Here is a 72,089-nt window from a genome sequence, read left to right as displayed (position 1 = left end):
ACCAAGAAAAACAACAAAAGTAATGACAAAGGCAGAGAGGTGGAGAGCAACTAGCTTAAAACAATAAAGTTATACATTGTCAAATACTTATTAAAGCAAATAATTAATAAGGAAGAGAATATCCCAGCAATTAGCAGAAGTTAATGTGGGTTTTGTCATTTCCACGGTGAAATTGCATACAAAGTAGTAATAAAAATGCATCTCAGCTGAGCATACACTTTTGTTTGTCTGACACCAGGGAAGAAAGGAATTTTCCAATGTAGGACCATATGGCTCAATGAGGTACACGACTTTTGGGTGAATGGTGAGATTTCATAGGAAAGAAACTCACAACTCAGAGCAGAAATGGCGGTTTTCAGGAATGGTTGAAAGCATAAAATCCAGGGACTTGGCTTTTCTTGGGGAGTGGCGTGCTAAAACTCGTAGCAGAGGATGGTTTCGATCCATCGACCTCTGGGTTATGGGCCCAGCACGCTTCCGCTGCGCCACTCTGCTGACCGGATTACGAAATCCGCTGATCTTAGTTTCAATCATCAAAATCACCTTTCAGTACCAACAAAATTTTCATTTTCTAATTATTTCATTTTGCATCTGATCGTTTACACTGTCCCTATCTCTGCCAAGGAAGTTGAAGATTCGCTACTCGATAACTAGATGGCCTCAGGCCATAACCTCCGGATCTGTGTTTTCCAACCTGCCAAAGATGGTCTGAGCCTCTTAGCAGACACTCGTTTATCACAGCGAGCCTAGGAGGAGGGCGCCAAGCAAAACACTGGGTGTAGTCTTCTCGAGTAGAATCTAGGCAGTCGTGGAGCGAACGCAGCTGTCACCGGAGAGGAATCGTGTTAACCGTCTTGTTTGTTTCTATAAAAAAATTTCATAGACGATCGTAGAAGAGATTTTTTCCCTTGATGCAGTAAAAATGATCAATGTTATTAAAGTTCAACTCGACTTGTGTGTGTTCTGTGTGACGAAATGGAAAGTATACATAAAGGACTTCCGTTGCATACCTCAGCACAATGTTACCTCCCGAAAAAGCACTCCTCCAGCTGATTCCGTTACAAGCATAGCTAGTGGCTTTTTCAGAAAACACCATTTTTATTTGAAAGAATGATTAACAAACTATGGTTATTAAGACTCGGTATTTGACAGACATGATTTTTTTTAATTTTTTAATTAACCAAGTGAGCCTGCCACTTCAAGGAAAACAACTGACAGTATTTGTGACCAATGATAAGAGTGGGGCTTTCTAGCAAAAATTTGAATGTTGCAAAACTTGTATCCGTTATCATGAGCCTGACAACTTCCAACTTCTGACTTTTATGAAATTGTTAGTGATAGCAGTGTAATTTTAAGATTTTTAGTTGACAGTAAGTATTGTACATATATATGGGGTATAGAGTGATATTTCGATACATGTATAAATATGTAATTATCAAATGATAGTTTCTTCATTTGCTTGCAAAGTCACAAGATTTTAAACAAAACAAAAACGGTGCCCCTGAAATAAAGAGGATAAATTTGATGTATAGCTCAAATTATTACATGACAGCTACAGTTTCGATTGGATCACTTTTGGGGCCATTTTGACAAAAACACACAAAAAATAATAAACTAATAAAGATAAGATCTTCCTCTTCTTGTGGCTTATATCAATCAGGGAAGAGAGCTTTTAGGAAGTCCCTGAACACCAGCTCTCATTTGCAGCTTCCTTTATAATGACACTAGACAGGGTCATTCTGGAATATTGCAAATCTTTTATCATTAGTAATGTAAGCTTTTGGATGATGATGGAACATGGGCTAAGGCTAGCATGCGCGTATTTTTTTTTTTTCTCTCATTTACTCTATCTCCCTGTCCACGCTAAGACTGAAGGACTGCCCTCTTTCATTTTCCTTGGTAAAGTGGCGAGCAGTTTACCAAGGGGAGCCCAAGGACTGTCATCCAATTGCTGGTCACATACACAATTAACCAACTTTTCTTTCACGAATTATCTTTGATGTCATGTCTAAGAACTCTTTAGGCCGGGAGTGATGTCTCACGCCTGTAATCCCAGCACTTTGGGAGGCCGAGGCGGGTGGATCGCCGGAGCTCAGGAGTTGGAGACCACCTATTGCAACATGGTGTAACCCCGTCTCTACTAAAAATACAAAAAAATTAACCGGGTATGGTGGCGCGCGCCTGTAGTCCCAGCAGCTTGGGAGGCTGAGGCAGGGGAATCGCTTGAGCCCCAGAGGCTAAGGTTGCAGTGAGCCGAGATGGCTCCACTGCACTCCAGCTTGGGCTACAGAGTGAGACTCCGTCTCAAACAAAGATAGCCCTCTGTCCTCACCTAGCCCTCTGTCCTCAAATCTTTGCTACTGGCTAAGGTAAAATTTAACGGATTTCTTGATGTGTCCTCATTCTAAGCAAGTAAAAACACCTCCGTTAGCGCCTGGACAGGGACTTGAACCCTGGACCCTCAGATTAAAAGTCTGATGCTCTACCGACTGAGCTACCCAGGCTCCCTAGCAAACAGTTCCTTACAGTTCTACAAATAGGATCAATGATTATCACAGTTCAGTGGAGTATACACTGGTTCTTACATGTGAAAAAGAGTAACTCAGTAGAACTTTAACTTCCACAGAATCAATTCAACCACCATTCGTTTATGTTTTCTGCAGGTTCATAGAAAAGAAATGTAAGTAACATAAAAAAAATTCTTATTTGTGTAGTTCGTAGAAAGAAAAATAAACAAGAAAACAACTGATTGCTCCTAATAAATATTTATGTAAAGTTTAGTTAAATCTGTCAGCACTGTCATATTTACTGGGTAACAAGAAATAACCAAAAAACACACAAAGAGGAACAAAGAAACAATTAAAAAACAAAAACAAGAGAAGTGGGAAGTTGGCCGGGAGCAGTGGCTAACGCCTGTAATCCCAGCACTTTGGGAGGTCGAAACGGGCGGATCACCTGAGGTCGGGAGTTCGAGACCAGCTTGGCCAATATGCTGAAACTCCGCCTCTACCAAAAATACAAAAAGAAAGTAGCCAGACGTGGTGGCGCATGCCTGTAATCCCAGCTACTCAGGAGGCTGAGGCAGGAGAATCGCTTGAACCCGGGGGGCGGAGGTTGCAGTGAGCCGAGATCGCTCCACTGCACTGCAGCCTGAGGGACAGAGTGCTACTCCGTCTCAAAAAAAAAAAAAAAAAAAAGAAGTGGGAAGCAACCAGTTGAAAGCAATGGTAAGAGCCTGACAAATCTCATAAAATGTCCCATTATTTATACTTTTCACTGCTCTGGGGTGTTCTTGCCTGTCTAAAAGAATTTTGACTAACGTGATACCTACCACATGTTTTCAGTGGACATCTAACATTTTTCATTAAGTTTAAGTTTTTCTGAAGGATATAGTGACTTGTATCATAGGAATCTAAACACCATAGTAATTTAATACTTACCAACAACCTTTTAAAAGAGGGAGGTGAACAGTGCCCTCTCTTTAATTGTGGAAGATTTTACATTGATCCTTTATTTTTCTGCATTCATAGTGCCATTCCATGTCTCTTATAGAATTTTTATCCTAGTACAATGTCATTTTGTAGTTTGTTTTTTTTTTTTTTTTTTTTTTTTTTTTTTGATCCTTCTATGACACTTCTTTGGACCAAATATAGATATAAATATTGAAGTCTAATGTTATTTCCTGTTACCTGAAATGTGTGTTAAAGATAGTTTTTCTGGATTGTGTTATATTTGCATCTACTGCTAGTACATAATCAAAACTTAATAGGTAAATAACAATTTTAAAGCCCCTTTACTGGAAGATGTAATGGAAGTCACTGCGGAATTTGTCATCCCCCTTTCTCCACGAAATTGTACGCAATATGCAAGTCCACCTCGATAGATGGAGGTTCTAACTTAGTATTCCCAATTGTTTCCATGTTGGGAGCTCGAGAGGAGAGAATTTTTAGGCTGGGGCAATGTGTCAGAGGCAAACAACTACCAGAAATTTATCAAGTGATATCTTTCCATGGAGTGCCATCACTGATTTGATTCTCAGACTTTTAGGGAAGATACAGAAGTAGATTTAAACTCCAAGTTGCCTGTAGGCCAGGATGGTTTTGATCTTTCAACCTCTGAGGTCATGAGCCCAGCAGGCTTCTACGGCATCACACTGCTTACGAATAGGTAGCACTGCTAATATTCCATTCAATTTTTACAGTTTTTGCAACATGAAGATGGTTTCATTGTTTTCCTGAGTCTTTTTCTTTCCTTCCTCCCTACTCGTTCCTCCTTTTTTCTGCCTCTTGACAATTGGCCCCCTCAAGAAGCAGGTGTCTTCAGTCCCTCCATCTCTATGCAGTCCCAATCTGTCAAATATTTAACCTTTGAAATCCTTTCTTCAAAAGCTTCCTTGAGCTCTGAGGAGGAACTACAGAGAGAATCCAGGAGGAGCCCAGCAAGCAAAGCCCTCGGGAAACCCTGCTTGAGAAGAACTGGGGAGCTCTGGAGTTAACACCTCCACCTCAGGGACAAGTGTCTTAACCACCTACTATCAAAAATCTCAAAGGGTTTTCTTTGCATACGAGGGAGCCAGACTTTCAGAATTTCACTTCCTACTGGATAATGTTTGGATGTGTTTTGACAGGAACCAGGAGTTCCTGTGTTTGAAAACCGGAGCTTATTTCAGGGAACTGGGCTTTTGTTGAGGCTGCCTCTGAGTTGGTATGTTCTAGGAGTTACATGGCTATATGCCAAATAATTTTCTTCTACACAGAAGTGACTAGAAGCCACGCAAATATTGCCCACCAAACCCCAATTTAAAATCTCTACAATTTAACATTCCCAAAACTCCTATAGTCATTCCTCCGACAGAACAAGTGTGACAGAGACATTGACGTGGAAGGGACAGTGAAATTCCTGATTGTTTCATGTCCTCTCTTGCTTGTGGACTTTGCAGTTGCATTTTCTCTGGAGAGTCCTCCCCTTTTCTTATTCTCCAGTTCCTACTTGTCCTTCAGATCTCAGTTTAAACATAACCCATTACCTCTTTCTGAAAGCTCTTGCTGACTCCCCAAGAGAGGTTTTAGAAGCTCCTGGAATATACATAGGATTCCTGAGATTATTTTAGTTATGTTAATAGTACTTATTATTACATGTATAAATTAAACGATCGCTTGCATGATCCTTCCCTAAATATTAGCATACTCAGGGCTCAGTCCTTAAATACCATAGACATACAAATGCCTTTTTCCATCTTGGACTGCTGCTTCAAACACTAGACTCACTACCTTTTTTTTTTTTTTTTTTTTTTTTTTGAGACGGAGCCTTGCTCTGTGGCCCAGGCTGGAGTGCACTGGCGCGATCTCAGCTCACTGCAACTTCCCCTGCCTCCTAGGTTCCAGTGTTTCTACTGCCTCAGCATCCCGAATAGCTGGGATTACAGGCACGCGACATCACACTCAACTAATTTTTGTGTTTTTAGTAGAGATGGAGTTTCACTATATTGGCCAGGCTGGTCTCAAACTCCTGAACTCAGGTGATCCACCCACCTCAGCCTCCTAAAGTGCTGAGATTACAGGTATGAGCCACGGCGCCCTGTCTGTAACTGCTTTCTTGACAAGCATTTTTTACCTTTCAAAAGAATGAACTCCTGATTATTCTTTCAGGCTTGCTCCTCAAGAATCTTCCCCATCTCAATAAACAGCCAGTATATCTGTGCTATCATCTGTGATTGCTCTTTCCTTCAGATCCTACATCCCATCAGCTCTACCTTCAAAATATATCCATAACCTAACTATTTTTTACCACTTCCATTGCTACCATACTAGAAAATCTATCATCACATCTCACCCAGATTTTCACAACAGGCTCTTCACTGGTCTCCCTGCTTCTATTTATCACTGCCCTCTTACTATGTATTCTAAATGCAGCAGCAGTGCCTCTGTTCAAGACTCTCCCAGGGTTCCCTTCTCATTCAGTTTAATAGCCAAAGTGCTTCTAGTGGCCTGTGAGGGCTCTTCTCCCTTTTCTTCCCCTCTAGCCACAAGACCCCCTTGTTCTTCCTCAAACATCAGGCAAACTCCTGCCTCAGGCCTTTGCACTTACTGTTTGCCTGGAAACTTCTTTTCCCACATATGTGCCCTGTTCCTTTCCTTATTCCCTTTAGGTCTTTTCTTAAATGTCACTTTCTCAGTGGGGACTTACCTGTTTGACATCTTTAAAAATGCAAAACATTAAAAAATAATAAAAAAAAAAGCCATTGCTATTATCTTTCCTGCTTTATTTTTCTAAGTAATTGCTTATCACTATCTAGTATACTACATATTTTATTTATTCATTTCATTTCTTTGCATTTCACATTAGAATACAAAATCCATGAGGAGAGGAAGTTTTGCCCATTTTGTTCACAGCCATAGTCCGAGCGCCCAGCAGAGTACTTGTGATGTAGCAGCTACTCATTAATAATTTGTTAAATAAATGGTCCACCAGAGTACACAGGAAGTGCTCAATACATAAGTTTTTTCCTGAAAGGGGACAGGAATGGTCTGTTCATTGCTAAATGTTCTGAACTCTGTATAGCTCCCTGTTGTGATTATGTGTGTAAATCTGACCAAGTTACTAATCACAGGGCTGTTTAATCACATTGATCCACCACACTGGTCAGTGCTTGTATGAGAAGTTAAAGCTTGACCCTGCAGTAGGACTAAGCATCTGAGACTTATAGTCCCATCTGGGGAGCTGCAGGTGTTGATCTGCGTAATCACTAATTCTTTCCAAACCTTTTCTCTGTCCAGAAACAAACACTGACTCCTGAGCTCCTGGCTCCTAAGAATGAAGATAACACATGAAGCCTTGAGGGAGTGGGAATCTGTTCTAAGAAGACATACTTTTCTCTGAGGTCTCTTTTAGGGCTTTAAGAGATTTTGTTTGTTAATTTGGCTTGTATTTTGAAAAGGTAATACACTCACAGAGTTTAAAAGACAAATAGTTACAGTGAAAAGTTTTCTCTCATCCCTGTCACCTACCTACTTGGTTTCTACCCTTTCCTTCATCCTCCAGAGGTTTCTACTATTGTTAATTTCTTGTCTATTCTTCTTTATCTACTTGCGTGTAAATACAAATATAGATTCACATGTTCTGGACCTTGCTTTTGATACTTCACAATATATTTTGGAAATCTTTCCACATTGATATATAAAAAGCTTCCGTGTTTGTTTTATGTCTTCCTATTGTAAAATATGCAGAGAACTAAATAAGACCTACATGTAGAGCTTTGAAAAGTAGTTTTACAGTGTACACATGTTTAACCATATTCAGGATAAATAGAACACTGCTGTCATGCCTCTTCAATTCACAACCTCTGCCTTGCACACTCTCTTCACTCCCACAGAAAACCACAATCCTGACTTACGGTAATCATTTATTCACTTTTTTTTTTTTTTTTTTTTTTTTTTGAGACAGAGCCTCTCTCTGTCACCCAGCCTGGAGTGCATTGGGGTGATCTAAGCTCACTGCAACCTCCACCTCCCTGGTTCAAGTGAATCTCATGCCTCAGCCTCCCGAGTAGCTGGGATTATGGGCACCCACCACCACACCTGGCTAATTTTTGTATTTTTAGTAGAGGGGTGTTCGCCATGTTGGCCAGCCTGGTCTCAAACTCCTGACCTCAGGTGATCTGCCCACCTTGGCCTCTCAAAGTTCTGGGATTACAAGGATGAGCCACTGTGCCCAGTCCATTTATTTACATTTTTAATACATTTTACCACCTATACATATGTCCCTGAACAATATAACATAATTTTGTTTGGTTTGAAATTTATATAAGTATAATCATACTTTCTTTTTGTGTCGTCTTTTCACAAAATTATTTTTATAAGATTCATTCATATTGTACATATCTCTGACCTATCCATTGTCATTGTTGACTTGCATTCAACACTATCCAATTTTTGTAAATGTGCACTCAGGTTGTTTCTAGTTCTTGGTTATACAAACACTACTACTATGAACATTCTTGTACATATTTGCACACGTGCAAACATTTCTCTTGGATATGTATCTAGGATAATAAGATATGTATATCCTTAACTTACTGAATAATATCCAACTGTTTTCTAAAGTGGTTTTATCAATTTAGATTCTCAGTAGTAGTGATGAAAGTTCTTACTACTTGGGCCAGGCGTGGTGGCTGATGCGTGTAATCCCAGCACTTCGGGAGGCCGAGGCGGGTGGATCACGAGGTTAGGAGATAGAGATCATCCTGGCTAACGGGCGTGGTGGCGGGCGCCTGTAGTCCCAGCTACTCGGGAGGCTGAGGCAGGAGAATGGCGTCAACCCGGGAGGCGGAGCGTGCAGTGAGCCGAGATCACGCCACTGCACTCCAGCCTGGGAGACAGAGGGAGACTCCGTCTCAAAACAAAACAAAACAACAAAAAAGAAAGTTCTTACTACTTTATATCCTTACCAATAATGATTACTTTTTGTTTTTTTAATTTTAGCAATTCTGGTAGAAGATCAGTAGTATCTAATTACAGGGTTAATTTGCAATTTCCTAATTTCTAATAAGGGTGATTGCTGTAGTTGTTTTAAAATACGTCCACCAATTATTTGGCATTCTGCCCATCAAAAGGTGGAGTCTAATTTCCCTCTCTTTGATTGTGGGGTGGAATTAATGTCTTGCTTTTAACAAAAAGAATGAAGCAGAAGAGACACCATTCCTGAAATCTCAGACTAAAGGATAAAAGGCAAAATACCTTCTGTCTGATGCATTCATATATTCATTCATTACCAATCTCTCTCTCTCTCAGCTTGTCCTTGAGATCTGGCCACCATGTTGCAAAGAAGCCAAGCAGCAGTGTGGAGAGCCTACATGTAGCTGATCCTATCAGAGTCCAAATTCAGGTTACAGCCAACAGCCAGAATCAACCTTCAGACATTTAATTGCTAGAATCTTCAGATAATTTGAGCCCAACTTCAAGCAGCCACAACTCACGCCCAGTGAATCAAATACAAGCTGACCCCATGGCACTCAGATCTAATTGCAAGTTTGTGAACAAAATAAATGTTATATTAAGCCAGTGACTTTTAGAGTGGTTTGTTTCATAACCAATATATTAATAGAACTATTAACTTTTAATGTGACCATTTTGGATCTCATCTTTTGGGAAGTCTCTATTTTTCCCAATTTTCTCCGTTTTTCTATTGAATTGTCTATATTTTTCTCATGGACTGATAGAAGTTCTTTATATATTCTGTATTTTCATGATAATCCTGGGTACGTTATTTATATTGCAAATAACTTCTCTGACCTGTGACTTTCAGTTTCATAATTTTATGGTGTCTTTTGATGAACATAGTTCTTCATTTTATTTATTTATTTACTTACTTACTTATTTTGAGATGGAGTCTCACTCTGTTGCCAGGCTGGAGTGCAGTGGCATGATCTCGGCTCACTGCAACCTCCGCCTCCCAGGTTCAAGTGATTCTCCTGCTTCAGCCTCCCCAGTAGCTGGGACTACAGGCGACTGCCATCACACCCGGCTAATTTTTGTATTTTTAGTAGAGACGAGGTTTTACCATGTTGGCTAGGATGGTCTCGATCTCTTAACCTCGTGATCTGCCTGCCTCAGCCTCCCAAAGTGCTGGGATTACAGATATGAGCCACCGTGCCCGGCTTATTTCATTTATTCTTAACTTACAAATTTAATGTCATTAAATTTATCATTTTCCCCATATATTTAGTATTATTATGTGTTATTCCTTCTTTAAGAAATCCTCTCCTACCCAAAAGTCCTGTGGATATTTTCTATATTCTCTTCTAAATGCTTTATACTTTGCTTTTTACATTTCAGCATTACTGCACCTGAAATTTTAATGTGTGATATATTTTCCATAAGAATATCTAATTCTGTCAGCATGATTTACTGAATAGTTCTTTCTTTCTTTACACTTCTACATTATCCTATTATTATATACCAAATGTGTGGTTTTTGTTTTTTTTTTTTTTTTGTCCATTGGTCCATTGGTCCATTGGCGCATTTGTCCATCATTGTACCAATAACCACATTGTCAGTTTACAAGGCTTTAAATGAAGTTTTCACATAGGGTTGAGCAAGTTTTCTTAGTTCCTTCTTCATCGAGAATGTTTTAGCTATTCTTGGCTCTTTACATTTTCATAAAAATATTTAGAAAAGCTTATTAAACTCAATAAAATGTTGAGATTTTAGTTGGAGTTACATTAATCTATTAATCAATTTTAGATGAATAGATATTTAAAAACATTGTAGGATTTTACAACTCATGAATATATACTTTTGTTTCTTTAAGTCTTTTTTTTTTTTTTTTTTTTTTTTTTTTTTGAGATGGAGTTTTGCTCTTGTGCCCAGGCTGGAGTGCAATGGCGTGATCTTGGCTCCCTGCTACCTCTGCCTCCCTGGCTCAAGCGATTCTCCTGTTTCAGCCTCATGAGTAGCTGGGATTACAGGTGCCCACCACTATGCCTGGCTAACTTTTGGTATTTTTTTAGTAGAGACAGGGTTTCACCGTGTTGGCCAGGCTGGTCTCTAATGCCTGAACTTAGGTGATCCACCCACCTCGGCCTCCCAGAGTGCTGGGATTCCAGGCGTGAGCCATCACGCCTGGGCCTCATTATTGTATTGCATAATTACAATAATAATAAAATACCCACAAAGTATCTGGCACTTTATATCATCTCATTTAACCCCTAATGTAATTCTGTGTAGGTAATCGTGCATATTTTACAGATGAAGGAAATACCTCTGAGAGGTTATATTAACTGACCAAAAGTTACTCAGTTGTCAAGTGGAGAAACTGGTGCCCTTAACCATTTTCTTTCTTTTTTTTTTAAGATGGAGCCTCACTCTGTTGCCCAGGCTGGAGTTCAATGGCCCGGTCTTGGCTCACTGCAACTCTGCCTCATGGGTTCAAGCAATTCTCCTGCCTCAGCCTCCCGAGTAGCTGCGCCCACCACCACGTCCAGCTAATTTTTGTATTTTTGGTAGAGACGGGGTTTCACCATGTTGGCCAGGCTGGTCTTGAACTCCTGACCTCGTGATCTGCCCATCTCGGCCTCCCAAAGTGCTGGGTTACAGGCGTGAGCCATCGTACCCGGCCTGCCCTTAACCATTTCCTATACTGCTTCTCGCAAATGTGCATTCCATTTAAGAGAACTCTTCAACATTATCCTGTCGGGGGCGTTCACCAGATTGAGTCTGGTTAACAAGTTTCATGTCTGTACTAGACTGAAGGGAAATGACTTTGATTTCCAGGTAAGTTAGAGTAAAACAAATGCTCCAACTTCCCTGACAGATTTGGGTGGAGAGTACACGGTTATTTAAGAAAGCAACAAACCTTCACCTTTCTTGAAAAATGATTTAGATTTCCTTTGTAATGTGTTTGCTTTGCAGGTGCTCGTATTCAGCTTGCTGCCCAGATTTGGGCACATCACTTGGGAAGAAAGGTCTATTAAAAGTTAATAATTTAAGATTAAGCTCAAAACCACGTTTTTGGGAAAAGGACAACCTCCTACATCTTGACTATGTCTGTACCTTCTGAGCATGTACCTGCCCCATAGAGGCACTTTCTCTTAACCTTTTCACTTCTCCAAGGATTGAGCTACCCTACTGGGACATGTAACCTACCAACCTACCCTCCTGCCTGAATTCATGGTCAATGACTTTATGATGAAACCAGATCATTTTCTTTTCACACACCACCACACCCAGCTAATTTTTATATATTTTTGTAGAGACAGGGTTTTGCCATGTTGCCCAAGCTGGTCTCAAACTCTTGAGCTCAAGTTATCCACCATCCTCAGCCTCCCAAAGTGCTAGGATTATATGCATGAACCAATGCACCCAGCTGAAACCAGGTCATTTTCTATTGAAATGTAACTGATAAGAGATACAACCACTTTAAGACCTCTGCTGACTGCTTATTATCATGTTTCCCTTTAAAGTCATTTGAAACTTTCCTTATTCTCATCACAGGTACATGAGGTAATATGACTCATTTATGGTCAATGGAATATATATTAAAATATTGCACAAAACCCATAGGTCATGCCTCTAATGGGAAAGTGTCATCTTTCAATTCCTGCCAGCTTGAAAACAGGCAAGATGCCTTAACCTCAAAATGTAAGCATAGGTTGAAGATGATGGAGCAATGAGATTGCAAGATCCTATGTTCTTGCTATTATGGACTTCTTATATCTGTGAATTCTGGGTGGCTTTTGTCCTTAAACTTTGTGTAACCACTGATATTTTGAGTCTGTTATAAGATATATTCCTATATACTAACAACTTCTGAGTACAGAGCCAAACCTGAATGGAAATCAACTAGGTATAACAAATAACCTTAGTATGTTAAAACATGCATGTAAAGAGAAATGGAAGAAGTTATTTTACATTAATAAAGATTAACAGGCTCCTCTCATAAACAGGAAAAAGCAAATGGATACTTCATGAAGACCAAACCAACTAAGTGATTCACTATTTCAATGGAAGAGTTATTTCCAAAGTTATTTTTGAATAAGCTATGGAAGAACATACCAGAATAAATTAGGCATGAAGGTTCGGTGTCTATAGCTGGAGTTTGGTGGTCAGTTGCTAGAGATAATTGAGCATATCAAGTAAAAAATTCCAAGACAGTTGTGTTAAGTATAGAAGTTAGAAATTATTATGGAGACCTACATCTATTGTCTTAATTTATTCAGAATGCTATTTAAAAATACCTTAGACTAAGTAATTCATAAACAACAGAAATGTATTGTTCACAGTTTTGAGGGCTGGAAAGTTCAAGATCAAGGTGCCAGCAGATTTGGTGTCTGATGAGGGCTTGCTCTCTGCTTGATAGATGATGTCTTCTATGTGTCCTTGCATGGCCCAAATGGTAAACAAGCTCCCCCAGGCTTCTTTTATAAAAGGAATAATTTTATTCATGAGGGTAGCCTTCATTAACTGATTATCTCTCAAAGGATACAGCTCTCAATATCACCACATTGGGGATTAGGTTTCAACAAATGAATTTTGTATGGATGCAAACATTCGGACCATACCATTTCTGTACCTTAGTTGTCTATTTAAAGAAATAAAAGATTGCTGGGTAGCTTCAACTTTGATTTGAGTAATCACTGTAAATTTTGATTTAATTCATTTTAAATATATACATATAAGTATATATATTTAAATATATAAATACATAGTGAAAGATAGATGTGGTTATATATTTGTGAGTTGAACCAAACAGTTCTAAGACTCATCTTGCAAATCAAATAAAGTGCCTGCCTTCCTTATGGTCTTGTTATCACAGAACTCACTTTCAGTCAATGTTACTAAAGCATCCTCCCTTATGCAGTCAATATTACAACACTCTTCCTGGGTCAGTGAAAATTCACTGAGCATCTTGTAAATCTCTACTTCTCCTTAGCTTCTGTGAAGTTCTAAAACTCTAATGTATGGACCCTACCCTCAAAGAACTTGTTACTGAACATCACAGTACCAATAAGCACTAAACACCATGAGAATATACACTACAGAAATTCAAAAAAAGAAGAGATGAATGTTGAATGGAGCTGATGAAGGCAAATAATAATAAACTAAAACTATGTATGTGCTAGGCCGGCCATGAGAAGTTTGAAAGAGGCAGGAGTAAGAAAAACAAATGAGGGGTGGCACCCAAGATGGCCGCATAGGAACAGTTCCAGCCTCCAGCTCCCAGCGTGGGCGACACAGAAGATGGGTGATTTCTGCATTTTCAACTGAGGTACCGGGTTCATCTCACTGGGGTGTGTCGGACAGTTGATGCTGGTCCGCGGGTGCAACCCAACCAGCGAGAGCTGAAGCAGGGCGAGGCATTGCCTCACCTGGGAAGTGCAATGGGGAAAGGAATTCCTTTCCCTAGCCAAGGGAAATTGAGACACACAACACCTGGAAAATCGGATAACTCCCACCCTAATACTGTGCTTTACCAAAGGTCTTAGCAAACGGCACACCAGAAGATTATATCCCACACCTGGCCCAGAGGGTCCCATGCTCATGAAGCCTCCCTCATTGCTGGCACAGCAGTTGGAGATCTAACTGCAAGGTGGCAGTGAGGCTGGGGGAGGGGCGCCCACCATTGCTAAGGCTTAAGTAGATAAACAAAGCCACCTGGAAGCTCGAATTGGGTGGAGCCCACCGCAGCTCAAGGAGGCCTGCCTGCCTCTGTAGACTCCACCTCTGGGAACAGGGCATAGCTAAACAAAAAGCAGCAGAAACCTCTGCAGATGTAAAAGTCCCTGTCTGACAGCTTTGAAGAGAGCAGTGGTTCTCCCAGCACAGATGTTCAGATCTGAGAACGGACAGACTGCCTGCTCAAGGGGGTCCCTGACCCCTGAGTAGACTAACTGGGAGATATCCCCCACTAGGTGCAGATGGACACATCACACCTCGCAAGGCTGGGTACACCCTGAGATGAAGCTCCCAGCACAATAATCAGACAGCAACACTCACTGTTCAGCAATATTCTATCTTCTGCAGCCTCTACTGCTGATACCCAGGAAAACAGGGTCTGGAGTGGACCTCAAGCAAACTCCAACAGACCTGCAGCTGAGGGTCCTGACTGTTAGAAGGAAAACTGACAAACAGAAAGGACACCCACACCAAAACCCCATCAGTACATCACCATCATCAAAGACCAAAGGCAGACAAAACCACAAAGATGGTGAAAAAACAGTGCAGAAAAGCCAGAAATTCAAAAAATCAGAGCACATCTCCCCCTCCAAAGGAATGCAGCTCATCGCCAGCAACGGAACAAAGCTAGATGGAGAATGACTTTGATGGGTTGAGAGAAGAAGGTTTCAGTTGATCAAACTTCTCAGAGCTAAAGGAGGAATTATGTAACCAGCGCAAAGAAACTAAAAACCTTGAAAAAAGAATGGATGAATGGATAAGTAGAATAATCAATGCAGAGAAGACCTTAAAAGAACTGATAGAGATGAAAACCATGACACGAGAACTACGTGACAAATGCACAAGCTTCAGTAACCGACTCGATCAACTGGAAGAAAGATTATCAGTGATTGAAGATCAAATGAATGAAATGAAGCGAGAAGAGAAATTTAGAGAAAAAAGAGTGAAAAGAAATGAACAAAGCCTCCAAGAAATGTGGGATTATGTGAAAAGACCAAATCTACGTCTGATTGGTGTGTCTGAAACTGACGGGGAAAATGGAACCAAGTTGGAAAACACTCTGCAGGATATTACCCAGGAGAACTTCCCCAACCTAGTAAGGCAGGCCAACATTCAAATTCAGGAAATACAGAGAATGCCACAAAGATACTCCTCAAGAAGAGCAACTCCAAGACACATAATTGTCATATTCACCAAAGTTGAAAAGAGGAAAAAATGTTAAGGGCAGCCAGAGAGAAAGGTCGGGTTACCCACAAAGGGAAGCCCATCAGACTAACAGCAGATCTCTCAGCAGAAACTCTCCAAGCCAGAAGACAGTGGGGGCCAATATTCAACATTCTTAAAGAAAAGAATTTTCAACCCAGAATTTCATATCCAGCCAAACTAAGTTTCATAAGTGAAGGAGAAATAAAATCCTTTACAGACAAGCAAATGCTTAGAGATTTTGTCACCACCAGGCCTGCCCTACAAGAGATCCTGAAGGAAGCACTAAACATGGAAAGGAACAACTGATACCAGCCATTGCAAAAACATGCTAAAATGTAAAGTCCATCGATGCTAGGAAGAAACTGCATCAAGTAACGAGCAAAATAACCAGCTAATATCATAATGACAGGATCAAGTTCACACATAACAATATTAACCTTAAATGTAAATGGACTAAATTGTCCAATTAAAAGACACAGACTGGCACATTGGATAAAGAGTCAAGACCCATCAGTTTGCTGTATTCAGGAGACCCATCTCATATGCAGAGACACACATAGGCTTAAAATAAAGGGATGGAGGAAGATTTACCAAGCACATGGAAAACAAAAAAAAGCAGGGGTTGCAATCCTAGTCTCTGATAAAACAGACTTTAAACCATCAAAGATCAAAAGAGACAAAGAAGGCCATTACATAATGGTAAAGGGATCAATTCATCAGGAAGAGATAACTATCCTAAATATATATGCACCCAATATGGGAGCATCCAGATTCATAAGGCAAGTCTTTAGAGACTTACAAAGAGACTTAGACTCCCATACAATAATAATGGGAGACTTTAACACCCCACTGTCAACATTAGACAGATCAACGAGACAGAAAGTTAACAAGGATATCCAGGAACTGAACTCAACTCTGCACCAAGCAGACCTAATAGACATCTACAGAACTCTCCACACGAAATCAACAGAATATACATTCTTCTCAGCACCACATCGCACTTATTCCACAATTGACCACATAGTTGGAAGTAAAGCACTCCTCAGCAAATTGAAAGAACAGAAATTATAACAAACTATCTCTCAGACCACAGTGCAATCAAACTAGAACTCAGGACTAAGAAACTCAATCAAAACTGCTCAACTACATGGAAACTGAACAACCTGCTCCCAAATGACTACTGGGTATATAAAAAAATGAAGGCAGACATAAAGATGTTCTTTGAAACCAATGAGAACAAAGATACAACATACCAGAATCTCTGGGACACATTTAAAGCAGTGTGTAGAGGGAAATTTATAGCACTAAATGCCCATGAGAGAGTAGGAAAGATCTAAAATTGACACCCTAACATCACAATTAAAAGAACTAGAGAAGCAAGAGCAAACACATTCAAAAGCTAGCAGAAGGCAAGAAATAACAAAGATCAGAGCAGAACTGAAGGAGATAGAGACACAAAGAACCCTCCAAAAAATCAATGCATCCAGGAGCTGACTTTTTGAAAAGATCAACAAAATTGATAGACCACTAGCAAGAGTAATAAAGAAGAAAAGAGAGAAGAATCAAATAGACACAATAAAATATGATAAAGGGGATATCACCACCGACCCCAAGAAATACAAACTACCATCAGAGAATACTATAAACACCTCTGCGCAAATAAACTAGAAAACCTAGAAGAAATGGATAATTTCCTGGACACTTACACTCTCCCAAGACTAAACCAGGAAGAAGTTGAATCCCTGAATAGACCAATAGCAGGCTCTGAAATTAAGGCAATAATTAATAGCCTACCAACCAAAAAAAGTCCAGGACCAGAAGAATTCAGAACTGAATTCTACCAGAGGTACAAGGAAGAGCTGGTACCATCCCTTCTGAGACTATTTCAATCAATAGAAAAAGAGGGAATCCTCCCTAACTCATTTTATGAGGCCAACATCATCCTGATACCAAAGCCTGGCAGATACACAACAAAAAAAGAGAATTTTAGACCAATATCCCTGATGAACATCGATGCAAAAATCCTCAAGAAAATACTGGCAAACCAAATCCAGCAGCATATCAAAAAGCTTATCCACCATGATCAAGTGGGTTTCATCCCTGGGATGCAAGGCTGGTTCAACATACAAAAATCAATAAATGTAATCCAGCATATAAACACAACCAAAGACAAAAACCACATGATTATCTCAATAGATGGAGAAAAGGCCTTTGACAAAATTCAACAGCCCTTCATGCTAAAAACTCTCAATAAATTCAGTATTGATGGAACATATCTCAAAATAATAAGAGCTATTTATGACAAACCCACAGCCAATATCATACTGAATGGGCAAAAACTGGAAGCATTCCCTCTGAAAACTGGCACAAGACAGAGATGCCCTCTCTCACCACTCCTATTCAACATAGTATTGGAAGTTCTGGCCAGGGCAATCAGGCAAGAGAAAGAAATAAAGGGTATTCAGCTAGGAAAAGAAGAAGTCAAATTGTCCCTGCTTGCAGATGACATGATTGTATATTTAGAAAACCCCATTGTCTCAGCCCAAAATCTCCTTAAGCTGATAAGAAATTTCAGCAAAGTCTCAGGATACAAAATCAATGTGCAAAAATCACAAGCATTCTTATACACCACTAACAGATAAACAGAGACCCAAATCATGAATGAACTCCCATTCACAATAGCTTCAAAGAGAATAAAACGCCTAGGAATCCAACTTACAAGGGATGTAAAGGACCTCTTCAAGGAGAACTACAAACCACTGCTCAGTGAAATAAAAGAGGACATAAACAAATGGAAGAACATACCATGCTCATGGATAGGAAGAATCAATATTGTGAAAATGACCATACTGCCCAAGGTAATTTATAGATTCAATGCCATCCCCATTAAGCTACCAATGACTTTCTTCACAGAATTGGAAAAAACTGCTTTAAAGTTCATATGGAACCAAAAAAGACCCCACATTGCCGAGACAATTGTAAGCTAAAAGAACAAAGCTGGAGGCATCATGCTACCTGACTTCAAAGTATACTACAAGGCTACAGTAACCAAAACAGCATGGTACTGGTACCAAAACAGATATATAGACCAATGGAACAGAACAGAGTCCTCAGAAATAATACCACACATCTACAGCCATCTGATCTGTGACAAACCTGAGAAAAACAAGAAATGGGGAAAGGATTCCCTATTTAATAAATGACACTGGGAAAATTGGCTAGCCATAAGTGGAAAGCTGAAACTCGATCCTTTCCTTACTCCTTATACGAAAATTAATTCAAGATGGATTAGAGACTTAAATGTTAGATCTAAAACCATAAAAACCCTAGAAGAAAACCTAGGTAATACCATTCAGGACATAGACATGGGCAAGGACTTAATGTCTAAAACACCAAAAGCAATGGCAACAAAAGCCAAAATTGACAAATGGGATCTAACTAAACTAAAGAGTTTCTGCACAGCAAAAGAAACTACCATCAGAGTGAACAGGCAACCTACAGAATGGGAGAAAATTTTTGCAATCTACTCATCTGACAAAGGGCTAATATCCAGAACCTACAAAGAACTCAAACAAATTTACAAGAAAAAAAACAAAACAAAACAAAACAAATGACTCCATCAAAAAGTGGGTGAAAGATATGAACAGACACTTCTCAAAAGAAGACATTTATGCAGCCAACAGACACATAAAGAAATGCTCATCATCACTTGTCGTCAGAGAAATGCAAATCAAAACCACGATGAGATACCATCTCACACCACTTAGAATGGCAATCATTAAAAAGTCAGGAAACAACAGGTGCTGGAGAGGATGTGGAGAAATAGGAACACTTTTACACTGTTGGTGGGACTGTAAACTAGTTCAACCATTGTGGAAAACAGTGTGGCGATGCCTCAAGGATCTAGAACTAGAAATACCATTTGACCCAGCCATCCCATTACTGGGGATATACCCAGAGGATTATAAATCATGCTGCTATAAAGACACATGCACATGTATGTTTATTGCAGCATTATTCACAATAGCAAAGACTTGGAATCAACCCAGATGTCCATCAGTGACAGACTGGATTAAGAAAATGTGGCACATATACACCATGGAATACTATGCAGCCATAAAAAATGATGAGTTTGTGTCCTTCGTAGGGACATGGATGCAGCTGGAAACCATCATTCTCAGCAAACTATCACAAGAACAGAAAACCAAACACCACATGTTCTCACTCATAAGTGGGAATTGAACAATGAGATCACTTGGACACAGGAAGGGGAACATCACACACTGGGGCCTATTGTAGGGAGGGGACAGGGGGAGGGATAACATTAGGAGATATACCTAATGTAAATGATGCATTAATGGGTACAGCACACCAACATGGCACATGTATACATATGTAACAAACCTGCACGTTGTGCACATGTACCCTAGAACTTAAAGTATAATAATAAAAAAAAATTTAAAAAAAAAGAAAAAGAAATGAGGATATTCCAGTTGCAGTTGCCACATGGTAAAAGTGTTGGGAAGTAGAAGTGAAAGTCACTGAAATGTGTTTCAGTGAGTAGGATGGTATTTGCTGTATGGGGAATTAAGTAAATGAATTTTCTTAGGTTGAAACAGCAACAACAAAAAAGCCATATGATTATAGGTGCATGACAATCTTACATTTAATTATTATTAATACTTTAAAAATTCATTGTATAATAATTCCCTAAAGTATTCTTATATTCCAAGACCATCAAATTTGCTTAGTTACCAAGTTCCTTTAAAAAAAAAAAAGTTTCTCTGCATATAAAATAATACATGTAAATTAAGGAAAGATTGGAAAATAAAATGATAACCAATAAAGTTCCACATTTTGTTGCATATAATTCCAGTGATTATATACATTATTTATATATATATATACACACACTATACTTAGTTTTAACCTGTTTTATTGCTTTATATTAATTTTTGCTGAATATTCTATACTATTATTTTTAAAGATTCTACAATATTCCAGCTCATTTAACCAGTTTCCCACTGTGAAACACCAATTGGTTGTTTCTAGCTTTTCATCCATGTAGCAAAGTTAAATTAAAAATCCTTGTTGTGGTCAGGGGCAATGGCTCACGTCTATAATCCTAGCACTTTAGGAGGCTAAGGCAGGTGGATTGCTTAAGTCCAGGAGTTTGAGACCAGTCTGGGCAACTTGGAAAAACCCTGTCTCTACCAAAAATAAAAAAATTAACTGGGCATGGTGGCGCATGCCTATAGTCTCAGCTATAGTCCCAGCTTCCCTGGGAGACTGAGGTGGGAGGATCACCTGAGCCCAGGGAGGTCAAGACTGCGTGAGCTGGGATTGCACCATTGCACTCCAGCCTATGAGACAGACTGAGACTCCATCTCAAAAAAAAAAAAAAAAAAAAATCCTCATTGAGAGGGGGCTTGAAGATCCCTGACTAGAGGCACCCAGCACTAGCCTCTTTACACAGAAGGATTAAAACAGTGAGTAAATAACAACATGTAAAATAACAGCTTCTAAAAGGGAATTCAGCAGGGAAGTGACAGGGAAGCTCCGAGGCATGAAAGAAGAAGAAAGGAAAGCAGCTGGCCAAGCTGGATCAGCTCAGAGCTGGGAGGAAGTCCTCATTGCAGGAGGAGTAGGGGAAAGTAAGGGAGAGAATGCCAACAGTCCAGATTCCCACCATGGACTCCTGGAATCCTAGCCAGCCACAAGAGAGTCCCTTGGCCCTCACAGGCCCTGAGACTTGTATAGGGAGCTGCCTGGAGTTCACAGAATGGCATTGCTCCACAGAGGGAGTTTGTGCTGGGTCCCACAAACCTGAGACCCAAGCAGCTGCAGCATGGTACTATATTGAGAGCCCAGCCCCCACTAGACTACATCCTACCCTGGAACTCCACAGCCTCTGCATCTCCACATTCCTAAAACCCTGCTTACATACTCATGCCCACCCAGAGGGCTTCAGTGTCATTATGCTGGATGGATCCAGCAGTGCAGCCAGGTCCCCAGGACTGTTGTTCACAGTGTCTTACACCCTGGGAAGTGAGCAGTGCACACACTAGAGAGAGTGTCCCCAGAATAAAAGGAGCTGAACCATGTATTCCCCAGATCATGAAAGCCATCTGCTTAGGGCTACTGCCACTGACAGCAACCCTACCTCTTTCAGGGCTGGGGCACCACACACCTGCATGTACCTTCAAGGACCCTGAGGACTGGTCCACTCGCATACTGTTTTGGGGCCTGAGGACAGGCCAACTCCACCGGTTGCCAACAGTGCCTGAGTGCACCATCTACAGGCCTGTGTATTGAACTGCCCTGCCTACTGCAACTGGTGGTGATGTGTGCCATCCAGGGGCCAGAGGGCAGGTCTGCCCAGCTGACCACCACCACCACTGGTGCCCAAGAATGTTATCTAAGGATCTGGAGATTGACCCACCCTGTCTGTCACTGCTGTCCATGCATGCTGTCTGGAGGCCTGGAGATAGGCCTACCTTGCCCACCACTACTGGCATACATGTGTGCCATTCAGAGGTGTAAGACAAGCACATTTCATCTTCTGCCAGTGTCCACATATGCCTCCCAGGGACCCAGGGACTAGCCCACCCAGCCTGCCACTACCATAGCCACTGGCAGTCACCCACATGTGCCACCCAGGGCCCTGGAGACTAGCTCACCTGGTCTGCTGTTGCCACTGCTGGTGCCATGTGCATTGCTTGGGGTCCCAAAGATTGGTCTACCATCATTGCCACCAGTGACCCCGCACACACCATGTGAGGGCCCAAGGACCTGCCCACCTGGTCCATTGCTGTCACTGCTAGCACCCAAGCAAGCCAGCTGGAGGCCCAAACACTGGCCCACTCAAGGGCCCATGGACTGGCACATCCAGCCCACTACCACCAACACTGGTGCTTAAGGACCAGCCCACCTGGCATTTCCATCCCTAGCAAAGCCTCACCACAGCCTTCATTAACAACTGAAACATAAGCCACTGAGAAAATCATAGACATTACTGACACTGATTACAGCCATAGAAACTGTACTACTGTGCCCATCTAGAATCAACACCAAAGCATGATACCCAGCCAACAATATGGATAACCTTTAAAGGAAAAATTTTTTTTCCCTACAAAAGGCAATCCACAAAATTGGAAGAAGTGACTGTTACTCCAGATGTATAGATATCAACGTGGGCATGAGAAACATAAAAAAAGCAAGAAACATGACATCTCCAAAAGAAAACAGTAATTATTCAGTAATAGTTACCAATGAAAAATCTATGAAATGCCTAAAAAAATTAAAATAATGATATTAAAGAAACTCAGTGAGGCTGGACACGGTGGCTCATGCCTATAATCCCAGCACTTTGGGAGGCTAAGGCAGGTGGATCACGAGGTCAGGAGATCAAGACTATCCTGGCTAACACGGTGAAACCCTGTCTCTACTAAAAATACAAAAATTAGCCAGGCATGGTGGCACGTGCCTGTAATCCCAGCTACTCAGGAGGCTGAGGCAGGAGAATCGCTTGAATCCGGGAGGTGGAGGTTGCAGTGAGCTGAGATCACACTACTGCACTCCGGCCTGGGCAACAGAGCAAGACTCCATCTCAAAAACAAACCAAAAAATAAGATGAACAATACAAAGGAATCAGAATAACAGTTAATGACCTGAATGAGGAATTCAATAAAGAGATATCATAAAAAGGAACCAAACAGAAATCCTGGAATTCAATGACTAAAATTGAAAATACAATCAAGGGCTTCAACAATAGATCAAGTCAAGCAGAAAAAAAAATTTCCAAACTTGAAGACAGGTCCTTTGAAATAACCCAGTCACACCAAAAAAATAAATAAATAAAAATAAAAAAGAATGATAAAAGTCTATATAACATATGGGACACCATAAAGTGACCAAATATTGGAATTCTGGGAATTCTAAGAGGAGAACACATGGAAAGAGGCATAGAAAACTTATTTAATAAAATAATATCTGAAAAATTCCTAAGGCCAAAGACATGTAGACAACTACATACAAAAAGATCAAAGATCCCTGAATAGACTGAACCCAAAAAGGTCTTCTCCAAGGCAGGTTATAGTCAAACTGTCAAAAGTTAAAGACAAAGAATTCTAAGAACAGCAAAAGAAAAGCATCGAGTCACATAAAAGGGAATCACCATCAAACTGACAGGGAATTTTTCTGTGCAGAAATTCAGGAAAGAATGGGATGAGAAATTCAAAGTGCTGAAAGGGAAAAGAAAATCCAAAACTGTCAGCCAAGTCTACCATACCCAGCAAAGCTATCCTTAAAAATGTAGAATAAAGAAAGTCTTTCCCAGACAAGCAAAAACTGAGGAAACTCATCAGTCCTACAAGAAATGCTTAAGGGAATCCTACATCTGAAAATAAAAGGACACTATCTACCATCATGAAAACACAGAGAAGTATAAAACTCACTGGTAGAATGGATAGACAAATGAGAAGGGAGTCAAAGTTACCACTACCAAAAAAAAAAAAATTGTAAAGGTAAAGAATAAAAGAGAAAGGAACAAGGAATATACAAAACAATCAGGACACAATAAACAAAATGGCAGGAATAAGTCCTCATCTATCAATAATAACCTTGAATGTACATAGTTTATATAATTATATAATGATGAAGGGATAAATTCAGCAAAATGATATAACAATTGCAAATATATATGCACCCAACACTGGAGCACCCTGATGTATAAAGCCAATATCATTAGAGCTAAAGAGCGAGATCTCAATAAAATAATAGTTTGGGGCTTCAGCATCTCACTTTCATCACTGGACAGATCATCTAGACAGAAAATCAATAAACATTGGACTTAATCTGCACTACAGACCAAATGGACCTAACACAACATTTACAGAACATCTCATCCAACAGCTGCAGAACACACGTCCTTCTCATCAGCATCTGGAACGTATGGTCTCCAGGATAGACCATATGTTAGGCCACAAAACAAATCTCAACACATTTTTAAAAGTCAAAATATCAAGTATCTTTTCAGACCACAAAGCAATAAAACTAGAAATCAATAACAAGGGGAATTTTGAAAACTAAAAATACATGGAAATTAAACATGCTCCTGGATGACCACTGGGCCAGTGAAGAAATTAAGAAGAAAAAAGACTTATTGAAATAAATGAAAATAGAAACACAACTGGCCAAATCCTATGGGACACAGCAAAAACAGTATTAAGAGGCAAGTTTGTAGCACTAAATGCCTACATAACTGGAAAGATTTTAAATAAACAAACTAGTGATGCACCTCAAGGATAGAAAAATCAAGAACAAACCAAATCTCAAATTAATATAAATGATAAAGATCCAAGCAGAACTAAATGAAATAAAGACTGAAAAAATCACAGGGATCAATGAAACAAAAAGTTTTTAAAGATTAACAAAATTAATAAACCACTAGCTAGGCTAACCAAGAGCAAGAGAAGATCCAGATAAATACAATCAGAAACTAAGAAGAAAACATTACAACTGATACTAAAGAAATACAAAGGATCATTAGAGACTACTATGAACAATTATATGCTAATGAAGTAGAAAGCCTAGAAACAGATAAATTTCTGGACACATACATCCTATCAAGATGAAACAGACAACCTAAACAGACCAACAATGAGTAACAAGATTAAATCAGTAAGAAAAAGTCTCCCAACAAAGAACAGCCTATGAGAAAATGGCTTTACTGCTGAATTCTACCAAATTCGTAAATAAGAACTAATACCAATTCTTCTAAAGTTATTCCAAAAATCTGAAGGAGAGAATTCTTCTTAAGTCATTTTACAAGACTAGCATTACCCTGATACCAAAATTAGACAAGGACACAGCAACAACAAAACTACAGGCCAATATCCCACATAAACATAGATACAAAAATTCTCAACAAAATACTAGCAAACCAAATCCAACAACACGTCAAAAAGAGAATATATCATAGTTAAATGGGATTTATCCCAGGGATGCAGACATGGCTTAGTGTACACAAATCAATAAATGTGATATATTACATCAAGAGAATGAAGGGCAAAAATCATATGATCATCTCAACAGATGCAGAAAATGCATTGATAAAATTCAACATCACTTCATGATAAAAACTCTCAACCAATTAGGCATAGAAAGAACATAATTTAACATAATAAAGGCCATATATGACAAATCCACAGGTAACCTTATACTGAATGGGGAAAAACTGAAAGCCTTTCTTTTAAGAACTGACACAAGAAAAGTGCTGGTGGAAGGGCTGAGGCAAGGCCCACTTGTCTGACATAATGTAAGAGTGTTGGAGCATGTCCTGGGTCCAAGGTCTAAAACCCCTCATGGCCTATGGAACACCAAACTCTGTGCCAAAGCGTGGAAGGGTGCCCTGCCGCACTACAATCTAAGCCCAGGGCATAAAACCCCTTGTGGCTTGGAGAGAACCCAGGGCTCAGGGCCCCTCCTAGCCTCTGGAATGTGTCCAGACTCACTGGCCCCTTGTTCCTTGCTCTCCCAAGATTGTAAATTCATTGTATCTTGAATTAGAAGGACCTCTTCTCCCTTATCTCAAGTAGCAGAGCATATGCTAAACAGTCATATCTAAGTTTGATGCACTGCTATCTTTCTACCCCCACGTCTTCACGTCCTCACCTGTCTACCCCCACGTCCGCACATCCTCACCACCTGCTTCTTTGTTTGATTACCAATAAACAGTGTGGACTCCTAGAGCTCGGGGCCTTCACGGCCTCCATACTGGTGTTGGTGCCCTGGACCCACCCTATGTATTCTTAACTTGTCTTGTGTCATTCCTTTGACTCTGCCAGACTTTGTAGCCCCCAAGACCTAGTGTTGGGTCTGAGCACCCCAATAAAAAAAGATGTCCACATTCACCACTCCTACTCAACCTAGTACTGAAAGTACTAGGTAGAGTAGCTAGACAAAAGAAAGAAAAGTCATCCAAATTGGAAAAGAGGAAGTCAAATTGCACCTCTCTGCAGACATCATGATCTTATATCTAGAAAAGCCTAAAGACTCCACCAGAAAACTTGTAGAACTGATAAATGAATTTAGCAAAATTGCAGGATATAAAAATTAACATACAAATGTTAGTTGCATTTCAACACATCAACAATGAACTAGCTGAAAAATAAATCAAGAACAAAATCCCATTTATGACAACTACAACATAAAATGTAAACATAAAATACCTAGGAATAAATTTAGCCAAGGAGTTGAAAGACCTCTACAAGGAAAACTATGAAACGCTGATGAAAAACAATTGAAGAGGGCAAACAAATATAGACATCACTTGCTCATAAATTGGAAAAATTAATATTATTAGAATGACCATACCACCCAAAGCAAACTACAAATTCAATGCAAACCCTAAACCAATTACATTCTTCAAATAAATAGAAAAAAAAATCCTAAAATCCATATAGAACCACAAAAAACTCAAATAGCCAAGGCAATACTAAGCAAAAAGAACAAAGCTGGAAGGCATCACACTACTTGACTTGAAAATATACTATAAAGCTATAGTAACCAAAACAGCATGGTACTGGTATAAAAGCAGACACATAGGCCAATGCAACAGAACAGAGAATCCCCAAATGAACCCATATATTTACAGCCAACTGATTTTCAACAAAGATGACAAGAACATACATTGGGAAAGAACAACCTCTTCAAGAAATGATGCCGGGAAAACTGGATATTCTTATGCAAAAGAATGAAACTAGACTCCTATCTCTTGCCATATACAAAAATCAACTCAAAATGGATTAAGGACTTAAACATAAGACCCCAAACTATAAATCTACTAAAATAAATCACAGTGGAAATGCTTCAGGGCTTTAGTCTAGGCAAATATTTTATAGCCAACACTTCCAAAGCACAGACAAAACCAAAAACAGACAAATGAAACTACATTAAACTCAAAGCTTCTGCACAGGAAAAAATTCAACCAACAGAGCAAAGGGACAACCTGTAGAATGGAAGAAAATATTTGCAAACTATTTGTCCAACAAAGGATTAGCATCCAGAATATACAAGGAACTCATATAAGAGCAAAAGAAAAACCACAAAACAATAATCCTATTAAAAAGTAGACAAAGTATCTGAGTAGACATGTCTCAAAAGAAGACGTACAAATGAGCAATAGGTATATGAAACAATGCTCAACAACATTCATTATCAGGGAAATGCAAATCAAAACCATGATGTGGTATCATCTCACCTCAGAATGGCTATTAAAAAAAAATAAATGCTGGTGAGGATGCAGACCAAAGGGAACTCTTATACACTGTTGGTGGGAATATTAATTAGTACAGTCATTATGGACAATAGAATGGAGGTTTCTTAGAAAACTAAAAACAGAACTACCATATGATCCAGCAATCCCACTACTGTGCATTTATCGAAAGGAAAATAAATCAGTATATCAAAGGGATATCTGCACCCTATGTTTATTGCAGTACTATTCACAATAGTGAAGATATGGAATCAACAAGTGTTCTTGAATGGATAAATAAAGAAAATGTGATATATATACATAATAGAATACTATTCAGCCATAAAAAGAGTGAAATTCTGACATTTGCAGCAATGTGAATAGAACTGGAGGTCATCATGTTAAGTGAAGTAACCCAGGCAGTGAAAGACAAATATTGCATGTTCTCATTCGTACATGGGAGCTCAAAAGGCTGATCTCATAGACGTAGAGAGTAGAGTGATAGTTACCAGAGGTTGGGAAGTGGTGAGGCAATGAAGAGAGGTTGGTCAGTGGCTACACACAGATAGAAGGCTTAAGTTCTAGTGTGTGATAGCACAATAGGGTGACTATAGTAAGCAATAACTTATTGTATATAGTCATGCACCACATAATAACTTTTCTGTGAATGATGGACCACATACGTGATGGTCCCATAAGATTATGCTGGACCTGAAAAATACCTGTCTAGCGACATCTTGATGATACCAAGTTTGTGTAGGCCTAGGCTAATGTATGTGTTTGTGACTCAGTTTTTTAAAAAAAAGTTTTAAAGGACTTTTTTTATAAAGCTAAAAATAGGAAATAGTTTACAGAATAAGAATATATTTGTACAGTTATACCATGTGTTTGTGTTTTGAACTAAGTGTTATTACAGAGTCAAAAAGTTAAAATGAGTTAAAAGTTAAAAAATTAAAAGCTTTTAAGTTTATAAACTAAGTTTAGTTTATAGTAAGATCAATTTATTATTGAAGAATTATAAAGTAAATTTAGTGTAGCCTAAGTGTACAGGGTTTATAAAAGTTTACAGTAGTATACAGTAATGTTCTAGGCCTTCACATTCACTCACCACTCACTCACTGACCCACACACAGCAACTTCCAGGCCTGCCAGTTCCATTCATGGTTAGTACCCTATATAGGTGTACCATTTTTAAATATTTTATACTGTACTTTAACTGTACCTTTTTAATGTTTATATACACAAATACCACTGTGTTACAATTGCCTGCAGCATTCAGTACAGTAACATGCTCTACAGGTTTGTAGTCTAGGAACAATAATATCATATAGCTTAGCTCAGGTGTACGGTAGACTATTTCGTCTAGGTTTGTGTAAGTACATCCTATCATGTTTGCACATCAAAATATATGTATCAATGATGCATTTCTCAGAAAACATCATGTCATTAAGTAACACCTGACTATATTTCAAAATAACTAGAAAATTCAAAATGTTCCTAATACGAAGAAATAATGTGTTTGAAGTGAATATCCTCAATACCCTGATTTGATCATTACATATTGTATGCATCAAAATATCACATGTACCTCATAAATACATATAATTATGTATCAATAAAAATTAAACAAATCCTTGTTGATAAGTCTGTATGTATATCCAAGACTGTATATCCTTATGTATATATATCCTTAAAATACATTTCCAGAAATGAATATGCTACATTAGCCAGTGTAAATATTTCTAAGTCTCATGTTGCATATAGTCAAACTGCCTCCAGAAATATTGTACCAATAAATATGGGATTCATAACAGTATATTAATATACTCAAACCCCACAACTGAGTAGCATTTGTTTTTAATACTCTGTGAATTTGTTAAAACAAAAAGTGTATCTAATAGTTGTTCTAAACCACAATTTTCTGAAAACAAATTAGGCCAAATATTTTTTCACGTTTTATTGGTCACGTTGTATTTCTTCAGTATCAGATCCTTAACTTCTTCCTTTTGAGTTTTATTTCATTACATCTCTTTTCTATCATATATATCACAGAAAAGTTCTTTTTTCAAACTGTCATTTGATTTTTCAGTTGGGTTTTTTTTTTGAGACGGAGTCTCCCTCTGTCGCCCAGGCAGGAGGGCAGTGGCGCGATCTCTGCTCACTGCAAGCTCCACCTCCTGGGTTCACGCCATTGTCCTGCCTCAGCCTCTGGAGTAGCTGGGACTACAGGCGCCCGCCACCACGCCCCGTAATTTTCTGTATTTTTAGTAGAGACGGGGTTTCACCGTGTTAGCCAGGACGGTCTCCATTTCTTGACCTCGTGATCCGCCCGCCTCGGCTTCCCAAAGTGCTGGGATTACAGACGTGAGCCACTGCGCCCGGCGTGATTTTTCAGTTTTTAAGGTATTTGGAAACATAAATTTTAGTGTCTTTTGGTAGAGATAGCTATCAATTATTTTTTGTGAATATTTCAGAAAGCTCCCACAATCCCGAGTGTTTAAGTATTTGTGTATATATATTTACTTCTCTTATAATTTCAATTTTATATTTAATGTTTAACCATCTTGGAACTGTATTTTCTATAACAACTAGCTACTTTTTTGAAAACTTACTGAATTATCGAACCACTCCTCATTTAGAATTTCATATGCTAAATTTTTTCATGTACTGAAAAAATTACAGTGTTTTCTCTTGTGCTTTATTGATCTATCAATTGTTTTGCAGTTCCCCTGCCATGCTAACTCAGAATTATCACATTTTGGAAATATTTTGCCCACTCATCTCCCTTTTTTTCTTTCATACTAAAATTAGAATCATCTTAAATTCAACTTACAAATACGGTTTTAACAGACAATTTTATTCACTCATCCCATAAAGGTACATAATTCCTCATGTAAGAATCAGCCTTTTCTCATAAAAATTTCTAAATCATTTTTGTTGTCTTGTATATTTGTTATTAAACTCATTCCTATATTTCATATTTCTACAGCTATTGTGAATACTTTTTCTATTATGCTTTCAAATTAATTATTAGTACTTATGTGTATGTAGTACTACCAATTTTATACATATTCATTTTGTAGCTGTTCACAAAATCATATGAATGTGCCATGCATTATTCCAGTGAGAAAGTCTATGAAAGTAATAGGTTCTCAGACAGACATATACATTCACAAAAGCTTAAACACTGCTGCTTTAAGTGTAAGTTTTCTCAATGACTGTCTAGCAGGTTCACCATTATTTATCCTTATGTGTAAGCAGTTGTCCTGGACACCAAAACCAACTCCAAACTCAGTAAGTCTGCACTAAGTCTCCAAAGCCACACACTGGATAAGTTCCATAACAAGTGGCTTTTTCCTGTCCCTAGATGATCAGTTTTAAATTACAGTCTTCTGAGGTAAATCTTCATATTTTCAGGCCATTGTCTCTGTAACCATAGGAAAAAGACAACAGACTTTTCTAGACATATTAGATCTCAGAATTTACTCTCATTTACATGGCCTTTACGTATTTAGGTGTGGAAATAACAAATGCACTTTCCAATTTCATCCTTTCTAGATACCTGATTAAGTCATGTTTTCTAGCCCCTTCTCAGCTGGAACATGATGATTGCCATGTTCAACTTAGTAGGGTTTATATTGCAAGATTGGGCTTGAATGAAATCCAGGTAACTTAGCCTTTATCTATCAACAATCTGATTCTTTTTTTCTCAGTTTTTATCTAACACCATATTCTTAATCAAGAAAAGATCTCAAACCCCTAATGTAATAATTCATAGAACTTATACCACTTTCTCTCTTAGTTTTCTTCAATATTTGTGACATGTATTTTAGAAAAGTAATACAAGGGTAATAAACAGCTACATGACATGTGCTTTATATCTTTATTGACTCCTTAATAGCTACTACAAGCTCACTTGTGAGTCATACCTGATGTACATTAAATAAGTCACAATTCTGAACCACATTTATAGAAACTTGAATTCCTAGTAAATATAATAAATTGAGGATCTTAAAGCTCAACAAATCAGGTCTTCCAATTTTTCAGATGAGGAAATTAAGGCCTGAAGATATGAAGTGACTTACCCCGAAGTAAAAGATCTAGTTAGTAATAGAGCTGAGATTGAGATCCATGACTTCTAAAACCCAGAAACATGCTCTCTCCACTAAACCATGTGATCATTCTAAGCAGTCAACAGTTTTTATGATCCTCCTTCTGTTTCCCTGGGAAGGGTCTCCATATTAACCAAATTCTTAAGGCATTCAGAGAATTTCTCTCCAGCATGAAGTTTTTATTGTTGTAAAAAAGAAGAGTTTTGTCTAATGGTTTCCCCACACTCAGTATGTATATTTGATTTCTCTTCATTATGAATTTTTTGGTGTTTTGTAAGATATGTGCTCTGGCTAAAGGCTTTCCCACATTCATTACATTTATAGGGTTTCTCTTCAGTATGCATTTTCTGATGTTTTTTAAGGTCTGTCCTCTGCCTAAAGGCTTTGCCACATTTACTGCATTCATAAGGTTTTTCTACAGTATGAATGACCTGATGTTGAATAAGACCAGAGCAGTAACTGAATGCCTTTCTACATTCATTACATTTATAGGATTTTTCACTAGTATGAGTTTTCTGGTGATTTTTGAGGTGTGTACTCTGACTGAATGCTTTTCCACATTCAGTACATTTATAGGTATTTTCTCCAGTGTGATTTATCTGATGTTGAACAAGTGCTAACCAATCACTGAAGGCTTTTCCACAGTCAGTGCATTTATAGGGCTTCTTTCTGGTATGATTTCTCTTATGTTGAATTAGGGGTGAACAGAAACTGAAAGGTTTCCCACAGTCATTACATTCACAGGGCTTCTCTCCAGTGTGAGTTCTCTGAATATGTCCTGAGCGGTCACTAAAAGCTTTTCCACATTCATTGCATTTGTAGGGTTTTTCTCCAGTATGAACCCTCGTATGCTGTGTAAGGAATGAACTCTGGCTGAAAGTTTTCTCACATTCATTGCATTTATATGGTTTCTCTCTTGTATGACTTCTCCGATGTTGAGTAAGGTATGTGCTTCTGCTAAAGGCTTTTCCACATTGCTTACATTCATAAGGCTTTTCTCCTGTATGTGTTCTTTGATGTCGAATAACAGCTGAATAGTTACCAAAGGCTTTCTCACATTCATTACAGTCATAGGGCTTTTCTCCAGTGTGAGTTCTATGATGCTGAATAAGGGCTGAATAATCACTAAAGGCATTCCCACATTCATTGCATTGGCATGGTTTCTCTCCAGTGTGCATTCTCTGATGTTGAAAGAGGTCCGAACAGTAACTGAAAGCTTTCCCACAGTCATGACATTCATAGGGTTTCTCTGCAGTATGGACAATATGATGTTGAATAAGAGCTGAGTGATCATGGAAGGCTTTCTCACATTCATTACATTCATAGGGTTTTTCTCCTGTATGCATTCTTTGATGCTGAGTAAGATGTGCACTCTGACTAAAGGACCTACCACATTCATTGCATTCATAAGGTTTCTCTCCAGTATGGATTCTCTGATGTAGAGTAAGATGTGTGTTCTGATTAAAAGCTTTGCCACATTCAAGACATTTACAGGGCTTCTCACTGGTGTGAATTCTTTGATGCTGAGTAAGGTGTGTACTACGACTGAATGTCTTGCCACATTCAGTACACTCATAAGGTCTCTCTCCACTGTGAATTTTCTGATGTTGAATTAAGAACTGAGCAATAAATGAAGGCCTTCCCACACTTCCTGCATTTGTAGGGCTTTTCTCCTATATGAGTTTTCTGAAGATTTCTTAAGTGGGAACTCTGATTAAATCCCTTTCCACATTCAGTAGATTTATAGGGTCTCTCTCTCCACAATGAGTTCTTTGATGCTGAACAAGACACGGCCTCTGAAGGTTCTCCCACATTCACTATATTTACAAGGGTTTTTTTCCATCATACTTTCTTTGTATAATTAAATCTGAGTTTTGTTTGTGTGTCTTTCAACACGTACCATATTTATGACAATTCTATAGGATCTCTCTGCTCTGTAACAAGTATTGATCTTATAGTAAAAATTCTCACAAATTCATTAGATTCTACATCTCTTTCTCTGGTAGGAATTTTTGTGCAGGTAGCTATCTCCTACCCTAGATTATTCCCCTTGTTTAGCTGCTGATTCTTAAACTGGGCTCTAGATTTCCAGATATCTTCTGGTATAGACTTTCTCTTTGCAAGTTCTTCCATCTCTAATCCTTGAGATTAATCTTCTTTTGAAATGTCCTGCTGCTCTACTCTTGATGTCTTGGCCCCAGGTTCAAGCTTCCCATCTAAAAGACATAAAAATATGACTCTACTATGTGCCAAATGTTGGGAGAAAAGAAGCTGCTATATTAGGAATGGAATAATGAAATTGCAGATACTGAGAACATAAAATACTGGGACTATAAATACTGGGACTATAAGATAGTAATCAAGGGAGGAGTGAGAAGGAAATACTAGTGGTGTGAAAGTGTCTGATACAGGGAATGAAGCAAACATTCTGTCAGGTGAGAAGAATGATTAGGGAAAAAACTAAATGGTGAATATTAGAAAAGAGAAACAATTATCAGGGATTAAGAAATGAAAACTGTTATCAGAGAGAAATGGTCTTTCAGAAATTATCCTATGAGAAAACTACTTACTCAGCATTGAAACTATTATCTTAAAAAATACTAACAGCTTTTTATTTTCAATAAGCTTTTATATTAGATTTTTTAGTACTCGTACAAAGTAATACTTTTAGCTAATTATTCTTCGTCAAGTAAATGCTAATGTTATTGCTTTATACTTGGTATAAAAAGAGCGTAAACTCTAGGTTTAAGGACAAAGGAAAGGATGAAAAGGGGGAAATTTACTCTTTTGAAATGAAAAAATAATTATTAGGTCTTTCTAATGACAAATCTACATTATTTTTCACTTTCAGTCATGGATAAAGAGGCAAGTAACATAAAGCATAGGGAAAAAAGGATAGCTCTTCTTTTTATACATCAGCATATTAAAAAGTGGTCCTTCAGTCTGGATTCATACTTCAGAGAGAGTTAATATACTAATATGATGACTGAAAATTGTTTGTAAGGTCATGATTTATAATGGGTTCCATTGCAGGATGACTGAGAAGGGACCTGGCTGATTTATTAGAGGATGCCCAAATAGTGGCACCTACAGTTCTTTTATCTTAGGTTGGTTAATTTCCCCAGAATGGATCACTTTAACCTTCTACCTGAAACGGGGTAGGATATAGAAATCAAGTAGAAGGAAAAATTGAGGTGAGAGTCTCTCCATTCAATATGTAGATTTTTACTAAACCACCTGTTTTCAATGTGTCCCCTAGATTCTGGCATATATTACACATAAAAATTAATGATTTTATTAGCTGCACTTCTACCATCCAACACTCATTTCTCGTTTTAACTCTAATTTATTTATTATCATAAAAAGAAATAAAAAAGCAAAAACAAAAATAATAACAACAAACAATACTTTATTATTGCTTCTCCTGTGCAAAAAGCCCTTTCTTCCTTCTTTAGCCCATCTAATTCTTGACACTACTTTGGAGTGTCACTCAAATGACACTAGTTCCACAACATTCCTTACTCTCCAGTTTCCCTGATTTCCTACAACTTACTATTTTAACTTGTAATTTTAGCACTTAATAGCAGTGCTGCACATTGTTTATCTATTTTCTCCTGTCTGCACATGTTGTCTTCAGAGTTATTTCACATCTTAGAAAAAAGGGAAAGAACTTTGATGAAGTTTTTGGTTTATAGCTAATATTAATTGAGTTTATGCTAGGCTGACTCACAATATCAACATATCAAATCTTTAAAGAAAACCACACCAAGCAGAGGAAATAGCAAGTGTGAAGTCACCATCATGACAGGGGGAATGGGGAGGAAGAGAGATTGAAAGAAGGCCACTGTGAATAGAGCAAAGAAGGTATACATGAAGAATGGGGGAAGAACTGAGACTGAAAATTAGAGTCCAGTCACATGAGGCTCACAGGCCATGCAAAAAGTGTGGCATCTTTATCCTGACAGCATTAGGAAGCCATTTAAGAGTCGTAAGCAAAAAGGTGACAAATTCAAATTTGAGAGCTGCAAAAGACACTTTCGGCAGTAGGTGGAATAAGAAGAAGTAGAACGACCAAAATGGACATGAAAAAATATTTGTGTGGATGCTCCAGGAATCTAGCCAAGAAATGATGAGGACACGGATTAAAAATAAAGTGAGTAAAGACAGAAAGAAGTGATAGATTTGAAATATATTTAGGAAATAAATTTGACAAGGTTTGATGGCAAACTGAAAACGCAGATGAAGAGAAAGGGATTATAAAGGTGAATTTCTGGATTCTGGCTAGAGTGGCTAAATGGATGGAGTGCCATGTGGATTTTGTCTGATTAATGCAGAAATAATTAAGAAAGTTCTGGATGAAGGGAAATCATACCAGATAGAAATTCTGATTCCCAAAAAGAAATACAGAGCATTTAGAAATAATTGGGCAAATTAAAATTTGTTTTTAAAAGTTTGCTTTTATCTTTTTTTTTTTTTCTCTTTTTCTCTTTTGAGACAGGGTTTTCTCTGTCATCCTGGCTGGAGTGCAGTGGCACAATCTTGGCTCACTGCAACCTCTGACCCTGGGTTCAAGTGATCCTCCCACCTCAGCCACCCAAGTAGCTGGGAACACAGGCATGCACCACTAGGCCTAGGTATTTTTTTTTTAAGTTTTAGTAGAGACAGGGTTTCATCATGTTGGCTAGGCTGGTCTTGAATTCCTGAATTCAAGCCATCCACCTGCCTTGGTCTCCCAAAGTCCTGGGATTACAGACGTGAGCCACCACACCTGGCTGCTTTTGTCTTTATTTCTTTATAATATATATAACTACTTAAAGAAAAAAAAATAACATTTTCTTGAACAACTTATAACATATGTAGATGTAACACAAAGAACAACAAGCAGAACAAAAAGAACAAGGCGTCATAATTGAACACATATCGTTGTAAGGCTTCCACGTTTTTTGTGAAGTGACACATTAAATGTAGAAAGATTGTGAAGAAGTAACGATATATATTGTAATCCCTAGAGCAACTACTAAAAACATAGTTTAAAAGTCTGTAAGAAAATTCAAGATTTTTAAGAGAAAACCTTAAAATTCAGCCAGATGAAGATTAAAATTAATATAGCAAATTAAGTTTTCCACAGAAGTGTTAGGGACTGCCAAGATTATCGAGGGGGCATTGTGAAGTTAGAGATCAAAACTTTTAATTGTTTTAAATCATTCAATACTTATTCAACATAAGTTTAATGAGTACTATATGCTAAATACTCTAGGCACAGGTGATTTAACGTGAAAGAGACTAAAAAACAAAACAAAACAGAAAGAAAAGAAAAACTCTGCCTACATAGAGCATACTCCATAGTAAGAAAGACAAACAATAGACTTGCTACATAAATACATTGTATATTATGTATTAGTCTGTTGCTGCATTGCTATAAAGAACTACCCGAGACCAGGTAATGTATAAAGAAAATAAGTTTAATTGACTCACCATTTCACAGGCTGCACAGGAAGCACACCTGGGGAGGCCTCAGGAAACTTACAATCATGATGGCAGGTGAAGGGGAAGCAGGCGCGCCTTACATGGCTGGAAAAGGAGGAAAAGAGAGAGAGAGGGGAGGTGCCACACACTTTTAAACAACCAGATCTCGTGAGAACCCACTTACTATCAGAAGAACAGCAAGGGGGATGTCTGTCCCCATGATCCAGCACCTCCCTTCAGGCCTCTCCTCCAACACTGGGGATTATAATTCAACATGAAAGTTGGCGGGGCGGGAACTCTACCCTCCCAGGAACAGCTGCAGCTGCCCAGCTGTGGCTGCGGACCTGGGCATCCCTGTGCTCTTGTGGGTCCTGGAAGCCCTGTCCCCGACAAGCTCCAAAGTGCCTGCTCCTGCTGCTTAGCATCTCCCTGGTCGTGGCATCCACTCTGATTTTACAGCAAAGTTGAGGCTGAGCCTGGGCGCAGTCACAACCTGACCAGGTGTGCACATGCTCAGAGCAGCGCTGACATGCCAGCCCCTGCCACCTTGCCCCCCTCCAGACTTTGAGCACTGAAAAGCATGGGAAGGAGGCTGAAGCCGAGTTGACAGTGGCTCAGTGTGGGCCTTCAGGCCCAGCATGAACAGCCTGGGCACCATGGAGGACATGATTGGTGGTGGCAGGAGGCAGACAGGCTCCTGGGTGGAAAGGGGTGGGTCCCCAGTGAAGCCCCACTTTCAAGTCAGGGATGGCCTAAAGCATGGGGGCTGGGCTGTCAGTTCTGGGTGCAGTCCACAGCCTGGCAGGGAGTGAGAACTTTTGGTGCTTTTTCCACCCACCTGTGATCACCCATGGACCAATTGGCATGCACTTCCTCCCTTCTGAGCTCATATAAACCTCAGACTCAGTCAGATTCAAACAGACATTGGGAGGACCTGCCTGCGGAAAGGAGCTACCCACTGCAGGTCTCCTCTCTGCTGACAGCTGGACACTCATCGAGACAACCTGTCTGCGGAAAGAAGCCACCCACTTTGGGTCTCCTGAGAGCTGTTCTGTCACTCAATGAAGCTCCTCTCCCACTTCTTCACCCTCCAGTTGTCCAGATACCTTATTCTTCCTGAATACGGACCAAGCATGGGCCAAAAACTTGGGAACTGCCAAATGGAAGGACTGAAAAAGCTGTAACACAAACAGGGTTGAAACATGCCTCCCTGCTTGCCATGTTGCGGGCAATGAGAAGAAGAGCTGCAGACCTTAAGTGAGCCTAAATCTAGAGGCTCCCTGAGCCAGCACTATGACACCCTCTTTGAGGCTCTGTGGCTCCTGGCATCTCCAAGCTTCCAGAAGTCATTGCGTTCCCCTTGTCCAGACATGGGTGCCCACAGTGGAGGTACTTCCACTGCATGCGGTACCTCTGTTCCAGCTGCAGCCTTGCACGGAGCTGCCTGCCCCACCGCAGCAGCCAGCGTGTGTGGTTGTGCTCACTGTCCAGACCCCGTGCTCACTTGCCCACATACCCCTGGTTGTGTGGCTCACCCTTGGCAGGTGTGGGATCTGAGACAGTAGTGTGAGCTGAGCACAGCCTGCCAGGCTGAGTAGGTGGAACAAGCCCAGTGGTAAGACCAATACTCACTCAGGCAGAAGGAGCTGCCGGCCACAGAGGTTTCTGGCTGGCAAAGCAACATCCCAAGGATCCCATGACATTTTCAACTTGCCTTATATGCCTTAACATAATCTATTTACAATGCTAACTCACCCCAATTAGTTTCCCACCCATGTCCTCTCCACAGCACGCTGGTGGCTCTTCCAAAGTACCTTATTCCTCTTAGATATTCTAGATTCTCTTAACTGGAGTTACTTTCAATTCCTTTCTCTTTCATCCCCTAAATCTAAACTAAAACATTACTGTTCCTTGCCGAAACAAGCTGTGTCATGGCATTTTTTTTTCCAAAAGTTTCTAATAATTCACAATCAACTCTATGACAAAGTCAAACCCTTAGTCCTATTTAGCACAGCAAATTTCACCCTTAACATTTTTAACATAAGGCTACTACCCATTGCCCCATAGAAAACACAGTCTCTTCTACCTCTGAGCCTTGTCTTATATTTTCTCCCCTTAAAATCCCTCAGTTCTCCTTTGAGCAAATTGCAACTATATTTCAGTGCACACCAAAATCCCACCCCTTCATAAAATCCTCCAAATCACACTCTCCTTCTCTGAATTCCTACGGGATGTTTTCTCTTTACCACTTAAAATGGATGTGTGTGTTTCCTTGAATTCTTCCTTAACTCCTTGGTTAGACAAGGCTGCTGAAGAACTGAATACCACAGACAATGCCTAATTGAGAACCTACCTGCTATGCTAGTTACCAAATGCTAGTTACTAAATACTATGCTAGTTACCAGAAACAAACAAACAAACAAAAACCAAAACATTATGGGAAGGCAGGTGGCAATAGACAACCAATCTTTTAAAATTCATGATCAAAGAGAATAGGCCTTGCTTCCTAGAAAATAAAATATCTGGAATTCAAGTCACTGAATTGAAGTTTTTTGGGCCCCAAACCACCAGAATGAAAGTAGAAAATGTAAGATACTTCAGGAAATGAAAATATAACTCACCCTGAATCCAGCCATCAAGGGCCTAGCAGTCATTCTCTCTTCTTCTGGGCTCTTCTCTTGAAGAAGGGCAGAGTCTTGAGACAGTGGCTCTGAGGAAAGAGAGAGGAGCTATGAAGAAGTCAGCTTGTGTCTACAGCTACCACTTGATATTCTAGAACTATACTCTCCAAGATGGTAGCCATTCCCCACATGCAGCTGTTTAAAATTAAATAAAAGACTTAATTATTCAATTGCAATAGTCACATTTCAGTGCTCAATAGCTAATGTGGTTAGTGGCTACTGTACTGAGCAATGTATACATCAAAAATATCCACAAAAGTTCCACTGCATAGCACTGGTCTAGATATCCGCATATGTGTATGTTTTTGAAGTCATACTAACTGAATCTTCAGCTCCAGGAAGTAAAGAAAACCAGACATTCCTTGCCACCTCATGACCACAGAAAGGCCACAGGCATTGCATTCTTAATAGTTTGAATGTTTGTCTTCCCAAACTTCTTGTTGAAATTCAATTCCCAGTGTTGGAGGTGGGGCCTAATGGGAAGGTTTGGATCATGGCAACGAGTGAATCCCTCATGAACAGCTTGGTGCTATCCCCATAACAAGAAATGGGTTCTCACTCTATTCGTTCCTGCAAGAGCTGATTTTTTTTTTTTTTTTTTTTTTTTGAGATGGAGTCTTGCTGTGTCATCAGGTTAGAGTACAGTAGCACAATCTTGGCTCACTACAACCTCCGTCTCCCGGGATCAAGTGATTCTCCTGCCTCAGCCTCTGGAGTAGGTGGGACTACAGGTGCCCACCACCACTCCCTGCTAATTTTTGTATTTTTAGTAGAGACGGGTTTCACTATGTTGGCCAGGATAGTCTCAATCTCTTGACCTCATGATCTGTCCACCTTGGCCTCCCAAAGTGCTGGGATTACAGGCATGAGTCACTGCGCCAGGCTAGAGCCAGTTGTTAAAAAGAGGCTGGTCCCTCTCCCCACTCTCTCTTTCTTCTTCTCTTGCCATGTAGTCTCTGCACATGCCAGCTCTCTTTCACCCTCCACCATGAATGGAAGCAACTTGAAGCTGTCACCAGAAGTAGATGCTGGAGCCATTCTTTTTATATAATCTACAGAACTATGACCCAAATAAGCCTCTTTTCTTTCTAAATTAACCAACTTAGGTATTCCTTTACAGCAGTAGAAGCAGTCTAAGACACCATCCATGGTTTAAGTAGGTTCCAGATAACAAGAGCAGTTACTTAGATGCTATCATAGCATTTACTACCTGTTTTGAAATTATCTTTTGGAGTATCTTTTGCCATCCCCACCACTACACATGAATCAAGATTTTCCCATATTTATATTCCTAATAACAAAACTGTGCCTGGCATATATATGGTAAGTCTTGATATGTTTGGTGAAATGAATAGGCTAAAATTTGTGTCAAATTCATAATTTAGATTTTTAACATATTGAATTATCACATTCATTCAGCTCTGTAATAAGGACTCTTATAGGCACTGGGGATGCAACAAGTATGAGACAGAATAATCCCCGATGAGAGGGGCAGCCAAAAAAAAAAAAAAAGCAAAACTAAACCAAACTATATAAGCATGTATAAACTCAAGTAGTAATGAACATATTCCCAAAAAAGTAGAATAAAAGGATAAACAAGGCCTTTATTTTAGATGACATGGCCAGGGAAAACTTTTCTGAGAAGGAAACATTTTTATTGGACTTGTGAAAAAAGAGTAAGCCATAAAGATATCTGTGGGCAGACTGAGAAAACAGTAAGTGCAAAGTCTGCAAACAAAATCTTGAGGTTAGAATATCCTTGTCATGACCTAAGAACAAGGAGGCCAGTGTAAGCTAATAGAGCGTAAAAATGAGGAATTTATCTTTAAATGTTATAAAATAATGCTGTCGCCCTTTGTTTTTCAAGTATATAGGAGAAATTGTTTGGCAAATCCTCTCAACATAAGGCATAGTGCCCTTATTATCAGAGGCAGTGTTGGTTAATGGAATAAACACTCCACTGGGATTGAAGAACCCTAGATTCTAATATCTGAGTTAGTAAAATGCTGTACAGCATTAAGCAAGTCACTAATTTCCTCGACTCTTTGTTTGGTAACAAAACAATAGGGATAAGAGTATCTGTTCCTCTTGTTTTATAGAACTTTGTAGGGAATAAGCAAGATGTAAGATTTGAAAAAGACCCTCTGAATTTAAACATTTGAAAGAAGAGGTTTAGGACACTGCTTCTCAAACTATCGTCGGTGGATCAGCAGCAACAGCATCACCTGGGAACTTGCCAGAAATGCAAATTGGTAGGCCCAACCCCAGACCTACTGAATCAGAAACTCTGGTGGTGAGTTCAGCGATGTGTTTAACAAATCCTCCAGGTGACTCTGATGCGAGCTAAGAAGCACGAGTTTATAAGAAAATGAAATTGTTAAAACCAGCTCCTGAAAGACCAAGCAATGGAGAATGTCCTCTTGGAGGTTCAGAATCTTATTGCTTGCAGCTGCCATGAGCTAGTTATTTTATTTTTTATTTTTATTTATTAATTTTTTGAGATGGAGTCTCGCTGTGTCGCCCAGGATGGAGTGCAATGGCGCCATCTTCCGCTCACTGCAAGCTCTGCCTCCCGGGGTCACGCCATTCTCCTGCTTCAGCCTCCCCAGTAGCTGGGACTACAGGTGCCCACCACCACGTCTGGCTAATTTTTTTGTATGTATTTTTAGTAGAGACAGGGTTTCACCGTGTTAGCCAGGACGGTCTCGATCTCCTGAAATCGTGATCCGCCCGCCTTGGCCTCCCAAAGTGCTGGAATTACAGGCGTGAGCCATCGCGCCCGGCCATGAGCTAGTTATTATACTGAATGTTTCACATAAACCAGAGGAACTCAACAGACAGGACCTGGTCCTTACATTGAGTGGAGGAAATAACTACTGGCATTTAATTTGTAGGAGTCAGGGATCCCAGATGTCCTTCAGCACAGGACAACCCCAAACAATTTTTTAAAGTTTTGCAGGACATTCAGATGGATAAAAATTCTATTGATAATTATCGGAGCCTAGAACCTAACTCTTTTTTCACGTACAACCACAGAGTCTTTTTCATTTCTTCTTCTTTTTTTTTTTTCCCCAGTGCTAATATATGATGATCTTCTATAAGGACAACTATGGTCTAAATCAAGGTACTTTGTTCTGAATTTTACTGAGATTCGATCATTTTATCAACCTGAGTTGCAGTGTGTTCTCTTTCATTTCTCCTTTATTGTTAGAGTTAGGGCATCATATAGCTTTAAAATATGTAGGTTAGGCTTATTGCCAAGGTAATGAATTTTTATTTCTGGATAGAAATGGGGGCATTACAAAATACTTGTTATACAAAGAGCCTGCTTGGTCTGAAAGAGTTGAAAACTATTGAGATATATTGGGTAATTTAGCCTCACAACAATTTAACTATGAAAGTTAAATCCCCCCAAAAGGTTAAATAACTTGCCTAAGGTTACCACAGAGCCAATAAGTTTCAAAGCGAGAATTCAAATTCGGACCTGTTTGGATTCAAAATCCAGGCTCAAGAAAAATGTATGTTCACACAAAAACCTGTAGGTGAACATTTACAGCAGCATCATTTATAATTATTAAAATCTGGAAATGATACAAATGTCCTTCAAAAGGTGAGATTTTTTAAAAAAAAAACCTGATACATCTATATACAATATTATTTAGCAATAACAATGTTCAGCAAAAAATAAGAAAGTGACACAATAATGTGGCCACCTTAAAGGCTTCATACTGAGGGACAGAAGCCAGTGTGAAAATGTTACACACCGTATTATTCCACTTATATGGCACTCTGGAAAACACAAAACTATAGAGATGGAGAACAATCAGTGGCTGCGGGGACTAAGGGTGGGGAAAGGGTGAAAATATAAAGGGGTAGCACAAGGAAGTTTTCTGGAGTGAATGAAACAGCTCTGTATCCTCTGGTGGTAGTTACCCGAATCTAAACATGTTCCAGAACAGTATGCCTCCCCCATGTCAATTTTATTGTATGATAATTTTAAAATTAATTAACCAAACCAGGCAGTTTCCATTGTACTTTGATAGATAAAAGGCTGGCGTGGGGAAAGGGGTGCGTACATTTGAAGTGACCCGGAGAGGGGTTTTGGTCGTCTTCATACAGCCCCTACTACACAAGCGTGAAATTTCGCTTTCTTCCCAATTTCTCACACGAAAACTCGTGTGTGTGTGTGTGTGTGTGTGTGTGTGTGTGTGTGTGTGTGTGTGTGTTTTCCTCAGCCTTCACGTGGGGAAAGGGAAAGCTCTCTTTCCTCAAATCAGTTCCCAGAACACACTCGCTCTTGAGCTATTTCTTACTTCTCTTCAGGCAAAGTCGTAGCCTCCACCTTACCTGCTCCAGCCACTGTGACAGCACGCAGGTTCCGTTCCTTGCACTACCACTGGTTATATTTCCTTAGTGACCCTCGGCCTCTTCTGGGAGAGTCCCTGGTCCCAGTCAGCGGGAGCGGCTTCTCCAGTTTGTGGCTCTCCGGGAGTTCGCCTCGTCCCTCCGTCTCAGGCAACCACCTATTTCTGACCTCTGGAGGCCGGGCTGAGCCTGGAATTTTATAACCAGCGCCCGCTGGCCGTCGTCACCCTCTGAATAATTCCTTGCAAAACTCCCGGGGACCCTTCTTAGTGTCAGTAGCCACAGTCGCCGCCGTTCCTGCGCCTAGAAACCTTCCACGACCCTCAACCCCACATGGCCCAGAGCTGGCTCGGGTTCCCGCAGGATACACTGCACGCCCAGTGCCCTGGAGGGCGCGTCCCGGGCTCCCCTACGCCTTTTGGAATAAGCGACAAGCGCAGGTATAAAAGTGAGCCTCCACTCCCACCTCTACAGTGCTCCCCACCCGCTCCTTCTGGCCGCTTTCTTCTGAAATAGCAAGGCACCCCTGGAAGCTTCAGGCTCCTCCATAGGCGAGTGCCCACCCACCTATCAGGTAAGAGGTGCAACTGACACTCAGTACGCGGAGGAGCGCGCTGACAAAGGGTTTACCTGTCCGAATTGAAGTACGCTTGACTGGCTGTGGGCTGGCTGGCTCTTGCACGCAGAATACATTTCCCAGTGCTGTCTGCGGCTGGAGAGATTTAGGGTTTGGGACGTGGCTAGCACAGGCCTGAGATCCTAATTGGGAGGTGTAGGCATGGCGGCTGGAGAGTCTGATCTATGTGACACTTTCACTGTGACTAGGGTATAACTTGAATAATTTGTATGCAGTAAAGTTCCTCTGCATTACATCATTGACAGCTCTCTAGTAAGCAAAGGACAAAAACAGGTTCTCATTATCTCTTTTTATAACACACAAACATTAAACCACTAATTAAAAATCACAGGGCCCCAGAAAAATCAGACACCTTTATTTTACAATAAAAATAGCCAATTAAACACACACTGTATGTCAGGCTGTCTTCTAAGTACTTTACATGTTTTATCGCATTTGAGAAGGCAAAAATCAGCCCTGCTATTAACCAGACTCAATGACACTGACAGGCTGCTGCAAACTTAACGTCAAGCAATATTTCTACCAAAATGATACTGTAGCAGCTGTAAAGTGTCATAATTGTTAAAGGTGGAGGGAGTCCAGGTTCTCAGCATCTTGAACAAAGAATTGAACAAATCGCACAAACAAAGCAAGGAAGAGACAAAGGGATTTATTGAAAGTGAAAGTACACTCCACAGGGTACCAAGCATAGGAACTCAAAGATACCGGTACAGAAGTTTTGGGCGTTTAAATACCCCCTAGAGGATTCAATTGGTTACTTCCGTAAGCCCTATGTAAATGGAGAGGATGAAGTAAAGTTACAAAGTCATTTATGGTGTAAGCCATATGGAGAGGATATTTCCTGTTATACCTGAAGTGTGCACCAGCTGTATATTCCCTGCCTCCAGGCCCTATTTTCCTGCCTCAATAATCACTCTTTTTAAATGTTTATTGTTTCCTTACCAATGGCATGCCCAGCTTTGCCTTGCTACTCTCACTAAAAAAAAGATTATCTTGTTTGCTGAAATCATGAGATTGTCAAGAATTTTGCTATTTGAAATGAACGAATTATTATTAACACATTACAGAAGAGTAAATAGTCACAGAGAGGTTAAGTAACTCACCCAAGGTCATTCACTTGATTTAACTACAGGAGCACATATTCTTAATTGCTGTAGAAACAGGCCCAAGATGTTATTAAAGTTTCACAACTAGCAAATGGCAAAACTAGGATTAGAATCCCTTTCTATTCTCAGTTCAGTCTTTTTCCTATACTATCTCACTGTGGTATTTTTTGGATTGGGGCATATGTGTGTATGTGCTCTCTAGCTCCTCTGCCTGATCTTGTATACATCTCCGTATTACAAATGACAACATCTCTGGGATCCAGTCTCTTCATACTTAAAATAGAAACTAAATCAGTTTCCATCCATTGATAAGGTATAACCTTATCAAGACCAGCCTGGCCAACATGGTGAAACCCCATCTCTACTAAAAATACAAAAAAATCAGCTGGGTGTAATGGTAAGGGCTTGAGGCTGAGGCAGGAGAATCGCTCAAACCCAGGAGGCAGAGGTTGCAGTGAGCCGAGATGGTGCCACTGCACTCCAGCCTGGGTGGCAGAGCAAGACTCTGGGAAGGAAGGAAGGAAGGAAGGAAGGAAGGAAGGAAGGAAGGAAGGAAGGAAGGAAGGAAGGAAGGAAGGAAGGAAGGAAGGAAGGGAGGGAGGGAGGGAGGGAGGGAGGGAGGGAGGGAGGGAGGGGAGGGAGGTAGGGAACATTCTTCTGAAGTTTGTAAAACTAGGTATTTAGGTGCCTCCTGCTGTCCCTTTTTTTTTTTTTTTTTTTTTTGGAGACGGAGTCTCGCTCTGTCGCCCAGGCTGGAGTGCAGTGGCCGGATCTCAGCTCACTGCAAGCTCCGCCTCCCGGGTCTACGCCATTCTCCTGCCTCAGCCTCCCGAGTAGCTGGGACTACAGGCGCCCGCCACCTCGCCCAGCTAGTTTTTTGTATTTTTTAGTAGAGACGGGGTTTCACTGTGTTAGCCAGGATGGTCTCGATCTCATGACCTCGTGATCCGCCCGTCTCGGCCTCCCAAAGTGCTGGGATTACAGGCTTGAGCCACCGTGCCCGGCCACTGCTGTCCCTTGATATTATTCCTAAGTGGCTCCTTCCACCCATTGTCATGAAGATTAAATGAGTTAATAATGTAATGTAATGGTTCTGAGAACACAACCTGGCAAGTGACATAAGGAGGATCTAAAGGGAATTGTGAACCACTGAGTCAGATGGAAGTGAGAATTAAGTATCTAGAAAACAACAACAACAACAACAAAAACAAAACTATTTAACCAGAGCCTAACCTGCTGGGCTTTTATCAGGACCTAACAGACCTTGGGAAATGGAAATACCCAACTCCAGTCATCTCTAGCCTCCCACATGGAAGAAGGGAAATACCCAACTCTAGCCCACTCTAGTCATCCTGTCCCACCAAAGGGGGGTAGGGGAAACTGAGAAAGGTGTGAAGTTTCCAATCCAGAGATATAGACTGACCAAAAGACTGAGACCTACTCAAAGAACTATAGAATGCTTCCCCTTCCCCCATACCTTGATACCACATTTCTAAAGGCCTAGGGATGGTTGCTTGAGCCCAGGAGTTCAAGACCAGTCTGGGCAACATAGTAAGATCTTGTCTATACAGAAAAACTAGTCAGGCATGGTGGTATGTGCCTGTAGTCCTAGCTACTTAGGAGGCTGACGTGGGAGGAGTGCTTGACCCAGGAGGTGGAGGGTGCAGTGAGTCATGACCATGCCACTGCACTCCAGCCTAGGTGACAGAGCAAAACTCTGTCTCAAAAAAAGTTTTAGGCTGAGTGTGGTGGCTCACACCTGTAGTCCCATCACTTTAGGAGGCCAAGACAGGCAGATCACCTGAGGTCAGTGAGACCAGCCTGGCCAACATGGTGAAACCTTGTCTCTACTAAAAATACAAAAATTAGCTGGGCCGTGGTGGCATGCACCTGTAATCCCAGCTACTCAGGAGGCTGAGGTAGGAGAATTGCTTGAATCCGGAAGGTGGAGGTTGCAGTGAGCCGAGATTGGGCCACTACAGCCTGGGTGACAGAGCAAGACTCCATCTCAAAAAAAAAAAAAAAAAAAAAAAAAAAAAAAAAAAAAGGCTGGGGGCAGTGGCCCATGCCTATAATCCCAGCACTTTGGGAGGCTGAGGCAGGCAGATCACCTGAGATCAGGAGTTCAAAAGCAGCCTGGCCAACATGATGAAACCCCATCTCTACTAAAAATACCAAAAATTAGCCAGGCATAGTGATAGACGCCAGTAATCCCAGCTACTCAGGAGACTGATTTATCATTATAGGAGGCTGAGACGGGAGAATCATTTGAACCCGGGAGGCAGAGGTTGCAGTGAGCTGAGACTGCGCCATGGTACTCCAGCCTGGGCAACAAGAGGGAAATTCTGTCTCAAAAAAAAAAAAAAAAACCAAAAAAAAAAAAAAGCAAAAAAAATTGGCCTATTTGCAGCAGTTCTTTTACTCAGCACAGCATTTGCAGATATCAAGAAAATACAAGGCGTGTGAAAAAGGCAAAAAATAAAACAAAACAAAAACAAATACAGACAGTTTGAAGAGGAAGAGCAAGCATCAGAACCAGACTCACATATGGTAGGGATGTTAGAATTCTCATACCAGAAATTTGAAACAACCATGATTAAGAAGATTAAGATGCTAAAGTCTCTGATGGGTAAAGTAGACACCATACAAGAATAGATAGGTAATATAAGCATAGAGATATAAATTCTAAGAACCAGAAAGAAATGCTAGAGATTAAAAGCACTGTAACAGAAATGAAAATGATTTTGATGGCCTTATTGGTAGACCAGACATAGCAGAAAAAAAGAATCTCTGATTTTGATGTTTATCCTAATAGAAAGCATCAAAATTGAAAAGCAGGCTGAGCACAGTGGCTCACACTTGTAATCCCAGCACTTTGGGAGGCCAAGGTGGGCAGATCACTTGGGGTCAGGAGGTTAAGACCAGCCTGGCCAACATAGTAAAACCCCATCTCTACCAAAAATACAAACATTAGCTGGGAGTGGTGGCGCATGCCTGTAGTCCCAGCTACTCAGGAGGCTGAGACTGGAGAATGGCTTGAACACAGGAAGCAGAGGTTGCAGTGAGCTGAGACTGTGCCACTGTACTCCAGCCTGGGCAACAGAGTCAGACCCTGTCTCATAAAAAACCAAACACAAAACTGAAAAGCAAAGAGAACAAATTCTGAAAAAAACAGAATATTTAAGGACCGGGACAACTACAAAAGGGTATAACATAGGTATAATAGGAATACCAAAAAAAGAAGAAAGACACCGAGAGAGAGAGACACAAAGACAGGGGGTGGGGAAGGAAGGAATAAAGAAAGAGAAAAAATATTTGAAACAATAATGACTGAGAATTCTCCCAAATTAATGTCAGATATCAAACCACAGATCAAATTGGCTTAGAGAACACTGAGCAAAATAAATGCCTAAAAAAACTACACCTAGTAGCTTGGTCAGTTTGAGTCACTATAACAAATTATCGTAGACAAGGTGCCTTATTAACAAAAGAAATTTATTTCTTACACCTCTGGGTTCTGAAAATCTGAGATCAGGGTGACAACATAATTGGATTTGGGTGAGGGCCCTTTTCTGGGTTGCAGACTGCTAAGCTCTTGTATCTTCACATGGTGGAGAGCAGAGAAAGGAAATAAGCTCTTTCATGACTCTTATAAGGGCACTAATCCTATTAATGAGGGCCCCACCCACACGGCCTCATCTAATCCTAGTTACTTCTTAAAGGCCCCATCTCTTAATAATACCACATTGAGGGGTAGGGTTTCAACTTATAAATTTTGGGGAAACACAAACATTTAGTCTAGAACACCTAGGGATAATATTTTTAAGCTACAGAAAATCAAAATTAAAGAAAAATCCTCGAAGAAGCCATAGAGGGGAAAAAACAACTTATATATAGAGGAGTAAAGATAAGATTTACATTTGACTTCTCAGAAACCATGCAAGGAAGAAGAGAGTGGAGTGAAATATTTAAGTGTTTAGAGATTAAAAACCACCTATTCTGTACTCTGAAAAAATTATCCTTCAAAAGTTGAGGAAAAATAAAGACTTTCTCAGAGAAACAAAAGTTAAAGGATTTGTTGTCAGTAGACCTGTCTTGCATGAGTTCGAGACCAGCCTGGCCAACATGGTGAAACCCTGTCTCTACTAAAAATACAAAAATTAGCCTGGTTTGTTGGTGCATGCCTGTTATCCCAGTTACTCAGGAGGCTGAGGCACAAGAATTGCTTGAACCTGGGAAGCGAAGGTTGCAGTAAGCCAAGATCACACCACTGCACTCAAGCCTGGGTGACAGAGTGAGACTCTATCTCAAAAAAAAAAAAAAAAAAAAAGATAATGAATAAGTAAAGGTAAAATAAAAACATTTTTCTTATTCTTAGTTGATGTAATACAGCCAATTTTTAATTGACCTAAAAGTTTGTTCAAAATAATAACAACAATGTATTTATTCAATGATATATTGTGTATATTCAATTAAATATACACACACTCTTATGTATACTTCTGTATATGCAAAATGAGTGACAGCAATGAACCAAGGAACAGAAAGAAGAAATTAGAATTATTTTGTTATTGGCCAGGCGCTGTGGCTCACACCTGTAATCCCAGCACTTTGGGAGGCCAAGGCAGGCAGATCACCTGAGGTCAGGAGTTCGAGACCAGCCTGGCCAACATGGCGAAACCCCATCTCTACTAAAAGTACAAAAATTAGCTGGGTATCAGGGGAACCCCACCTCCGATATTCAACGCGGGTCCTTTTCTATTTTCCCTAAGTGTCGGCTGGTCTGAAAAATAAAGGGAAAGAGTACAAAAGAGAAAAATTATAAAGCTGGGTGTCCGGGGGAGACATCACATTTCGGCAGGTTCCGTGATGCTCCCTGAGCCTTAAAACCAGCAAGTTTTTATTAGCAATTTTCAAAAGGGGAGGGAGTATACGAATAGGGTGTGGGTCACAGCGATCACATGCTTCACAAGGTAATAAAATATCACAAAGCAAATGGAGGCAGGGTGAGATCACAGGACCACAGGATAGGGCAAAATTAAAATTGCTAATGAAGTTTCAGGCACGCATTGTCATTGATAACATCTTATCAGGAGACAGGGTTTGAGAGCAGACAACCAGTATGACCAAAATTTATTAGGCGGGAATTTCCTCGTCCTCATAAGCCTGGGAGCGCTACAGGAGACCGGGGCTTATTTCATCCCTTTGTCTACGACCGTAAAAGACAGCTGTTCCCAAAGTGGCCATTTTAGAGGCCTCCCCTCAGGGACACATTCTCTTTCTCAGGGATGTTCCTTGCTGAGAAAAAGAATTCAGTAATAGTTCTCCTATTTGCTTTTGAAAGAAGAGAAATATGGCTCTGTTCCACCCGGCTCACTGGCAGTCAGAGTTTAAAGTTATCTCCCTTGTTCCCTGAACATTGCTGGCATCTTGTTCTTTTTTCAAGGTGCCCAGATTTCATATTGTTCAAACACACATGCTCTACAAACAATTTGTGCGGTTAATGCAATCATCACAGCATGCTGAGGCGACATACATCTTCCTCAGCTTATGAAGATAACAGGATTAAGAGATTAAGGACAGGCATAGGAAATCACAAGGGTATTGATTGGAGAAGTGATAAGTGTCCATGAAATCTTTACAATTTATGTCCAGAGATTGCAGTAAAGACGGGAGTAAGAAATTATAAAAGTATGAATTTGGGGAACTAATAAATGTCCATGAAATCTTCACAATTTATATTCTTCTGCCATGGCTTCTGCCATGGCTTCAGCCAGTCCCTCTGTTTGGGGTCCCTGACTTCCCACAACAGCTGGGCATGGTGGCGGGCACCTGCAATCCCAGCTACTTAGGGGGCTGAGGCAGGAGAAGCCTGAACATGGGAGGTGGAGGTTGCAGTGAGCCAAGATCGTGTCACTGCACTCCAGGTTGGGCAACAAGAGTAAGACTCCATTTCAAAAAAAAAAAAAAAAGAATTTTTTTTTATTATAAGGTACTTGCCATACTACCCATGAAGCTTTATAGTGTTATTTGACAGTGGACTCAGATTAGTTATAAATATACATGGCAAACTCTAGATTAACCACTTAGAAAAAAGAAGTATAACTAATATGCTAATAATGAAGAAAAATAAAATCATATAAAGGGTTTAATTAAAACAAAAAAGTCAGAAAAAAGCAGTAGACAAAAATAACAAGAACAAAGGCAACAAATAGAAAACAGTTAACAAGCATAGTAGATATTAATCCAACTATATCAATAATACTTTCAACATCAGTGGTCTAAATGCACCATTTTAAGGCAGAGATTGTGAAGAAATAATATATGTTATCTACAGGAAACTCACTTTAAAGATAAAGACACATATAGATTAAAAGTAAATCAATAAAGTTATACCATACTAACACTAATCAAAAGAGAGCAGAAGTAGCTATATTAATTTCAGACAGAGCAGACTTCAAAGCAAGGAGAGCTATCAGGAATAAAAAGGGGAATTATGTAATGAGAAAGGGGTTAATTCTCTAAGAAGGTATAATCCTTAATGTGTATGCACCTAAAAACAGACTTTCAAAATACATGAGGCAGAAACTGATAGAACTTCAAGAAGGAAGAGATGAATCTACTGTCACAGAAATCTCAAATATTCTTTATCAGAAATGTGCAGATCCGGGAAGCAGAAAATCAGTAAGGATATAGTTGAAATCAACAACATCATCAATCAACTGGATATAATAGCCATCTTAGACTTCATCCAAGAACAGCAGAATACTCTTTCTTCTCAAACTCACATGGAACATTAATCAATATAGACCATGTTCTGGGCTGTAAAACATACCTTAATAAATTTAAAAGAATAGAAATTATACAGTGACTTATCTCAGATGACAATAGATTTAACTAGAAATCAATAACAGAAAGCTCATTGGAAAATCTCCCAAATACTTGGAGATTAAGCAATACACTTCCAAATAATACATGGGTCAAAGAAAAAATGCCAAGAGCAATTAAAAGATACTTTGAACTACATGAAAATGAAAACACAACTTAGCAAAATTTATGGAATGCTGTGAAAGCAGTGCTTAGGGGGAATTTATGGCAATGAATATATACATACTAGAAATAGCATAAAAATACCTAGGAATAAATTTAACCAAGGAAGTGAAAGATCTGTACACTGAATACTGCAAGACATTGCTTAAAGAAATTAAAGAAGACCTAAATAATTGGAAAGACATCCCATGTTCATGGGTTGGAAGGCTAACTATTGATAAGATGATAATACTATTTGATATACAGATTCAATGTATTCCTTATAAAAATTTCAACCTTTGTTTGCAGAAATAGAAAATCCCACCCTAAAATTCATATGGAAAATCACATTACATAACCAATGAAACCCTTGAAGAAAAGAATAAAGTTTAAAGACACACACTTCATAATTTCAAAACTTTACACAAGCCTACAGTAACGTAAAGAGTGTGGTGCTGGAGAATAGGTATATAGACCCATAAAACAGAAAAGAGAGCCCAGAAATAAACCTCACATATATGGTTGATTGATTTTCAACAAGTGCCAAGACCATTCAATCGGAAATGGACAGTATTTTCAACAAATGGTGCTGGAAAAACTGGATATCCAAATGCAAAATAATAAAGTTGTAGTATTTACACCATCTATAAAAATTAACCCAAAATGGATCAAGGACTTAAATTTAAGAAGTAAAACTATAAAACTCTTAGCAGAAGACATAAAAATCTTTATTAGAGAATGTAATTTTCAAGTATGGCACAGGTGATAAAAATAAATTGAGCTTGATCAAAATCAAAAAGTTTTATGCATCAAAGGACACTATCAAAAGAGAGAAAAACTTCACAGAACGGGAGAAAATATTTGCAAATCATATATCTGAAGAAGAATTAATATGTGGAATATATAAAAACTTATGCAACACAACAAAACCTACTTCAAAATAGGCAAAGGATTTGAACAGACATTTCTCCAAAGAAGACATACAAATAAGCACATGACAAGATGCTCAACATCACTAGCCATTAGGGAAATGCAAATCAAAGCCACAATGAGATAAAGCTTCATACCCATTAGGATGGCTATAATACAACAACTACAACAAAACAGAAGTTAACAAATGTTGGCAAAGATGTGGAGAAACTAGAACCCTCCTGCACTGCCGATGGGAATGTAAAATGATGCAGCTGTTAGGGAAAACAGTTTGATGGTTCCTCAAAAAAGCTGATCACAGAATTACCACATGATTTAGCAATTCAACGCCTAGGTGTATACCCAAAGAATTGAAAACAGTGACTCAGATACTTGTACACCAATGTTCATAGCAGCATTATTCACAATGGCCAAAAGGCGGGAACCACCCAAGTGTTCAACAAGAGATGAATGGATAAACAAAATATTATGTATGTATATTTATACACTGTTTATGTATAAACACACACATATACACAATGGAATATTATTTAGCTATTAAAAGGCATGAAGGATACATGCTGCAATATTAATGAACCTTGAAAATATTATGCTAATTAAAATAATCCAGAAATAAATGGACAAATATTGTATTATTTTACTTATACAGCATATCTAGAACAGGCAAATTCATAGAAACATAATATAAAATAAAGGTTACCAGGGACTGTGGGGAGCAGGGAATAGAGAATGCTCAATGGGCATCTTTAGGGATGATGAAAATGTTCTAGAATTAGATAGTGATGGTGCTGTTGTGAATACACTAAAAACTTTATTGTATGACTTTAAAATGGTAACTTTAATGTTATGCGTAGTTTACCACAGTTTGAAAGTATTTTTAATTTTTAAAAATAGAAAATGATAAAATTAGATTTTATCTCTTTCCAGCTTTATAATTTGGATCTTGCTCCTTTGTACGTCAAGGCTCATGCTTTATATTTACTTGATGTTTCTATGGTACTTGTGCACAGCTGTCATATATCAGATCTGCAGTTTTGCACATGCGTTCCACTCTTCTAGTTCCTCAACTATTTGTAAGGTTGCCCTCCTCTATGTTTTCCGTTAAATCTTCCATTGCTTAAACCACTCCAATGTCCCTCGTTCCATAAGTTTCCCGTACTCTGAACTCCCAGGGCACATTGTGCAACTTCATTACCTTATATTAAAATTATCTGGAATTTAAAAAATCTACTAGATTATGGTAGTGTCCTGATTTTATTTATCTTTTTCTTTTGGTGAAATTTGAGACGTGTCTTGCATTTAACCGTATTTAAGCATCTAGATTGTGCAACGGAGCCAGTTTGGAGAGACCACCTGCATCAAAATTATCTGGGATGCCCGCTGAAAATGCAATGTTCCAGGCCAATGAGTCAATCTCGGAGTGTAAATCTTGTGAAGCTGTATTTTAACAAGCTCGCTTGGTGATTTATTTATGTACGCTATTTAAAACTCTATGAACCACCGATGTAGGCTATACTTTGTAGTGCATTAAGGTGGTCTTCGGTACCTCTCGCAGACCCCCTTCCTCTTGCCTCTAGCACCAACCTCTCAGCCTCTCACATACCAGGGGAGGGGCTTTGCAAAAACTTTCAGGAAAGTGAATCCCAGCACAGCCCTGCTCTCGCTGGCTCTCGGGCGCAGGCGCAGAGCTGCGACCGCCGCTGATATGTTGCCCACTCTCTGTGTGGTCTCTGTTTTGCAACTGGTCGTCGGCGTCAGGAGACTTAGGTCCAAGCGACTGCTCAGACAATGCCTGGCCCCGCATACCGAGCAGAGCATGATCAGCAGCAGCCTAAGTGGAAGAGTGCCTGTGATCCTAGGAAACCTGACGGGCGATGGAGCAGCGATTCGACGCGTGGGTTTCTCTTTAATCCTTCCGACTTCCCCAAGCCCCGCGCACTCAGGTTCCGCTCCAAGTGCGGGACCTGCCCGGGGTGTGTCGGGGGTACTCGGCCGGAGGCGGCCGGTGAGTGGGGCTTACAGGGCCCCGGGACCGAGGTGGGTGCTCTTGGAGGTTCTGGAAAGTGGAAACACGGTTTCTTCGAAGGAAGCGGGCGAAAGGGTCGCGGGTGGTTTGGCTGCAGGTCGGGTCAGGAGGTACCTCCACGGTTGGGAAGCTGAGTGGCGAGGGTTCGAGAGGGCCCCCAGCACTCGTCTCACGGGCGGGCCAGCCTAGTTCCTCTGCGGCAGTGACAGCCAGTGGTTTTCCCCGGGTGTATCCCTGGGAGATGAGAAAGAGCAGGGTTGCACCCTGCTTCCCCTCTAGCTGGGCGAGGGAGGGCTTCGGTACTGGCGTGTTTCCCTGGTGCTTACTGAGTGCAGGCACTGCTCCAAGAGTTTTTACCTGCATTAATTCATTTAATCCTCGCATCAACCCTATGAAATAGTGTACTATTATTATCCCCATGTTACAGATAAGGAAATTGAGGCACACAGAGATGAAGTATTTGCTCGGCCGGGGTCAGTGGCTCACGCCTGTAATCCCAGCACTTTGGGAGGCCAAGGCGGGCGAATTATCTGAGGTCAGCAGTTCAAGACCAGCCTGGGCAATATGGTGAAACCCCTTCTCTACTAAAAATACAAAAATTGGGTGGGAGTGGTGGTGCGCGCCTGTAATCCCTGCTACTCGGGAGGCTGAGGCAGGGGAATCACTTGTACCCAGGAGGCGGAAGTTGGAGTGAGCCGAGACCACGCCATTGCACTCCAGCCTGGGCAACAAGAGTGAAACTCCATTCCCCTGCACCAAAAAAAAAAAAAAAAAAAAAAAAAGAATTACTTGCTTAAGTTGTAGAGGCTAGTGAGTGCCAGTCCTTAGGTTTTGGTTCTGGTGATGAAGATTGGTACTTGAATAAAGTAGTTGTTAATTATTTGTTGTAGGTGTATTGACAGTTACTGTGGATCTTTGTGTGTGAGTTTGTGCTTTATGTGTGAGTTTGTGCTTTGAGCCAATTTCTGTGAACATTGTTACCTGAAGATCACCTTTGGTAGGACAAGATTTTCTCTATTCTGTGGTTAAACTGAGGCTGCCTAGGCACTTCTGCTGATTGCTTTGTGGATTGGCAAAGACTCCAGGAAGCAATCAACCTAGTGCCACAAAACAAAGCACCCGGAGAAGCCCTATTCCAGATTCTTCAAAACCTTCTTCCTTCTGAAGGGGGTGGAAAATAAAGGAGAATTATCCCTGGATCAAGAATTGATTATAGGAGAGACTGGCAATGTCAAAAGAATTTTAGATAATTAGGGTAACAGTGGTGGCCAGCGCTGTTAGTGCTAGAAAGTTAGTCATATAAAGGAATGGCAAACCACCAGGTTGGCTAGGGCAGCAGCATGTTGTGACCACTTAAGAGAATAATGATTTTGTGGGAATACAGTATCCACAGAGCAGTAAGGTGACTCAAATAATGAAAGGATGAGGAAGAAAGGATAAAAGGAGCGGCAACTTTCCACATCAAGATGGAGGAATCCCTTGGATGGACTCTGGAAAAAGGTATGGGCCTAACATTGTGGAGACAGGCCTTAACCTCCTGGCCTCTCTGAAATATGTTTGGGGGCTATCCCTGAAACTTTTGTCACATCCGCTAGTCTTCCCTTTCCCATCTTATATACATCCTCCAAAGCCGGGAAAAAGAATGTATCTCTCCATGCTCTAGAGCAGCAGCTGCTGAAGGGAGCCTCATAAATCCTCTGACAGCATCTTTCCTTAAACATATACCATCACAGTTTTCAAATTCATTGATGTGAGATGAGCACAGCAATAGCATCATCTCCCTTATACTATATATCATTCTTTATTGTAAATGTTTTGCCATAGTTTAACTTGCAGTATTCATGAAAGCTTTGTGAGAAAAGACAAGCCCATGCTAGTAATAGTGTTTTATAATGTGGTACAAGATTTTTCAGAAAGGTGACTTGACCAAGGAAGCACAGCTGTAAGCAGTGTCATCTGTATTCTATTTTGACCCTCAGGAAGAAGTAAGGGGACTAGTGCCATAGTGTCTTTGAACTCATACACCATATGAAGAGAATGTCAAAGAGGTTGGATCACTTAAATAATTTAGAGAAAGTTTGGATTTGGCTCAGATCTGTCTTTTATCATAAAAGATGAACTTGAAACCCAGACATAAGTGTCCATTGTCATTTTCTTTATATCTGAGAGGAGATGGGATTACTTTGGGCATTCATTTTACTTTTTTTTTTTTTTTTTGAGACAGAGTTTCGCTCTTGTGGCTTAGGCTGGAGTGCCGTGGTACTATCTCGGCTCACTGCAACCTCCACCTCCTGGGTTCAAGCGATTTTCCTGCCTCAGCCTCCCAAAGTAGCTGTGATTACAGGGCCCGCCACCACACCCAGCTAATTTTTTTGTATTTTTAGTTGAGATGGGGTTTCACCATATTGGCCAGGCTGGTCTTGAACTCCTGACCTCAGGTGATCACCCGCCTCGGCCTCCCAATCGTTTTACTTCTTAATCCTTAGGGTTGCATTCAACAGGGCTGGATGTGGACATTACTAGACAGAGGTTCTGGATGCCTTAGACTATGACCTTTGCCCATTTCTGCCTTTCATTAAAAATAAAACCAAGTGGAGGCAGATGATGGAAAGGCAACTGTCTACCTCTCCATAAGATCCATATTCCACATGAATTAAGTATTCTTCTCTCTTTTCTGAAAGTGTGTTCCATCTTGGCAAGCAGAGACACATTTGTCCCTTCTTAGATGAGTCTGCCAAATTTTGCCAAGGGGACTATTCTTTATTTGGCTGTTGACTGTTCTTAATATCTTCAACACTCCCTCACTCTAATTTATCATTATTAATTAATGAACACAGGCTTTTTTTGGCCTATTTCTTGAATGGTTTTATCTGAAACATGGACCTTGAGATCTTACATGTCTGTGAGGATTTGAAAAAGAGTAGATTCATTGTAGTTCTCTCCCCTTAGTCTAGGCAGATGGCTATGTGCCTCAAAATTTGGGATCTAAAGTTAAACTACTGGGTATCAGATAGCTTTGGACAAATCAAGTCCAGCATCTTCATTTTTCAGGTGAGGAGACACAAAACCAGATTGTTTATTTTCCCCTGATTTCTATATAGCTACCAATGGAGCTATAACCAAAATCCAGCTTACCTAGTCAGTGCCTGTAGCTCTGGGCCTCTATCTGATGTTTCCCTGAATTGTGCTAAGGATGCCACTTGCACTTCAGTGGAGGCCAGAGACTTTTTTTTTTTTTTTTTTTTTTAGATGATGGAGTCTTACTCTGTCACCCAGGCTGGAGTGCAGTGGTACAGTCTTGGCTCACTGCAGCCTCTACCTCCTGGGTTCAAGTGATTCTCCTGCCTCAGCCTCCTGAGTAGCTGACACTACAGGTGCGTGCCACCACGACTGGCTAATTTTTATATTTGTAGTAGTACTGGGTTTCACCATGTTGGGCTGGTCTCAAACTCCTGACCTCAGGTGATCTGCCCACCACGGCCTCCCAAAATGCTGGGATTACAGGCATGAGCCACCATGCCCGGCCAAGGCCAGAGACTTTACTCCATAGGTTACACAGATAGGGCTGTTAGTGTGGCTGAGATTTACTGCAGCGTTTCAGGGACTGGCTCTGGGAGGTCATCACTCTCTACACTCCTACGCCACTCTGAAGTCAAGGTCATGCTGATATCCTTCTGACATCAGTGGAGTTTAGTTTCTTGGCCATTTACAGGCCCCTAAACAGAAAGTGTGACTCAGGCATTCTTTCCCTGTCTGTTGAGAAGCAACACATACTGTATGGTATAATGAGTTTGAATCTAGGATTTATTACTTGGCCTTGTGCCAAATTACTTAACTTCTCTGTACTTACACTATTTATTTGTATTGCGGGAATAATAATAATTCCCCTCTCACAGAGTTAAAATGAGTCAATATTCATAAAATTCTTAGAATAGACAGGCCCAAAGAAAGGCCGTTTCTGGAGACTACTTCCAAGTTAGATTCCTTTCATAAGTTCTTTTTAAATTTTTTCTAGGTAGAAAGTTTCTCTAGTGGAGTTTGTATCTATCTATCATATGTGTCACATACACTAACACATCTAATGCATAATACAGTTGTATATATAATGAGCTTATTTGAAATGAAAAAAATAACTACTCTTTGAGACGCTTGCACTGTACAGTATGATATGGCTTGGATACGTGTCTCCACCAAATCTCAAGTTGAATTGTAATCTCAAATGTTGGAGATGGGACCTGACAGGAGGTGACTGGATCTTACAGGTCGATACCTCAGGGCTTGGTGCAGTCCTTGCGATAATGCATAAGTTCTCATGAGATCTGGTTGTGTAAAAGTGTGTGGTACCTCTCCACCTCTCTTTTCTCCTGCTTTTGCCGTGTGATGTGCCTGATGCCCCTTTGCCTTCCACCATGAGTAAAAGCTCCCTGAGGTCTCCCCAGAAGCTGAGCAGATGCCAGCACCATGGTTGTACAGCCTGAAGAACTGTGAGCCAATTAAACCTATTTTCTTTATAAATTACCCAGCCTCAAGTATTTCTTTATAGCAATGCAAGAATGGCCTAATACAGCAAATTGGTACTGAGGAGCATGCTTGGCTATAAAGTTACTTAAAAATGTGAAAGGAACTTTGGAAGTGGGTAACAGGCAGAGGATGGAAGAGTTTGGAGGGCTCAGAAGATGGGAAGATGAGGGAAAGTTTGGAATTTCTTAGAGACTGGTTAAATGTTTGTGACAAAAATGCTGATAGTGATATGGACAGTGAAGTCCAGGCTGACAAGGTCTCAGATGGCAATGAAGAACTTATTGGGAACTAAAGCAAAGGTCATATGTGTTATGCCTTAGGAAGATGTAGCCTGGCTCTTTCTAACAGTCTGTCTGTCCTCAGATGTAGGAGGAAAGAAGTGACTTAAAGTTTGAAGTTATATTTAAAGGGAAAGCAGAGCATAAAAGTTTGGAAAATTTGCAGAGAAAAAAGAAAAAAAAAAAAGCTTTTTCAGGAGAGAAATTCAAGCAGGCCATGGAGCAACCACTTACTAGAGAGATTTGCAAACTAAAAAGGAGCCAAGTGCTAATAGTCAAGAAAACAGGAAAAAGGCCTGAAAGGCATCTCAGAGATCTAAGAGGCGATGCCTCCCTTCACAGGCTCAGAGACCCAGGAGGGCTTAAGGATTTCAGGGCCAGATCCTGGGTCCCACTGCCCTGCACCACTCCAGGAGGCTGCTCCTAAATCCTGGTTGCTTGGGCTCCAGCCATGGTTCCAATGGGCCCAGGTACGGCTCAGGCTGCTGCTCTGGAGGGTAGAAACTGTAAGCCTTGGTGGCTTCCATGTGGTGTTAAGCCTGTGGATATGCACAGTGCAAGAGTAAAGGAGGCTTGGCAGCCTCTGCCTAGATTTAAGTGGATGTATGAAAAGGCCTGGGTGTCCAGGCAGAAGCCTGCTGTAAGGGGCAGAGCCCCTTTAGAGAACCTCTACTAGGGCAGTCCAGAGGGGAAATGTGAGGCTGGAGGCCCCACACAGGGTCCCCACTGCACTGCCTAGTGGAGCTGTGGGAAGGGAGCCACCATCCAGACCCCAGAATGGTAGATCCTGTGCTTAGACCCTGTGCTTGGAAAAGCCACAGGCACTCAACAACCTGGGAGAGCAATGTGGGGCTGAATTCTGCAAAACCACAGAAGTGGAACTGTCCAAGACTTTGGGAACCCACCCCTTGCACCATTGTGCCCTACATGTGGGACATATAGGAGATTATTTTGGAGCTTTAAGATTTAATGACTGCCTTGCTGCATTTCGAGCTTGAGTGGAGCTTGTAGCCCTTTCTTTTGGCTGATTTCTCCCTTTTACAATGGGAGTGTTTACCCAGTGCCTGCACCTCCATTGTATCTTGGAAGTAAATAAATTGTAATGTACAGGTTCATAGGTGGAAGAAGTTCATCTCCAGATGAGACTTTGGACTTGGACTTGGGACTTTTGAGTTAATGCCAGAGTGACTTAAGACTTTAGGGTACTGTTGAGCAGTCCCCTAAAAATACTGATTATATTTTGCAATGTGAGGACATGAGACTTGGGGGCCAAAAGCAGAATGATATGGTTTGAATATATGTCCCCATCAAATCTCATGTTGAATTGTAATCCCCAGCGTTGGAGGTGAAGCCTTATGGGAGGTGATTGGATCGTGGAGGTAGATCCCTCATGGCTTGGTGCTGTCCTTGCAATAATGAGTGAGTTCTCGTGAGATCTGGTGTGTAAAAGTCTGTGGCCCCTCCCTCCTGCCTTGCTCCTGCTTTCACCATGTGATATACCTGCTCCCCTTTCACCTTCTGTCATGAGTAAAAGCTCCCTGAAGGCTCACCAGAAGCTGAGAAGATGCCAACACCATGCTTTTACAGCCTGCAGAACCATGAGCCAATTAAACCTCTTTCCTTTATAAATTACCCAGCCTCAGGTATTTCTTTACAGCAATGCAAGAACAGCCTAATACACAGTATATACACATTAGTTGATTATATATAGTCTCATATCAAATTGGCACAGTTTGACAGTAATTAAAATATTAATAAGCATGAGAGTGAACTTCAACTTGGCCATATCCAAGAACTCTGTCATAGTTCTTTCTCTTGTCAGGATATTCGGCCTACTTTTAGATATCCTATATTTCAGGGTTCTTCTAGTGAGACAGTTTGCAAAAATCTTCAAATTTTGGATCTCCCTGCTTTCATATTGCCTCCAAAAACTAAATATTTCCTAACAATCTCTCTTCTCCAGAATGGGATATGATATTTAATAATGTAGTAATATTCCACTAAGTACAACATTCCCATTAGTTCTCATATTACCTTATGGCAGTATGGGTGTTCTCAAATCTTCAGAGACTTCTGTTGGGGACAAGAACTTTTGCTTTAGTAGCTTTAGAGGCTTTGTAATTTACCTACTGGGAGATGCAGTATTCATCTATCATGTAATTGTCAATATTTTAGTTCCATTGCACTAGAGAATTATTTCTCTACCCTTCAGACCTACCATTCCCTTTACTATTCTGAAATAAAATTCATAGATTATACTACCTACCTATGAAATAATTTCAAAAGTATCAATATGTTACCTTAACTAGAATATGAAGGAGAAGGAAAAGGAAAATTATTTATAATCAAATAATATGCATTTCAGCAGGTAAATGACTGGATGAAATAGATGCTTACACCTATTAGAACCACTGTGAATTCAACTACAAATGCAGCCTGATTTATGAATTATGTTTGTTAATCTAATACTATAAGTGGCTTTACTTCCCTGAAATGGTGAAAAATTCCTAATAACATTGAAACTAAAAATGTATATTTTGGCTGGACTCGGTGGCTCATCCCTGTAATCCCAGTATTTTGGGAGGCTGAGGTGGACAGATCACTTGAGCCCAGGAGTTTGATGCCAGCCTGGGCAACATGGTGAAACCCTATCTCTACAAAATAAAATAAAAATTCGCCATACATGGTGGTGTGTGCCTGTAGTCTCGCTACTTAGGAGGCTGAAGTCAGAGGATCACCTGAACCTGGGGAGGTCAAGGCTGCAGTGAATTGTAATTGTACCACGGCACTCCAACCTGGGTGATAGAGTGAGACCCTGTCTCAAAAAAAGAAAAAAAATGTATATTTCCTTGATTTTCCAATACATATTAAAGCTATGCAAAATAGTGTATGTATGCATAAAGCGTTATTAGGTTTTAGTTTCAGGTAACTATTAACAACTTTTTTGAAAGTCAGGTAGGATAAATGACAGTTCTTTGTTCTGCAGGAATGTCTATCATCCCTGGCCCCCATTAAATTCTAATAGTACTATCCAATCGTGACAACCCAAAACACCCTCACAAATTCCCCCAAAGTCTCCCTAGGATGCCATCTTGAGGATCACTATAATAAAAGAGAAAGGTAGTAGTGAACTGACAATAAAATAATGTGTTAGGCCATTCTTGCATTGCTATGGAAATGAAATACCTGAGGTTGGGTAATTTATACAGAAAAGAGATTTAATTGGCTCACAGTTCTGCAGGCTGTGCAAGCATTGCTCCAGCATCTGCTTCTGGAGAGGGCCTCAGGAAGTTTCCAATTATGGTGAAAGGTAAAAGAGGAGCAAGCATGTCACATGGTAAGAGCAGGGGCAAGAGACTGCAAGGGAGGGGAGGTCCCGAACTTTTAAGCAACTAAATCTCACATGAACTAACTGAGCAAGAACTCGCTTATCACCAAGGGGATGCTGCTAAACCAGTCAGGAGGAATCTGCCTCCATGATCCCATCATCTCCCACCAGGCCCCACTTCCAACATTGGGAATCACATTTTTTTCTTTTTTTCAGGGGAGGGTGGGGAGGAATCACATTTCAGCATGAGATTTGGAGGGAACAAACATCTAAACCATATCAGATAACAATGGAGGAGCTTAAGGATCTGAGCTGCAAGAATGGAAGTTAGCCAAGGTAGCAGTAAGGCAAATTCCTATTTAGGAATGTTGGCATCATAAAGTATGCAACTGGATCTTTTTTGTGTGTGTGTGAGACAGAGTCTCACTCTGTCACCCAGGCTGGAGTGCAGTGCTGCGATCTCAGCTCACTGCAACCTCTGCCTCCCAGGTTCAAGCAGTTCTCCAGCCTCAGCCTCCCGAGTAGCTGGGATTACAGGCATGCACCACCATACCCAACTAATTTTTGTAGAGACGGGGTTTCATCATGTTGGCTAGGCTGGTCGCGAACTCCTGACCTCGAGTGATCTGTCCGCCTCGGCCTCCCAGAGAGTTGAGATTACAGGCATGAGCCACTGCGCCCCACAGCAATTGGATCTTAATGTAAGATTCTACAATAAGAAATTCTGACTTCTGCATCAACCCAGTAGTAGTGCTTTTTATCTTCCCTGTTTTCAGTTGAAAGGCATGTTCTTGGCAAAGCTGAACATAGACGGCATCATCATGTTACTTGAGGTTCTCCATGCATGGCTTCTTGGCACATATCCTCCAAGGCTAACCTCCACATCTGAGAGGTCCCAGTCTATGAGAAAGGAAAGATTTTTATGAAGCCAGATTAACTCCCTAATCTCATGGATCTCAAGTTATGCTGTGAGCAGAAATATTTGGGGGAACTGTTATACAGTTCATTGCCTCCTTTAATACACAAGGGCTCCAAGTTAATTAAGAGGAGGGGTTAAACAAGCTTTAATGAGGAAATTTAGAGTCCAGGGATGGGCAAGAAGAAAAAGCACAGGTTCCCAGATCTTCTTATTTTCCTGACAAAGGCTGCTGGAGCCAGGATATTCTGCTGGACACTCTGATAGGTTGGTGTTCCAGGAGAGGTCCTTGCTGCCCTGTTGCTCTCACTTCTTATAATACAAGTGGAAAACAACATTGTCAGTGTTCAGATGAACATACTACTTGGTGCCAGGCAATATGAATGTGAGGTGTTTGCTTTTTAAACAAGAGTTATCTGGGAAAGCTAACTGTCTAGTACCTGGGAAACTTGAGATCTTTGGGAAGTTTCAACCCCTTTGTAGAGAGAAGGGGCCTCCTGTCCTATGGGAAGCTGAGTTTCTGTTTTATACCCGCCTGCTGTGAGAAGAATGTTAGGGGGCAGAAGATAGTCCAAGTTAGCACTTTGTTCAAGCAACCTAGACTGTATTTCTAAGGTTTTCTGGACATTCAACTTGTCAAGTCACGTGAACTTATTAAAATACAAATGCCTGGGTCCCATCAGACTTGCTAGATCCAAAGCAAGGTTCAGATATCTGGAGTAACAAGTGTCATAAGTAATTCTGATGTGTATGTGTTTGTGTATGTAACCCGTGTGTGTGTATGTAACCCATCTTTTGGCATCTAATTTTAGTCCCTTTCAGAGACTCATTTTCTCCAGCCCCTCCTGCCATAGACCCTGTGAAAGCTCACTCTACCTTTTCTATAGATAAAAACACTGAGATTGAGCTCTGGATAGCTCTGTGTCTTCAGCACCAGCAGCCTTGTGTTAAATCATTTCTAATCTGCAGGAACCCCAGCATGTGAATTGGACTTTATCACCCAGTTGGAGGAAGAATAACAGTAGATGTTGGATCTTCAGGAAAGCTGAAGAGGGCAGTGCCTCTACTGTCTAGGTAAGTAGTGTCATAAGAAGACCACCAATTTGATGTTGAGAAGATGAGTTCTAGTCCAAGCCCTTGCAATTTGTTGGGTCATGTAGGCAAGTGACTCAATCTGTTTTCTATCTGTCAGATGAGTGGGTTGGCCTAGATGATGTCTAAGTTCTGCTAAATCTCTGATAGTCTAGGACTGTAGACTTCTTTAGAAGAATACCTGAAGTATAATAATTGGAAGAAGGGTTGAGAGGCAAATGGGAAGAGCAGTGTGGTAGTTATTATTTCTGAAATTTTTATTCTCTTTCAATCCCAGGAAAATGATTGCATTCAGGCTTGATCAAGTCATCTTTCTTTTTTCCATTTCTTTTTTCTACGCTTGAGAGTCTCGATTCTTCTCATCCTTCTCCTTGCTCTCATTTTCCATGACTAATCAGCTACCATAAAAGCTACCTTTTAATCCCCAACTCTCTGTCATCAGCTGGTACACCTGCTCATTTCCATTTGTTTGGGTTAGCATATTACCCAATAACTCTTTCGATATTTCTTGATGTCTCTGTGTTCACCATGCCCACTGCAAAAATTCTGCCTCTTATCTCTTCTGGCTTTGTTCTCCTCCACTACCCTTTTTTGTTTTCTCCTCACATAAAGTTGCTAGTATGCATGAATTCAAATTAGTTGTCTTTTCTCTGCTGGTTTATTTTCTTTGCTCTCCACAGTAGACACAGGTGACATTTACACTTTAAATGTCTTTCAGATAGAGGAATTTGAACTGAACCAAAGCATCAACACCAATCAGACTTTTTCCAAAAAACTAGAGTTTTCAGGCTCAGCAATGGAAAGCCTCAGAGAGAATACTGCTCAGGTTCCTACAAATGAAGAAGCCTCTAAAAATGAAGGCCAATTATCAAGGCAGACAAAATGTCCTGCACAGAAGAAATCCTCTTTTGAGAACACAGTGGTCAGAAAAGTGTCAGTGACACTTGAAGAAATTTTCATGGGGGAGGGAGGCCCTGAATCCAGTGAATTTAGTCTAAGCCCAAAGCTTGACACACAACAGAATATTCCAAAGGGAGATGGATCCCCAATATCTAGGAAAAACTCCAAAGATAATTCAGATTTAATTAAACACCAAAGACTTTTCTCACAAAGAAAACCTTGTAAATGCAATAAATGTGAAAAAGCCTTTAGTTACCAATCAGACCTTCTTGTACACAGTAGAATTCATAGTGGAGAAAAGCCTTTTGAATGCAACAAATGTGGGAAATCTTTCAGCCGAAGTACACATCTTACTGAACATCAAAGAACTCACACTGGAGAGAAACCTTATGAATGCAATGAATGTGGAAAAGCTTTTAGCCGGAGCACACATCTTAGTCTACATCAGAGAATCCATACTGGAGAAAAACCATATGAATGTAGTGAATGTGGAAAAGCATTTAGCCGAAGCACTAACCTTAGTCAACATCAGCGAACTCATACTCAAGAAAGGCCTTACAAATGTAATGAATGTGGGAAAGCCTTCGGTGACCGTTCAACCATAATTCAGCATCAACGAATACACACTGGAGAGAATCCCTATGAATGCAGTAAATGTGGAAAAGCTTTCAGTTGGATCTCATCGCTTATTGAACATCAGAGAACACACACTGGGGAGAACCCCTATGAGTGCGATGACTGTGGGAAAATGTTCAGTCGAAGCTCATCTCTTACAGAACATCAGAGAATCCACACTGGAGAAAAGCCCCACGAGTGTAGAGTGTGTGGAAAGGGCTTCAGTCGAAGCTCATCCCTTATTATTCATCAGAGAATTCATACCGGGGAGAAGCCGTACAAATGTAATGACTGTGGAAAAGCCTTCAGTCAGAGTTCAACTCTCATCAGACATCAGCACCTTCATACTAAAGAGTAATATCTGAGCTTTTATTAATGTTAGCACAAGAACATATATACCTAACCTCCCACCACTGAAATATATATATTTCAAGTATATATATACTTGTTCTGATTTATTAGATACCTATACCCGTTTTAAGCTTTCATTCATTCTTTTCATCCATCTCAAATAAGTTTGCAATAAAACAAAAGGATGACTCAAAAAACCTAACATATGCAATCTAATATTCTGAAGGGCTCCAACTTTAGAGTATAAAGCTACCTGACACCTTGTAGTTTCTCTGCTAATCTAGTCCATCAAGCGTGGGTCCCTGAACCACGAGGTAATCCTCTGTTTTCTAACCACATCTGCCCCTTCACATGAAGAGAAAATCCTGTGTGTGTGTCTTCATACTTGCTGGCTCTAGTACCGGAAGAGAGGGATCTGGCTTCAGAGCAGGACCAAAAATTTCTTACCATCTGGGGATAATAGTGTTGAGGCAAATTCATTCTCTTGACTTGCAAAGACAGAGTTTTCTCATCTTCCTCCTTCTCTTACCTTTTTTGTAGTAGCATTTTTCCTCAAAGTATAACTCATTTTTTTACTAGTGCGTAACTAATCCTAGTGTTATTTTATCACATTTTTACCAAGAATGTTCCAAAAACCTTGGAGACGTTCCTCCATGATCTCGGGAAAAAAAGTTGCCAAATGCTGTGCTGTTTTTTGTTTTGTTTTTTAAATTTTCTTTCATTTACAGACTTCATGAAACTTATATTCTGTGGCTTTGACCCTCACCAATCTTGGAAGATTGATCTCTCAAGGACAAACCCAGTGCCTATTTCTCAGTCCTTTTTCTACTTGACATTTGCAGAACTGGCACTTTTGGCCACTGTTATACCTTAAAGCTTGAGCTTCTTTCAGGATCTATGATTCTGTGCTGATCTACACTTTTCCTACCTCCCAGCATTTCTTTGATTGTCAATGATCAGCTCTGTGATTTAGGACCAGGGTTAGGCCAGAATAATCTCATTTCATCAAGTTATAAAACTTGAGGTAGTGCAACTAGATTATACACTTCTTGAAGACAGAAATCTTGGTTTGTTTGTTGTTTTATTTTTGAGAGAAGGTCTTACTCTGTTGCCCAGGCTGGAGTGCAATGGCACAATCATAGCTCACCGTAGCCTTGAACTCCTGGGCTCCTGCCACAGCTTCCTGAGTAGCTAGGGCTGCAGGTGTGTACCACCACACCCAAAATTTTAAAATTTGTTTGTGGAGACAGGATCTCACTATGTTGGCAAGGCTGGCCTCCATCTCCTGAACTCCAATAATTCTCCCACCTCGGCTTCCCAAAACACTGACATTACAGGTATGAGCCACCACACCTGCCAGAAATCTTGTTATTGATTGATATAAAACATCACAAAGTGCTGAGTAGACACTGAATGCCCTGTAATTATTGCTCACTGATTCCTCTTTATCCTCTGTAATCAATCAACTTGACTTTATTTGATATAGATTAATAATTGATTTCTTTCTTTCTACTGCTGCTTCCAAATTCTTGGTACCTTGTGCCTAGATTACTAAATTGATCACTGTTGACTCACTACCATTATCTAGCTCCTTACTAAACTACTATTTTGTTAAAAAATAGTCTACAGTTTCCCAGTGACCTCTGCCCCAAATGGAAACTTCTTTAACCTAAAGACCTTTCATAGTTTGATCTACTTAATTTACTTCCTTTCTCTTCTCAAAGGTAATGCATGCGGGCAGGTCTGTTTTTTGTCCCTACTATACCCTCTTCTCACACTTTGCTTCTTTTCAAACCATTCCTTGGCACTTTTACATGTCCTGCTTTCTTCTTTGTATTCCAGAAACCCTTTCTACCCTTTTCTAAATGCCACACTCATATCCTGACTCTGTGATACTTTCAGTCCCCTACCTTCTTAGAAATCCTTTGTAGTGATGATTTGCATTATTCTCCTGTGTTAGACACCTTCTTTAGTTTTCTGGTTCTTTCACAAGTACTTTTTTACATAAGCTGTTTTGAAGTTGTAAATCATCCTAAATCTTTTATAAGCCTCATATAATACATAGTACAATGCCAGCCTGGACTCTAGTTTTAATCTAAATGCATAGGGTTTAATTTACCAGCATAATGTTTTTAGTCTTTTGAATGATGAGGTAACCTCATAGGTGTTTTGGCCCACTTTGTTTTTCCTTGAATTTACATATATAACTGACTATTTAGACTGACTCCTTTAGATCTCCTGGGATGCTGACCTCTTGGCTTTCCAGTTCATGAGATTATTGTAAAGAATAAGTGAGTTCATTTATGTAAAGTAGTAAAACAGTGCCTGACATATAGTAAATACTCAATAAATTCTAATTGTTATGATTCTACTGATTCACATCTGCCTGTAGCTTTTTATTTTATTCCCTGCAGAGCCTTTAACTTCATTACTAGAAATGGAAAACTAGGATCACAATCAAATAAGCTAGAAGGTATTTCTTTTATCATAATAGGCCATAGCTATTTTACACACTCCATTGTGTGTAAAAAATGACTCAAGATGGCAAACAAGATACAATAAAATAGAAAACAAAAAACACATACAAATGAGCACTAGGAGATCAGGACAAGTTATGATAACCTACACAGGTATTCAGTTAGGGATACAAACTGAGCATTCTGGCAACCAAAATGAGAAGGTCATTTGCTTACATTGTTTTAGAAGGAAAAAAATATGTCTATTCGTCAAGGAAAACAAAGCTTTTCTAATACGTAGAATTAAGATGAATTCCTCCATTGGTCTTCATGTAATTATACAATGTCTTTGATATAAAAAAATTTATATTTCATAACACCTAGTATACAATAGGTTCTCTGGTGAATAAATATTTAGTTCATAGTAGAAGGTCCAGAAAGGCAGATGTGAAGATTGTTCTTGGGATGGAGTGAGGTTCTCAGGAGCAGGGGGTAGTGTATAGTGTATATTAAGTAATGAAATATTTGCTGGGTACCAGAAGAAATGCTCTTTGTACATATTTGAGTACAGTTATGCACCACACAAGGACATTTTGGTCAATGATGGACTGCAGATATGACAGTGATCACGTAAGATTATAATGGAGCTGGAAAATGCCTATTACCTAGTGACATCATAGCACAATTATATGTCTGTGGTGATATTGGTGTAAACAAACTTACTGCACTGCCATCATATAAAAGTATAGCACTAAAGGCCTAGTGTGGTGGCTCATGCTTGTAATCCCAGCACTTTGGGAGGCCAAGGCGGGTGGATCACCTGAGGTCAGGAGTTCAAGACCAGCCTGGCCAACATGGTGAAACCCCGTCTATACTAAAAATACAAAAATTAGCTGGGTGTGGTGGCTCTCGCTTATAGTCACAGCTACTTGGGAGGCTGAGGCACGAGAATCGCTTGAATCTGGGAGGCAGAGGTTGCCGTGAGCTGAGATCATGCCACCACACGGCATCCTGGGCAACAGAGTGAGACTCAGTCACCAAAAAAAAAAAAAGCACTACATAATACTTGATAGGAAAGCACTATGTCACTGGTTTGTGTATTTACCATACTTTTTATTATTAGTAGGTTGGTGCAAAAGTAATTGCAATGGCAAAACCCGCAATTACTTTTGCACCAATTTAATATTTTAGAGTGTACTTCTACTTACTAAAAAAAAAGTTAACTGTGAAACAGCCTCAGGCAGGTCCTACAGAAGGTATTCCAGAAGAAGGCATTGTTATCATAGGAGATGACAGCTCCATGCATATTACTGCTCCTGGAAGACTTTCCAGTCAGCTAAGATGTGGAGCTGTAAAACAGTGATATTGATAAGCCTGACTCTGCTCCTCTATCTACACCTGTTTTCAAACCATATGGTGTCAGTGCTAGGCTGGACTGCACCAGCAGTCCAGGCAGCACTGGCACCCCAGCTAGACATAGCTGTGTACCATGTCCTATGAGGAATAGGAGAACACCCTTTTTAACAGTGAAGGCTCAGGGTCTAGGGGTGCCTCAGGCCTCATGGCCTTATCTTGCATTAGGACTATAGGTCCCAAGACCTCTTGCAACTCTGCTGCTAAGGGATTTGTACTTAGTGTACTCCACTG

The 72,089-nt window shown here is 40.2% G+C and overlaps 2 protein-coding genes and 2 non-coding genes across 6 annotated transcripts; 1 reads left to right on the top strand and 3 right to left on the bottom strand.

Moving 5' to 3' along the window:
- Window positions 1-423: 423 nt before the first annotated feature.
- On the bottom strand, window positions 424-495 carry TRNAM-CAU (transfer RNA methionine (anticodon CAU)). The gene has a single exon. It is a non-coding gene; the product is annotated as a tRNA-Met (tRNA).
- A 1,936-nt stretch (window positions 496-2,431) lies between these two features.
- TRNAK-UUU (transfer RNA lysine (anticodon UUU)) lies at window positions 2,432-2,504 on the bottom strand. Its single transcript has one exon. It is a non-coding gene; the product is annotated as a tRNA-Lys (tRNA).
- Window positions 2,505-30,469: 27,965 nt separating this feature from the next.
- LOC123572768 (uncharacterized) lies at window positions 30,470-55,763 on the bottom strand. Its single transcript, XM_074039115.1, has 4 exons — window positions 55,563-55,763; window positions 44,850-44,969; window positions 42,086-42,235; window positions 30,470-33,418 (listed from the first exon to the last, which is right to left on the bottom strand). The coding sequence occupies exons 1-4, from the start codon at window positions 55,761-55,763 to the stop codon at window positions 31,925-31,927; spliced, it is 1,965 nt and encodes a 654-aa protein (XP_073895216.1). The 3' UTR covers window positions 30,470-31,924.
- Window positions 55,644-70,365, top strand: ZNF391 (zinc finger protein 391). 3 transcript variants are annotated; one of them, XM_005553777.5, is made up of 3 exons: window positions 55,644-55,853; window positions 65,998-66,102; window positions 66,839-70,365. In XM_005553777.5, exon 3 carries the CDS (start codon window positions 66,917-66,919, stop codon window positions 67,991-67,993), a length of 1,077 nt encoding a protein of 358 aa, XP_005553834.2. In that variant the 5' UTR covers window positions 55,644-55,853; window positions 65,998-66,102; window positions 66,839-66,916; the 3' UTR covers window positions 67,994-70,365. The 3 variants fall into 3 exon arrangements, with proteins under 3 accessions (XP_005553834.2, XP_005553837.2, XP_005553839.2); XM_005553780.5 differs by having other exon boundaries at window positions 55,644-55,964; XM_005553782.5 differs by having other exon boundaries at window positions 55,644-55,996.
- The last annotated feature ends 1,724 nt before the right edge of the window (window positions 70,366-72,089 follow it).

Source organism: Macaca fascicularis, chromosome 4, assembly GCF_037993035.2.
Source record: "Macaca fascicularis isolate 582-1 chromosome 4, T2T-MFA8v1.1".
NCBI classification, from domain to species: domain Eukaryota; kingdom Metazoa; phylum Chordata; class Mammalia; order Primates; family Cercopithecidae; genus Macaca; species Macaca fascicularis.
This window is presented reverse-complemented; position numbering and strand designations above follow the sequence as displayed.

What these genes read in the sequence shown, in the direction of transcription:
- LOC123572768 (XM_074039115.1), bottom strand. Translation starts at nt 55,763, where the DNA reads ATGCGGGGCCAGGCATTGTCTGAGCAGTCGCTTGGACCTAAGTCTCCT. An exon ending in TTTGCAAAGCCCCTCCCCTG is followed by an intron (nt 44,970 to 55,562) that starts GTATGTGAGAGG and finishes AAATCTCTCCAG; the next exon opens with CCGCAGACAGCACTGGGAAA. An exon ending in CGCTCCTCCGCGTACTGAGT is followed by an intron (nt 42,236 to 44,849) that starts GTCAGTTGCACC and finishes CGTGCTTCTTAG; the next exon opens with CTCGCATCAGAGTCACCTGG.
- ZNF391 (XM_005553777.5), top strand. Translation starts at nt 66,917, where the DNA reads ATGGAAAGCCTCAGAGAGAATACTGCTCAGGTTCCTACAAATGAAGAA.